The following is a 72,089-nucleotide window of genomic DNA, read 5'->3' as shown; positions in this document are numbered from 1 at the left end:
TCTTCTTTGTTGTGCATATGATTTTTATTTTTTGATCGACAAAAGTCCTCATCAATCATGCACATGTAAGCATTCATGTATCGCTCGCTTTATTGGACAACGATTCTTAATCACTTGTAGAAACTGTAGGAATGGCAAGTTACATGCGTGTCGACGAATTGAGTTTTGGAGAGTGTTGCTTTCCATATGCCCAGTATGATGAGGTGATGTGACATTGTTCGCAGAACTCAGTTTGATGGTTGTAGATAGGCGTGGTAAATGTGCAAGATTGCCAAATAGTATCATGAGCTTCTTGCTGAATGGATTGAGCAGCGAACCTTAGCAGATGCCCACTATCTTGTGTACTATTATATCAAACATTGTCCTTGTTAACATGGATATCTCATCGATGATGATTGTGCCAGCTTCTTTTATTGCAATGTAGCGTTCTTGCAACTATATTGGATATTGCTATGCACGTACTGGTATCTTGAATTGGTAATGGACTGTGGTGGATAGGTTGCATAGTCTAGTTGTAGCTGCTCCTACGCTTGCTGTCAACAATACGCTCTTATTCTTGGTAATGAGGTTGTAACTGTAGTAATGTATGAGGAATCTCTTCCCACTGCCTGGTGTGCTGCTAATGATGTGTAGGCTGTATGTCACATTGATAAGGTGGTTGTAGACAGCTTGTTATTCTATTGTTAAAGTATTGTCAGAAATTGTTTGAAACTCTTTCATGAGCTGTCACATCTTTATTTCTATTGATGCAACGCTACTTTCATAGTTAGAAGCTATTGGAGGTACTTTGAATGTCAATGGGTTGCCTTTGATGAAAGGAACATTTTGAATGATCATGTTCATCAGTTGATTGGTGGATTCGATTCGAGGAGGTGTGCCAGTTTCTTTGTGTTTAGTCCATGTGATAAACATTTCGAGGTCTTCCTCATTGGCTACGAGACCAAGTAGTTGGCACTCTCGATGTAGTATAATTGTGTCAAGTTCTCAACACTTATTAGTACACTCTTTGACCTAAAGCTTGTTCGCTACAGTAATGCAATAAAGTAGAACCTTCAATTTGGTGGCCTAAATGAAAATTGATGAATCGTACCAATCTAGTATGCTGCTCTACAATATTGCCATAAGCATCACGGAGAGTGGATTCAAGATCAGATGCAATTGTATTTTTGGTGATGTTATAGCTTTTGTGGTAGTGATCGAATATTACATGCTCTAAGCTCGATGGTCTTAAAGGTCTACAAGGCACATGATGATATTCCTTGTCCTTGTGAGCTTTTGCTATCATATTTGTGCAAGGAAGTTGTCAATGTACATGACAAACTTGCTTCATGTGACTATTGGGATCTGCATGCAATTTAACACCACTTCGGTGGTGACACTAGCTTGCACAATATTGTGGGGGAAATTACTTTTTGCTTGTTTGAGTCCAATTCTTGCACTCTTAGTCTCTTGGCATCTTATGTCTCAATGTTTAACTTTCCGATTGGCTCTACCTTCATTGAGTGCTTGAGCAGGTAGTAAGAGATGGAAGAGTTTATTACTCGTTGAATATTCATGTGTGCTCCCTAGAGAAGCAATATCAGCATTTCGATGCTCATCTTCAAGACGGTAGTAAATGTATTGTTGAGTTTCAGGGTTTATTGTTGGTTCTGGATCGTCAAGTGAGGCATATGAAAATATATACTTGCATTTACCATGGCCGTTACTTTTGCTTATATAGCAGGCACGATGGCACCTATGAATTTTCTTTGCCATTACAAGGGCCCTTAGTTTCCTTGTCGAATTGCACTGACCGTCGTTGGATGGAATGTACGCGCATATCTCGTTTGTCGTATTTGCAACGTCTGCCTTATGTAACCATGGGATCACATGTGCATATAAAGAGTCCCTATGTTCGATCTCATACCTAACGACATAGTGTTGGACACCTCCAATGCAAGTAGCTCTACCAAGAATGTACTAGTTGAAGAAAAGGTGAAACTTGTTGTGGAAGAGGATAGCATATTCAACAGGGTAGTCTTTCCATGAGAATTCAAGATTGAACTCCTCCGCAATGCATTCCAACTTGTTGATCTTAGCCCACCTTGTACTGGTGACCTTGTCAGCAGTAGTGAACATAAGAAAGAAACGAGGCATGCCTCATATGTCGACCATTATGATAAGGTCCTTCAAGTAAAACCGGTGCCAAGATGGGAATCTTGGTATTAAAGCGAGAATACTGTAGCAAAGAATGTGCATGACGATATTCTCGTTAGACCTATTCTTGTTTACGCACCTGTAGTTGTCGAAGTTTCTTTGTAGGCAAGTTGTGCTTGTGTTGTTTGCATTCAAGGCAACCTATTTTAGCAGGTATAGAATCAGGATGTAAAACTTGTGTAAGGTGTATATAGAGAACATGGTTGATACCCACATCTTGATATATTCACTAAGACAGATGTTGCAATCGTAGGCGCCATGGCTAAGTGAAAATAGGAATGGAAACACTGCATTTCCCAAGGTGATATCTAGGCAGGGTGAGCTTCTTGCATGCAAGCCCTCCGTCCTAAACGTTACTATTCTTTCTACAATTCGGTTATTACTATGTAATATGATGCATGCAAACTCGTGTTGATCGGCTCTTGGGAATGCCTGGCTTGGCTCGACTATATTATTGAGTAAACAATAAACTCTTTCATTGTCATATTCTGCTTGGAGCATTGGGTCGAATGGAGAGTTTTCACAATGGAGCTCTAGAATCCTTTCAATGAATTGCCTACTAAGGATGCAAAGCCATGTCCTTAGATGTGGATGTTCTACTATAGCCACGTATTCTGGATCCATGTCCGTAAATGTGGATGTTCTATTATAGCCATGTATTCTGGATCAGTGGATTATGCAGCATGTTGAAAGTGAATACATTTGCAATATCAGATATAGTCAAGTCAATTCTAGCATATGGTTGGAAAAGCGATGCATCATTCCAAGAGATTAGAGGGTTGTCAAGAATTGATCAATGGTCCAAGGTTCCATTCATAATCGTTGTCATTTTGGAGACTAAGATGGATGTATCAATGATCCTCAAGAGTTGAAGCTGTAACGGCTTTGCATTGAGAATTCATTTTATATAGTTTGGTAACAGTGAGACCATGTATTTGTTTCTGTCTTTGTTCAAAAGACATGGTTTGCATTTGGTTATCATCATGTTGACTCCATGTTGTTGGAATATAAGGATGAAAATAGTGCTTGACAAAGCCATTGTTACTCGTATTTCTTCTATAAATACATCGTTATTCTACGAGATGACAATGTAATATTGTACTATGACTATACCACAAGATGTACACATTGTTAGTGTTTCAATGATGCTTTCACATTCTATTGCCCAAGATGATTCAAATTTGTCTATGTTGTACCAAGTTGCAGCAAAGAGTTTTAATGATATTTTTCTACAAGCCATAGTTTTCCTTTTTCTAAAAGTCCTAAAGGATGCCCTGAGACTTTGTTTTTTCATAGCATCCATTGAGATTGATGAGAACAATATATTTTTATCATTCAACTATACTACACTTATTCATGAAAACAACATGCTATACTTCGTAGTTATATATTTAAAAAATTAAAAAGTTAATTTATCTCTTTTACGTGTGAGAATGATTATTTTTATTTTTTTCCACTTAATAGTAATTTAAATAAATAGATAAAATTAATAAATATTAATAATATCTTAATAAATAAATAAAATAAAAAATGCTATATAGCATATCCAAGAGCTAATAATATATCTTTATGTTTAAATAATTATGAAAAAAGATGCAATTCTCTCGTCCATTTGAAATATATTGTTTGTTCAAAAGAAATACGGTTTCATTTTTTTCAATACGTTTCAAAGATCGTTATGCTTTCCCTTTTTCCGTACGTTCAAAATATCATTTTCTTTTCCTTTCATTTCACTACTAATTAACTATTAACTACTAACTACTACAAATACTATTGATACTACATAAGTCCAACTAATTAACTAATAATACTACAACTACAACACTACTAATAAGTGTAACAAACATAATTCTAACTACTAATACAACTAATAAGTAAGTATGAACTACTATAAATACTACTAATACTACACAATTCTAACTAATTAACTAATAATACTACAACTACTAATACTACTACTAAGTCTAACTAATTAACTAATACTACTTAAACATAAATTAATAAATTGATAAATGTAATAAACATCAACGTTCACAACTCAAAAAACGACCGTATTCATTTGCAGTTGACAACTAAGTTGGTTGATAGCATGTTCATAGTTCATTGGAGCAATCGCCAAGTGCACACGTCGCAACACACACACACACTTCCTTGTCACACATTATGTCACACACGCCGCTTGTGCAAGCGTAACACGTCAAGCGTGGCTCCTTGGAGAGCAACAAGTCAAGCACCAAAGCAGTCGAAGGGTTGAGCTTTCAAAGAGAGCTTACACGTACGCACATTGCTTTTGTGTTGTGGCATTGTGTTTCACACAAAGCGAGAAGTGACAAAATGAACTTGCTTTTTTTATTTTATTTCATTCGATTTTAGTTTTTCTCAATTTTAAAGAACTTTGCAAAACTAGGCAAAAAAATCCAAGAAAAAGATAAAAGAAAAACAACATATAGCTAAATGTGTAAAAATACCTAAAATAAACAATAATGCCTAGCCAACTAATGCGGATGTCCAAACTCACTCATGAGCTAACTAGACTGCTAATAAGTATAACTTAAAACCTTTGCTTTCATTACTATATCTAACAAAAATACATTTGATAGCCTTGTCATCCAACTTCTTGCTTTGTTACATTGGTACTAAAGTATAAGCCAAGCAACCAAAAACACACAAGTGAGACACAAATGGCTTTTTTCCATGCCAAGCCTCATAAAGAGTGATAGACTACATATCATACGTCATGCCATCTCCATGTGGTCTATTTTTTCTATCAACTATACCATTCTGACATGGTGTATATGGCATTGTACATTGGTGTTTTATCCCACATTTCTTGAGCTAAAAATTCATTGCTCTTTGATTGGCTCTTTAAAATAGTCCCAAAACAATAAATTGTCAAAAGTTTCATTAAAGGGGAGTGATTCTAGAGAGTTTTTGCATAACAACCCTAATTTCAGATAATCCTTCCACATCTATAAATAGAGAAGCTACCCACCATTTAGTCATATCCTTGTATTGTAGGTTTCGGCCATCAGTCCTCTTCCACTAGTTGTCCAAGCTTCCATGATTGTTGCTACATGGTCTACAACTATTGTCTAGCCTCCCACAACTATTGGTAACCATCATTTATCATTTATATGAGATTATTTTTGTGTTTTCGGCACTTTTCTTCCTCAACCTGCTTTAACTAGTGGTTTTTGCACTCATGATCCGTCTAAAGTGGACAATACACATCGACACCTTCCTTAATCCCCTCGCACAAGAGCCACCAATTTGTTGGATGGCTTTTCTATTGAGCATCTTGTACATTCTTTCCTTCACTTAGAGCATTGATTCATTCACTTCAAAGTTCTCTTTCTTCTCTATTTGTATTTTTCTTTTTAATTTTGCATTTTGAGTTTTGAGCTTTGTATGTAGGGTTTGAGTTTTGCAATCATCACTATGAGTCTCTGTGTTTCAATTGTGGTGATACATTCTATGTTCCCTCGGTGCAAACCCTAGCATATCTTCACATGGTATCAGATCCGGTGCTCTTATAAAGTGTATCATGTGGATAATATGGATGCTTAGTTTTGTGTGAGGTAGACAAATAATACATACCTCATTCATAATGTCTCAGGTACCTTCTTGGGATCCCATGGTATCTTATCAAGATTTTGCATCACAGTGGAGGCCTTAAGGAGGAATCACCTAGCATATCTTCACATGGTATTAAATCTGGTGCTCTTATAAAGTGTATCATGCAAATATTGTGGAGGCTTAGCTTTATGTGAGGTATAGAAAACAATACGTACCTCATTCATAATGCCTTAGACACCTTCTTGGGATCCCATGATGTTAAGAATCAAGATTCTCCATCACCATCCTTTTCTTCTCCTGTACCAAATTTCAGTCTCTTAATATAGAGAAGTTTGAAAAGTACTTGTACGTCACATATAGTCCAGTTTGCACCCCTCCTGCTAGCTTCGCTACTCTATTTGGATGAGTTGATAAGGCTAGCCACCTCTTTGATCATGGAGGACATACAACATTTGAAACAATTTGCCATCTTGTTCATCTCAACCAAGCCTAGTATCAAGTTCATACAACCCCTTTGAGTCATATGAATCAAAGCCCTCTCCTATTTCTCTTCTTGGTGTGCACAATCCAAATGATTTTTTATATGTAAACTTCAATAGGGGAGACTCTTGAAGTAGACATCCTTCATTAGGTATATCTCCATCTTCTATTTCAATTGAACACGTAAACCACTCTTCTTAAATCCCTTCCACCCCACCCACTTCTTATCCACACCTCGATTTCCTCTCTTCTTCAGTCCAAAACCTCAAATTTCACTCCACTTCCACATCCAACACACTAGAAGTTAAATTCTTCATCTCCTCTCTTAGCACTTTCTCTTTCTATACACCATCTTCTACCTACCCTCACTTCACTACCCCTTTGCGCCCCAATACATCATTAGGTTAATGCCATGCCTTCCACATATCCATGAGTACTTTTTTTCACCTTGAGATGACAATGATGGATATCCCTCTCACTTGCCTCAAACACTTACCTCCTCATCTATCTGTCTCTCAAACGCAAGGATTCCAATCCTCTCCTTATGTTGCATCATCACACACTCCATGCCTACACAAGGATTTTCATCCTTTGCTCCACATGTCACTATCCCTCCTCCATGGGCTCCTCATGTGGTTACCATGCCCATGCCCAATCAGTCCATACCCATATTCAGATGTAATGTGCATACTTCTTGCATGCATGTTAGGTATCGGATTAATTTTGAAGTGCACTCCCCCATCCTACCCATGACCAAGAATGCCTTCACGGATAAGATTCGTTTTGATGGGTTGAATTTCACCACTTGGTCAAACTTCATGCAACAAGTGCTTGACTCTCATGGACTCCGGACCTTGTCGTTGATCTAGAGTCTATACCAAAACCTCGATTAACTCACCCTAAGCACATCCATCAATGGAGAGCCTGCAATGCCGCAACCAATGTTGAGTTAGTGCAGGAATTACTTCCTGAGTTGCATTCTTAGTTACAACATTTTTCCCTCACCTTTAAGCATTGGAGGTATCTCATAATCTTGATTTTGAGCTTCAAGAGTTTTCCATTGGGGAAGGGGATGATCTAAAAGTGAAGTTGGCCAAATATCGGCAATTACTCATCGTTGAGTTTGCCACTACTAGATCCCTGAAGTTAGACAATGATGAGGTTATATTCCTTTTAAATAAGCTACCTAAAAAATATTTCAATTTCAATATATACATAAATCCCATGCTTGTTGAGGAAAGTTTTACTTGGCATTTTCTATTGTGGTGCTTTTCTTACAAGTTGCACCTACAAAATGAGTGATTTGTGGCTTCATGAACCGAAAGTCTAAGATTAGTTGTATATAGATTATCCGGCACTTTGTCATTACGATTATGAATGTCTTCCACTCAACCCTCTCAACATAGTCGATTGCAAAATGGTTTTACTATTCTTTATTTTTTGGCCTTGAAGCCAAATAAAGTTGATAATTGCCCAAATTGTTGACCTTCTATGAGTTTGAGTGTCACTTCTTGTATTATGCAAGACTACTTAATCAAGTCCACAAGAAGTGCTCCACATACTCTCACTCAAAGAGGGGTTTGGTTGCCTCTTCTTCACAAGGGAAAACTAGTAGTGGCAAAAACTTACAAGATGTGAGGGCAAGGCAAAACAAGGGTGACATTCCTTCCTCTGATGAGATCAAAGAAACAAAATCCATTTGACAACTCCCTAAGAAAAATAGGTTTTGCACACATTGCCAGAGATTCGACCATGTGCATGAGGTGTCATACCAAGGCCTAGGGTCTTCCTCCTAAGAAACCCCAGCAAACCATTGCGACTCCCTCCACTCCTATTAGATAGTCCACTGGGATACGCCTCTCACTACTGCCCCAACAACGACTAGACATGTGGAATATAGACAACCTCAACAACCTATATCTTTCAGTACTCTTGAAGGATTAGCTGATTGGTCTGCTAGATCTCCACCCATGGCACTCTTTGCAAGGTACTCTTGAAGGATTAGCTTATTGGTTTGCTAGCTCCCCACCCATGGTAATCTTTGGATTCATTCCTAGATCATCTTACCTTCATCTAGGATCACTTTTCCACCTCATCAAGTGTTTCATTGGCAGTGACTTCCTAATGGACATATGTGATGGTGGCCCTATCTGTAGTTTTCCATTCTTCAGTCTTCCGTTACATTCACTCATACGTACACCCTCATTGCATTGTTTTTTTCTTTAGCTTTATTTTCTATTTTGTTTTGCTTTAGAGAATCTCACTAATGACACCTATTTTGCATATTCTAATCTCTTGCAGGGATTTGGATTCTGGTGTAGATGTAGCATGCACATTTACACCGGTCCTTCCTAAGCTAGGGACATGGGATGCACACCCTTCCTTTCATACTTGCATATTCCTAGGAGATTTTCTCTTCCACCAACGAGCAGGGTTTCCCTCCCGAGGCGATCATGCAACGTTTCTCTTTATGCTACTATGGGGTTGACATCCTCCTCTTCATCTTTATGGTTCTCAGCATCGTACAAAGATTGACATTAAGCTTCTTTTTCTTCTTCGACATCGACATCCAAGGTTGAGAGGGGGTTTCTACCCTTTCATGGTGTTCTATAGGTTTCAACACTTGTGTTTGACATTGGCCTTTCTCCTCACCCCTCCCCTCTTTTCACCCCCTTTTGTACATTCTCCTTTGCATTGTATGATTTCATCATCTTTATAAAGGGCACTTGGGCAAGTAAACAATTTTTCCACAAGGCACATTGTCCAAGTGGCACCTATTATATGTGCATTCTCATTATGTAGTATACTACTCTATGCATCTCATTGAGCACACTTGGGCAGCAGATCCTAAGTTGTCTCCATCGGTGGTTCTTCACCACCTTACTCCATCACCCTTTTCCTCATCATCGACACCCTTAAGTGGTTGGATTAGCTTGTTTGTTTTATAATGTGTTGGATCTAGCCATCCCTTTTCATTCTCCCTATGGGTTACAGTTACTTGAAAGGCCACAAACCATATTTATTCTCCCAAAAAGAAGAAAAAGAAGAAGTTCATTGTGATTCCATCTACCTTTGCACAACTTGGTAGGCCACTAGGCAATTGAATGTGCATCCTTTGCCCAACGCCTCATCCTCTCGAGGGTACCTACTTGGACTCCCTTGGTAAGGTAACCATTGCCTTTGTAGTCTTGGTAGGCCACTAGGCAACCAACATGTACAATTTGTTTGATACCCTGACTGTTTTGGGATGGAACACCTTGTGATGAAATGGGCTTGAGCTTTTCTGCTAGTACATTCTTGGTTCCAGTTTTAGGCCTAAGAGGGGGTGTTGAGCTAAAAAATTATTGCTCTCAGACTAGCTATTTAAAACAATCCCAAAATAGCAAATTACCAAAAGTTTCATTAAACAGGGGAGCGAATCTAGAGAGTTTCTGTGTCCCACAAGAAAAATCCTAATTTCAAAGAATCCTTACACATCTTTGCATGGTACTCTTGAAGGATTAGCTTATTGGTCTGCTAGGTCCCCACCCATGGTACTCTTTGCATTCATTCCTAGATCATCCTTACCTTCATCTAGGATCACTTTTCCACCTCATCAAGTGTTTCATTGGCAGTGACTTCCTAATGGACATGTGATGGTGGCCCTATCTGTAGTTTTTCATTCTTCAGTCTTCCGTTACATTCACTCATACATACACCCTCATTGCATTGTTTTTTTCTTTAGCTTTATTTTCTGTTTTGTTTTGCTTTAGAGCATCTCACTAATGACCTCTATTTTGCATATTCTAATCTCTCTTGCAGGATTTTGTATTCTGGTGTAGAGGTAACATGCACGTTTACACCGGTCCTTCCTAAGCTAGGGACATGGGATGCGCACCCTTCCTTTCATGCTTGCATATTCCTAGGAGATTTGCTCTTCCACCAGCATGCAGGGTTTCCCTCTCGAGGCGATCATGCAACATTTCTCTTTATGCTACTATGGGGGTGACATCCTCCTCTTCATCTTTATGGTTCTCAGCACCATACAAAGATTGACATCAAGCTCCTTTTTCTTCTTCGACATCGACATCCAAGGTTGAGAGGGGGTTCCTACCCTTTCATGGTCTTCTATAGGTTTCGACACTTGTGTTTGACATTGGCCTTTCTCCCCACCCCTCCCCCCTTTTCACCCCCTTTTGTACATTCTCCTTTGCATTGTATGATTTCATCATCTTTATAAAGGTAAATTGGGCAAGTTAACAATTTTTCCACAAGGCACATTGTCGAAGTGGCACCTACTACATGTGCATTCTCATTATGTAGTATACTTACTCTATGCATCTCATTGAGCACACCTGGGCGGCGGATCCTAAGTTGTCTCCACCGATGGTTCTTCACCACCTTCATCACCCTTTTCCTCATCATCGACACCCTCAAGTGGTTGGATTATCTTGTTTGTTTTGTAATGTGTTGGATCTAGCCATCCCTTTTCATTCTCCCTGTGGATTACAATTACTTGAAAGGCCACAAACCATATTTATTATCCCAAAAAGAAGAAAAAGAAAAAGTTTTTCATTGTGGTTCCATCTGCCTTTGCACAACTTGGTAGGCCACTGGGCAATTGAATGTGCATCCTTTGTCCAATGCCTCGTCTTCTCAAGGGTAGCTACGTGGACTCCCTTGGTGAGGTAGTTATTGCCTATGTAGTCTTGGTAGGCCACTAGGCAACTAACATGTACAATTTGTTTGATACCCTAACTGCTTTGGGATGGAACACCTTGGGACGAAATGGGCTTAAGCTTTTCTTCTAGTCCATTCCTGGTTCCAGTTTTAGGCCTAAGAGAAGGTGTTGAGCTAAAAAATCATTGCTCTCGGACTAGCTATTTAAAACAATCCCAAAACAGCAAATTACCAAAAGTTTCATTAAACAAGGGAGATACTCTGACAACCTCATTATTAGATTGATGAATGTCAAGCAGAAGGACAAGGAGAATAGCCGAGACTACGTCACCCATGTGCGGAGTCTCTTCAAGAAAATCCTAGCCGCAGAGAGACCTAGTGAACGAGCGGTCTCCACTCTGTTCATAAGTGGAATCGGAAGTAAAGAGCTTTATAAAGCCTTAGTGAGAAACTCAAATCTGTAAAGGGATGTGCTAGCTAGAGTCCTTGAAGAATCCATACAAGTGGATGATCTAATCAAAGAGAGGAGCTCAAGACTCACAACCCGAGACATCACAACCTTTGGAATCTCAAAAAGAGCTCCGACAGGTAGTGAAAAATCCAGCCAAAGCACCCAAGACAAGGGAAAGAATGTCAATTAGAGCCAGAAGTTGGCAAACATGAAGCTAAAGTTGGCTAAGCTACAAGAGATGATGAGAAGGCCCGCACGACCTCATGTGTAATGCATGCATTGTGGAGGAAACCACCTTCCAACCGAGTGCATGGATCCTAGATCTAGAACCTGTGCCAAGTGCTGTAGGTTTGGCCATGATGCAATGCATTGCCGATTACCAAGGCGGTTGCCATATCCACAACCATACAATTAGCCTTACTACCTAGGGAGTAGACAGCCACATTACGGAAGGGGAGCTCCACACACCATCGTGACCCATCCACTGACGAGCGATGCTCCAATACATTACGTAGAGGAGCCGAACAAGGATGAAGCATACCTAAACCCTTACGTCACATATGACAACGAGGATAATCCCATCTTGATGGATTTTAAACCACTGCCAATGATGGCATTGGGCAAGGGAAGAGATAGAGATCTAGGAGGACAGAACCAGAAACCCATCGCATACTAGGACTTGAGGACACCCAAGACACATCTCATCTAGATGTCCTGAAAGGGAGCAAGCTAATTGAGACGAGGCTGACTTGAGATGCCCTTAGTGTGTGGAATCACACACTTGTATGCCGAGTACCCTAGGTGGAAACCATCCACCCACTAGTTCAACTATCATGCCGTCTGTACCATTGGGATTGTTTGAAGTTGAAACACTTAACAATGAAGCACACCAATTCCACTAAATGTCATGACTTGAGCACAGGTAAAGCAAACCGGTATTTCATTACCAAGACCTAGCAACCTCAATGCAACTTCAATGGGAAAGAGAAGTCGTAGAAGAAGAAAAAAGCGAGATGAGACGAGGATTATGCTTAAGATAGATAGTGCCACCACATTACTAGAGGGGAAGCAAGTCATTGACACAAAAGCAAAGACATCTACTCCTAAGACATCAGAAAAGGAAAGTACCAAGATTGGGGAATATCCTGATCTAAGGCACCAATTAGAAGTGGTCGATAAGGTCAATGAGGAGTGGGTAAGAAAAGCCCAAGCCCACCTAAAAGATGTGGAATCCATCATGGAAGATGAGAACAGTGAGCTCTTTAGTGTGAGCACACCAACCTCGTCTACTCGGTTCAAATCAAAATATGCATTTGCACCCCACGTAACACCACATAGATAGAGCCTAGACGTCATAGGTGGGCAACAGACTACCCAAGATCATTGGCAAAAGAGTGTAGAGGCTAACAAAAAGCAGGTAGTTGGCAACTTGCTCACGACATTGATATCAGCCCATGTGACCCTACCTCTGGGAGAGCTGCTCAGGCAAAACCCGACGCTATGGCAAGAGTTGAAGCAGTGGGTAGAACGACATGACCAACTTGCTAAGCCACGATGTAGTAACACACATACCAAGCTTAACCTTGAACTCAGTGTCTAGAACTTTGCACATGAATGCTTTTTGGGAAGGCTCGGAGATGCACACAGTCTTGCCTGTCAATGCACCAGGAGATGCTACAAGAAAGGGAATTGTAGACATAGGAGCAAGAGTCAGTGTACTCAGTCAAGAAATCCTGTAAGCTTTGGGGTAACCCACCTATGGAGACCGTGAGGTTTAATGTCACGTTGGCTAACGGAATGAAAGTCGAACCGTTTGGAGTGCTAAAAGACTAGCCCTTGAGGATAGTGGGAGTCCAATTCTCAGTGAACTTCATAATCATGAAGGGAGTGGACTACGACGTCCTGCTAGGCCAACCTTAGATGTGAAATGCACGAGTGATAGAAGATTGAGGCAATGGTCTCATATTCTTAGGCAACAGATCGGAGGCTGTAAGAGTCAAGATGGACACTTGGAGGACACTCCAGTCGACCTAGATACCACCTCTATTATGTCGAGATGGACACTTAGAGGACCACTCCAGTTGACCTAGATGCCACCTCTCTTATGTTGAAAGGAGACTCATGAGTTAGCAAATGCTATGGGCCACTAACAAAGTATGTCCCTTGCCCTGAGGACGAGCGGGATTGGATGCATGTGCTAGCCACCATCGATCTATCATTCTCAGATGAAAAGGAGGATTATAAACAAGCTGTCAGGGCAGTCTCGATGAGTCCCAAAAATCACATCATCTCAACTGCCGCCAAAGAATAGGGTCCCACCATCAATACCACTCTACATGATGGCTAGGAAGTATAGTAATCAACCAATACGAGCGCACCTATCGCACGAGTCTCACATGCCTACCTACGCATATCAGTGATAACTACCCAGATAACACACATATTTAACACACTCATTAATGAGGGAGCTTACTGTAAGATCCTCACACACGATCATTGGACCCTCATTGGTCAACCCTAACTACAACCTACCAACACTAAACTCAACCCATTTGGAGGATAATCCTACTCACTACTAGGAAAGTGTAAAATAGTTGTCTCTATCGAGACTGAAAGCCTACCTATGATCTTCTATGTGATGCCTAACACCAAGGCTACTAATAAGGAATCGTTGTGCTAGGACGCGCATTCAAGAAACAAGCACACTACAATGTCGACTATGACTCACAGCGCATTCACCTTGCCATTGGCAATGTTCAGATAGTGACGGCTTTCAGCAAGGGCAGTGCAACTCCATCAAAGCCTGCAATGCCATTGTGGAGGAACCCAATGCAAGGTCTAAGGAGGGGGGTCGTAACTTGTCCCAACCATCCTGCCAAGACAAGTTGGTTGCAACCTAAAGGAGACACATCCAAGACCATTGAGCAGGAGCTCAAATGGGTGCCCAAACGACAATTGTAGCCGCCTAGAAGCCAACCCTCACGAACCCATGACCACAAAATATCATGTCCTAGGTCTAGGAGGCAAAGCTCGCACTACCGAAGTAGAAGAATAGTCAAGCCATGATGGATACTCAAAGACCTATTGCACGCTCAAGGCTACTACGAAGGCAACAACTGGATTTGGTTACCCAAGTCTAGGAACGGTACGCGTGCTCCTCAATCCAAGCCCTCCAGCCCATCTCCACAAAACAGTGAGCCAACTAGGGAGGATGAGAAAGCCATTGCCTCAAAAAGCACCAAATCCATAGAACCTCATAGAGTCTATCAACCAAAGCCGCAACCAACCAACCCTTAGGCCAACTCAACCCAACACTTCCAATGTCCCAACTGCTCCACAAGCCAAGAGCTGTACATCAACCGAGCTGCAATACCAATCTATCGCATAAGTAGCCGATAGACATCCCATTGAACCACCCATGAGGTAGGCATCAGTAGTTGAGCTATCTAGCTCAACCAAACCCCAACCTCCCATAAGCCTTAAACACTCCTATAATCGTAAATCTATCATTGCGTTGGCCATGGACCTAGCCGTGAATACGGGGGATGACTTAGTCATGTATGAGATACTTGGACGCCAAATTCACCATGCTAGCTAGGAACTATGACTGGCTATTGGACTTAGGCCTCCTCGATGAGACATTAGGAATGGAAGTGCGCTCCTTGCCATGCACTTGGGAGGACTATGAGTTCGTGTTCACCAAGATTCCCAAGGTAGCCAAGGAATTGATTGATAATGAGATCTCTCGAGAGCAAGCTTGCATACAACGGCTAATCACAACATATTATAGGAGCAAAGTCTCTGCAATAGGCCAAGAGCTAGAAGAGTTGACAAAGCTAGCCTACTCAGTCTCTTCCTTTCTACGGAAATGGTATGCTCTACGCCTCCAATGAGAACAAGAGGACTACCAAAATTATAACCAACGTCGAATAGAGATGTGCAATCAAAACCGCTGAGTACGACCCTACCTATGTGGCTCCTACCTCGTTCAGAGTCTTGGCCATCATGTGCAAATGACCTTTAGATGAATATGTCATGGCCTACCCCTATTTTGATCAAATTCTGATCGAGGAAGAATTGCATATTGCTAGCATGATGAACTTCGGTGACTTCCTCATTTATGTCTTGACCTACACTACACACATTAGGCATTAGACCTCATGACATGGACTATCATGCCCACTTGAAGTATAATCCAAACTTCTATGATTGGCTCATGATGAAGTAAACCAAATGCCCTTAACCCTAGTATAATCCAAACTTCTATGATTGGCTCATGATGAAGTAAACCAAATGCCCTCAACCCTTCATCCTCCAATCCTAGAAACGGGGGGAGGGGTGAGGAAACTTGTTCTTCAAGAAAATATTTTATGAAATTCTTGCTTGGAATGTGTGGATTGCTTGAAGTCTAAAAAGTTCACATTTCTTATTGAAACAATCGCACTATTCCATAATGTTCAATCTTAATTTTTTTTGCAAAAAGTACTCTGAAAGGAGCTAATTGTAAGTTGTTAGGCCATAACAAAAACTCGAGATGGTAGGCCAACGTCCCTTCTCTGAGCAAGAGAACAACAAGTACCGATTGGCCACTGAAACACAAGTCTACAACCAACTAAAGTACCGCATTGTCAACAATTTGAGAGAGTTGGTGAATAAGGAAGGCGGCACGATGAGACAAATAGTTAACCAGTGCAATCTCCACAAATACATGGAGAAGGTTGGCCAAAAAATCGACCACAGCAGATGCATAGAATTCCTAGGAACTTTCGATGAAAGAAGGAACATTAACACGGTGGCCATCAAGCACCCCACATTTCGCCTGCAGGTTAAAATGGACCACATCCTTTTCGCAAGCCACAGACATAATGCTCTCATGAACAAAATAGATGTACCATTGCTAGAGAGTCTTGCAACCAATGCCTTAGACGAGGAAAATTGAAACACCTACGTCCAGAAGACAATACAAGCATCGGCAAAGGTACTAACCACAGCACCAACGGTGGCAAAAAACGAGTCTCCGCCTACTATAGCGGAGTTCGAGAGGAAACAACTTGCCTCCAAAGCTTCAATTGTAGGCTTTGGAGAAGTGTTAACTGCCATCATTCGAGAAGCTCTAAGGGAGGCGGAAAGAGAAGTAGCATAGAAGAACCTGGAGCCATCAGCAATCCGAGAGAAGCATCGCTGTCCCATCCCATCAAGCCCAACCATCTCACTTTCAGCAGAATAGGGGAAGACGAAGTTCACAAGGAATAGTAGGACAACATGGAGAGAGTTACTAATAAAAATGAGAATTAACAACCATCTCAACAGCAAGAGTGAGAGGACAAACAGTGAGCAGTAAGGCTCAAAAATTGTCGAGGGGAGAGGAAAAGATCACTCTCAAAATCCCCATAAGAAGAACTCAATCCACCTTCAAAGGAAACAGAGAGCTACAAAGGGTGGAGGAATCGAAGAGACTAGAAGAAGAGCGCAAGAAAACGCCAAAAGAGGAGGAAGAACGACTATGGCAAAAGGGAGGAGGAGATTGCTGTAACAAAAATGGAATCAAAGATTTAGCCTACAAGCTGGCACATTCCAAGAGTGAACACCTCCTAGTGAAAAGTAAAGTCGCAGTTGTCAAGACAGGAAGGCTGGAGCAGCAACGCGCATCCTCCTTGAGCACATTGAATGTCACGCAGCCGAAAAGGAGAAGAGACATTGGAACAACTAAAAAGACAACTAGAGCTAACAAGGAGGGTGCTAAACCATGGACTCCATGCCATGACACCTAAGGCTAACACTGGCTTAGGAGTAGAGGAGCAACATGCTCCCCCAATCTCAACTAGCTGAACCTCACAAGAATTCTCCTTGCTAGGGCTTGGGAAGCCAAAACAACAAATGCAGCCACCTCAATAGGAGCCACTAGAGCTGGTCCAGGAAGAAGGGCGTGATTCTAAATCAGATCAACAAAAGAAAAAACGAGTGCAAGAACCAAGCCCCCTCCATGGCCACAAGTACAATCAAAAGAGCAAAGGGCTCCATGCCAACTCATGCATTCCTTGGCATATCTCTTAGGCCCCCTCGAAATGTAACTATTGTAGACCATCATGATGATTTCTAGCGTGTCCCCTCCCAATGCATCTCCAAAACAAAAAAAAAATAAAGAAAAAGAAAAGAGAAAACAAAGAAAAGACCCACACAAAGCAAAAGTAAAGGAACAATTAGCTTTTCCATGTATATCAAAGTGCCACAAACAATGCACCTAGGGGTCCTCAAGTTAGGCATGTCCAATGGCCATGGTCAATCAGCTTCATGCCTAACCCCTTAGCCCTTCATGTCCCCCCACTTCACACTTAGGGCACATCAAGAGGGCAGGACACACCTAGGGAGTATGATTAGACATGTCTCCCTAAGTCACACTCACAACATCTCCCTTGTACACAAACTAGGTCCTCAAGTGTGGGACAAAACCACAGGATTCCCTTGACTCACTAGTACGGACACCATGCAGCACTGCATAATGAGCTAGACACACCCCCAGATAGTGCACTTTATTTTTTTCAGGTATACTCAACAATGGTGATCAACCACCGACATTGAAGGCCCCCACTACCCAATCAAATCTATTCTCGGTCTCTGCAATCTATCATCCAATTTTGATACCTCTTCTCTTTGTCCAATCTCCATAAAGCCCCATCACTAACCCACATGGCAATCCTTCAACAACCCGAGCCCTCATCAACAAGTGTAGCAATTGCCATGGAACTGACACTCAGCTAGGAAGGGGGTAATGTTAACCCCCAATGCAAAGAAAGCAAAAAGAAAATTTAAAAGACACAGGGCAAAGTGAAAAAATGTGGCTTCAGTTGAAGAAATGGAAGAAAAAAAAAGCCAAAAGTGCAAGGACAACCTTAAAAGTTCAAGGCAAGCGTAAAAGAGAAAATGCGCATTTTAAATATAAAAGGGTAATATAAATCCTTGTAAGAGAGTACTAGACTCCCTTCTATGTAATTTATAAATGTAGACGAGTATAGGTGAAGACAATGCAAATAAGAAGGGAATGGAAAAAGATGACCTAGGCTAAGATGGCCGATCATGTAAAAAGGAATGGGTACCCAAAGGGAATTCGGATTAGGGTTTTGTATAAAATGCAAAAAGTGAATGAAGAAGCTCATTCTTGTGTGTGGCCAAAACTAGCTCTCCTCTTCTCTTCTTCTTATTCTTCTTCTTGCTTGCTTGAGCTTGTGCCTGAGAGAAGGAGTGTGAGGGAGTGAGGAAGTGAGTGTGTGAGGGTGAGGGACCATGGTGGAGAAGCTCTCCATCTTCTCCTCTCTTCTTCTTCTTCTCTTCTCTTCTCTTGTCTCACATGCAACAATGGAGCATAGAGCTCGAAGCTTGAGAATCGAGCAGCTTGCTTGAGCTTACACCTTGGATCATGGAGCTACCATAGTGCTTGAGGGAGGAGGACACTCGAAGTGAACAATTTGCTTTGTATCATTTCATCATCTTTGTAAAGGGCACTTAGGCAAGTGAACAATTCTCCCATGAAGGATATTGTTCAAGTGACACTTACTGTATCCACATGCTCATCATATAGCACACTACTCTATGCATCTCACTAAGCACACCTAGGCAGTAAGCTATCTCCACCGATGATTCTTCACTACCTTACTCCATTGCCCTTTTCCTCATCATCCACACCCTCAAGTGATTGGGTTAGCTTATTTATTCTATGATGTGTTGGATCGAACCATCCCTTTTCATTCTCCCTATGGGGTGTAATTACTTCAAAGGCCAAAAACCATATTCACTCTCCAAAAGAATTTTTTTTTTTTAAATACATTCTGGTTTCATCTACCTTTGCATAACTTGGTAGGCCACTAGGCAGCTGATGTGCACCCTTTGTCTAATGCCCTATCATATTTGGGATAACTACTTGGACTCTCTTAGTAAGATAATAATTACCTCTATAGTCTTGGTAGGCAATTGTTTAGATGATATAAGTACCCTTCATCCGATGCCCTGCTCTCTTTAGGGTGACTACTTGGACTTCCTTGGTAAGATCAGAATCGCCTTTGTAGTGGGGTCGTGGTAAGCCTCGAGACCTTGCCCAACAATTAGGTACTAGAGCCTATATCATTGATATCAAAGATTTGAAAGCTCATATATGAGTTTTATAGGATGGAATATCAAGAAGGTATGTTGTGAGTTAGCCTTCAGTGGAGTGAGCCTTACGACCTATGTGTTGGAAAATGACAACCAGCTACTATGGAAAAGAGAAAAGAGAGACAATGAGAGTGTGTTGAAGCAAAAGAGTAGAGTGTACTTGTTGAATTGAAAGAGTGAGAATGAAAGGTACAAGTTAGGTCTAAGATAGACCTAGCTCTAACTTAACTAGAGCTAACTGACTCTAACTCGAAGAGTGGTAACACAACTTATGACTTTCATTGTGTTCACACTAAGAATTGAATAAGAACTAAAGACAAACATTGGGCATTGCCCATAGAATTGGCAAATTCTAACACTCCCCTACAATGCCAATGTGGTAAAGTACAAGAATGATCAATCACCAAAAGATAGCAAGTTTAAGAACTTGCGAAGAGCCTCAAACTTCTCACAAGGTAGTGACTTGGTGAAAATGTCTACAACATTTTCTTATGTAGGAACATACATCAAGCTAATCTCTTATGCGTAGCATCTCTCTGATATAATGACAATGCACCTCAATATGTTTCGTGAAAGCATGAAACACAAGATTTCATGCCACTACAATAGCACTCTGACTGTCAAAAATAATGGATGTAGGATCCTTCAATGGTAAATATAGATTAGCCAACAATCTGCACAATCATACACATTCCACTGTTGCCGTGAAGGCTAGCCTATACTCAAACTTGCAAGGCGAGGTAGCCACCGTATGTTATTTCTTGCTTAGCTATAAAATACATGAACAGTTCAGAAAGAAACAATATCCACTAGTAGACTGTCTAGTGTCTACATCACCAACCCAATCTGAATCATCGTAAAACTATAATTGCAAGTCTTCCCCTGCGAAATAGTAATGCATGTGACTAGGTACATTGCAAGTATTTGAAGATCTGCATAACAACTTACTAATGTTTAGTCTATGGACTATGCATATACCTGCTCACATGGGATACCGCATATTGAATGTCAGGGTGTGCATTGCAAAGATAAATAAGACAGCTAACAGTCTGGCTGTAAATTGCAACATCAGACATCTCTTCACCATCATGCATAGACAGTTGGCTCCATAGAAGTGCACATAGATTTGCAATCCTGCACATTAAACCTATGTAGCAGCTTATCCACATACTATGACTGTGACATGATGATACCATGCTGATTTTGGGTGAACTAAATCTCCAAATAATAGTGTAGGTAGCCCATATCTGACATAGCAAATGCATGTTTTAATTCAGTCTTGAAATCTATAATTTTTGCTTTTGAAGGTCCAATGAGTAGCATGTCATCTACATAAAGAATGATAATCAGTAAGTCTCCTCCTTCATTCTTAATGTATAGAATGGGAGCAATTGGACTATTTTTAAACCCTTTGTTGGCTAAATATGCATCAATTTTAGGGTACCATGCACGAGGAGCTTGCTTGAGACCATAAAGAGCTTTGTTTAGCTTGCATATCATGTGCTCTTTTCCCTAAACCTTAGAGGTTGTGACACATAAACATCCTCATGCAAATCCCCATTTAAAAATGATATCTTAATGTCCAACTAATGTACCTTCCAACCATAATTTATAGCCATAGCAATTACACATCTCATCGTACTCATATGAGATATAGGAGCAAAAGCCTATTCATAATCTGTGCCCTTTTTCTATGCATAGTCGTTTGCTACTAATCATACTTTGTACTTGTCAATGGTATCATTAACCTTGCATTTAAGTTTAAAACCCTGTTTTGTGCCAATGGCCTTTTACCAAGTGGTAAATACACAAGATCCCATAACTCTATGGCAATAGAGTTTAACTCATCCTGTATGGCTTGCATCCAATATACATATTACGATGCTTCATCCAAGGAAGTAGGCTCATCATCATCCAACAATGAGCATGTATTTATCCAATATACATATTGTTGTGCTTCATCCAAGAAAGTAGGCTCATCATCATCCAATGGTGAGCTCATAAATACATAATCATCACAATCATCTACTTCCGTAAAATCAGCCAAATGGACTCCCCTACATCATGTGCTATATATCTAGCAGTCATTCTAGTGCATTGAGCTAAAGGAGCATCCATTTTACTATCCTATAGATTTTATAAGTCATCTCGTGACTATTTTTGCTACATTTACAACAACCCTTTCATGTTGTACTGCATCTTCCACTACATGTGGCAAACCATCGTCAATACCCTACTATTCATGCGTATATGGTGCAACAACAGCTTGTTGTATTATGTATGTTCGACCATTTACAGACATAAACTCCAAAGAAAGTGACAATAGATCCTCAAAGACATCACCAATGTCATGGATGACTGGCATTTGAAATTAATCATGTAAAAATGCAACATTTTTAACAAATATGACATCTCTCTGACAAAAACTTTCTTTGTTTCATGGGTCATACAAGCGATAGCCCTTGCTTTCTGAACTGTAGCCAGTAAATATACATTTTATAGTCTTTTCATCAAGCTTTCCACAAAGCTCTTTTGGAACATGTCCATAGAGTATGCAACCAAACATCTAAAAGTAGTCAATCTTCAGTTTCTTGCCATGCTAAGCTTCAAACAAGGCAACCGCTTTTAGTGCCTTAGTGGGTGCACGACTCAACACATGATTTACACATTCAAGATCTTCTAACCAAAATTTATGAGGCAATCCCTTGCTTTTTAGCATACGAGTCATCTCCAGCCATTCTAATAGTGACTTAATGTGTAATGCTATGATCAAGCAAATATGTCTCAAAAGCACGAGACATGTACTCATTTCCTCCCCCTCTCTATCCATACACAGCGTCTACACTTTCAAGCTAGTTTCAGCCTCAAGCTTTGCAACAAGATGTTTAAAATGCATAAACACATCAGATTTTGCTTTCAGTCCATACATCCATGTATACCGAGAGTAATCATCAATAAATGTAACAAGGTAAAAATAACCTCCAAGTGTGCATGTCCTCATGGGACAACAAACATCAAAGTGAATAAGCTGCAATTTCCAAACAGCACGCATTGCACCATCCTTTTTAAAGGCAAATCAGTGAATCTTGCCCAAAATGCATCCCTCACATACATGAGGAGATGGAGTCTCCACTAGAGACAATGCATCTATCATATGATATCTCTGAAGGGTCATCAAGCTCCCAAAACTCATATATCCATAGCAAGCATGCCATAGCTCCACATTCTGCATAGCGAGCAATAGAGTAGTGGCTGCCAGAGCATCATGAGACGGTGCATCATACGTATCCAACAAAGACAAACCCTTATATAGGGTCCCAGACAACCTGAGTACATAATCCATCTCCATATCTCTAACAATGCATTTATCATCCTCCTTAAAGATTACCTGAAAGCCATGCTTGTTAAAAGTAGAGATACACAACAAGTTCTTTGTAATGCCAAATACAAACAAGACATCTAGAAGTATGAAGTGAAAACCATGCAACAATAATAGTGATTGTTTCAATGCCACAAACATCATAAATGTTGTTATTTCCACATATAACACATTTTCCAACAGGGGATGAATGTAAAGAGGAAAACAAACACTTCCTAAAAGTGATATGCTTTGAAGCTCCACTGTCAAAATACCATGTTTGTTGTGTTTCAACAATATTAAATGTTGAATCGGCTCTATTGAAGAATCATAACTATAAAGTAAAAAATGTATAATCCTCCTCCATAAAGTTGACTGAAGTACCACCATCAATAGATTTGTTGGTTGACACCTCTTGGATAGTCAAACTAGAGTTCTTTTTCTTCTCTTTGGCTAATCTCTTACGGTATTCATTAATATAGTGACATGACTTCTTGTAATAATGGCATTTTCCCTTCTTTATAGACTTTTCTATATCTTGAATAGCATAGCCACATCTCCTAAACGCAATGCAACATTCTTCTGAGTCTGTTCCTCTTGCAATGAGAAGCCTTCTAACTCCACAAGTGTAAGGGGCTATTGCTCCCTCCCCCCCGATCTCCCTCAAAGATAACATCAAAGAGGTGTGAAAACCAAGATACGACTCTAGAAGAAAGTTCAATGTGATGTTTACCAATTCAGCATCTTGAATTATTTCATCCACATTGAGCAACTACTCACGCAAATCCTATATGTGAGTTAGATGATCTATCATGCTATCACCTTATCCATATTCACATTGGCCAACTTATTACTATAAAGATAAGATATTCTAGTCTTGTTACGTGCTACAAACATATGCTCAAGTACATCATATGCTGATTTTGAGGTCTTACAAGACTGGATGTGTAGAATGATCGATCTTTTCGCTGACAAGGCAATCAAAGAAAGTGCATGTGCATCTTTGGAGTTCCATCTCCTTTGATCCTCGATAAGAGGGGAAGGAGGGACATCAACACCAACAACCTGTCCTCTAGCATTACGTTGAGGTGTTTCAAGTGCAAGATCTCCTGGTCACTGCAAAACACCTCTAACATAGTCCCACAAGTCCTTCGCTACAAGAAGGTTGCGGATCATAAAACTCCACAACGGGTAGTTTGATCCATCAAGTTTATCCTTCTGAATGAGGATACCATTAGTCCCCTGATGTGCCCATCCCTGATCTAACACATTGGACATTGCCCGTAGAATTGGCAAATTCTAACACTATGCTACCCTAGCATACCTCTCTATTCTTCCATCACCCAGTCTCTTTGGGACACTGGAAACAGCTCCAAGAGGCCCCACTCGCTATGGGCCATTGAAAGCAGAGTCTGGGAGACACCCGCCACTAGAAGGAATTATGGAAGATGCCACTAGTAGGTTGGATAATGCATTGTATAAAAGCTAAGTGATTTTGTAGGATAGGGTCTCTGGCAGCAGTTTCTTCATACCTAACACCATCGCAGCCTGTTCTAACTTCTCATGTTATCGGATGCCTACCCTGACGGTACTACGCTTCTCTCTCTCATCCCTCCTAGACCACCTTGAGAGGAATAGATATTTAGCACCACCTATGCTATTCTTGTTCTCCTTTAATTTTGAGTAACATAATCAGTCACATCTTTATGCACAAAAAGCAAAGAAATAAACAAACAAACCAAAAAGTTAGAAGAGTCTTATCAACCCACTTTCATCTTATACCTAGCAGGACAGGGCACGAGGTGAGTTCATTTGATTCCCAATCGAATATAAATATGCTCTTACTAAGTCTAACATTTATGTCATTCCACCAGGATTGAATAGAATCAAATCCATCACCTCAACAATAGATTGCTTGACAATATCTCAGATTTCATCATCATATTACATGAATGATCAGCTACTTTACATCCATTAAAGTATAATCCACATATAGGGGTGTGTGTCTCCCCCCAGTTGTACTCTTTTTCAATTTTACAGACTCTGACCAGCCAATTGTCTGATGTGTGAAGCTGTAGTAGCTCCTGAATTTGGAAGGAAACTGTCATATTAATGGACTAAGCATGATTTAACAATTGGCCTCTTCTGAATTTTCAAGATCTCAAAAAATGTCAAAGGTTTTTTTTTTGCTGGGTCAGACCATCACAGGGATGGTTTAAAAATAAAAAGAAGTGATGGACTCCATATGTTACAAACATAGGCCTCCCTAGTATTGAGCTGCTTACCCTATTTCATCATTCCCTTCCACCGTCTGAAGCATAAGAGTAAGAGATGGCATATAGCCTTCCTCCTTCATGGAAAAGTTTAACCTCTTCAATTTAGCATCTACCTCTCCAAGTGTTAATGAATTCTGGTCTCCTACTATGAAATCATGCACTCTGTTTCCAACCTGAATAAGAGCCTTTCCTGGTTTCTTCCATGCAGAATGCCCTTTTCTCATTGCTTCTATTTCACATGCATCTTCCTGCAAGCCCAGATGAGAGTAAGCATGGGACATAAGCACGTATCCAGCAGCATTGCTGATATCCATCTCAATAAAGCGGTCAAAGCAGTCATGTCCTAGCCACACATTGCCATTGATTTTGCAGTGACTAAGCAAAGAGGTCAGGCCTACAATGTTTGCCACAAAAGGTGCACTGACAAGGAATTCGCCTGCCACCTCCAGACTACCAGCACGTCCAAGGAGGTCAGCCATACAATTGCAATGGTCAATTGTTGGTGTAATCCCATAATCTTTTTCCATGCATTTAAAAAGAGAATTGGCCTTATCCAGAAGGCCTGCATGGCTGCATGCAGACAAAAGAGACGTTAATGTAACCTCATCTGGCTTCAAACCAGCTCGACTCATCATTTCAAAGTACTCAAAGGCTAGATCAGAATTACTAAGCTGGGCACATCCTGCAATTATTGTATTCCACGTAACTATGTCCCGCTTTTGACATCTATCAAACACACTGCATGCAGATTCTAAGGTGCCACACTTGGCATACATGTCAATAAGACTATTTACAACATACAAATCACCACTAAAGTCACTCTCAATAATATGGCCATGGATTATCTTGCCTTCATCAAGAGCTGATATCTTGGCACATGCACCCAAGATGCTAACATATGTGATCTCATTTGGTTTTGCAGTTTCCTGCTGCATTTGATTGAAAAGTTGATAGCACTTTTGAATATCACTAAGAAAGGTAGATGCTGCAATCATTGCATTGTACGTAACCAAATCCCTTTTCGGTAAGGCCTCAAACACTGACCATGCATCTTCAAGATTTTGACATTTATTATACAAGTCAATGAGGGTATTCCCTATAGCAATATCAACTTCAAAACTGGATTCCAAAATCCCTGCATGAATAATGTTGCCTGTCTCTAAGTCTTCTATGTTAGAGCATGCTTTTAGAATGCTAAGAAATGTGGCTTCATCTGGTTGCACCCCTTCCTGAAGCATCTCTAGGAAAAGGTGAAAAGCCTTTTCACAGTGGTTATACTGTACAACACCTGAAATGATCACTCCCCATGTTACACTGTCATGCTTAGACAGTTTATCAAACAAATTGACTGCATCCATAAGGCTCTGACATTTCGCATACATATCAATAATGGTATTACCAACCAATGCATTCGTTTCAAGGCCACTTTCAATTATGTACGTGTGAACTACCTGCAACTTTGAACATTCTGTACATACCTTTAAAATACAAACAAAAGTCACCTGATTTGGCTCTATATGCTGTTGTATCATCTGCTGGAAAAGCTGCATAGCCTCTTCTCTTTGCTCATGCTGGGTACATCCTGTTAATAAAGTATTCCAGATTATCAAATTTTGATGCTTCGAGCACTCAAAGACTTTGTGTGCATCAGCTAGGCAGCCACATTTGGCATACATGTCAATGAGAGAACTGACAACCACTGGATCCAGCTCGAACCCAACTTCAATAGCATGGGAATGTATCAGCTTGCCCTGATCTAAGGCATCTATAATAGAGCATGCCTTTAATGTGCTGATTGACACCACTCTATCTGGCTCCAAACCTTCGCTCTGCATTTGGCTGAAAAGCTGAAGAGCATCCTGGCCATGACCATGATGAGTGAAGCCTTCTATCATTGCACCCCAGCTTACCACATCACGATTTTGCAAACACTTAAATACTCCTTCTGCATCCTCAAGGCTTCCACATTTTGCATAAGAGCCTATAAGAGCATTTCCAACTCTATTATTCTCCAAGCCAATATTTATTATGTGATCATGAATCAATTTCAATTGAGCTATGGTAGTTGTGCCGGAACATGCTTTTAGAGCGCACAGAAATATTACCCGATCTGGCTCCATGCCACACATTAGCATTTGTTTGTAAATCCCAAGAGCTTCCTCACTAAACCCTTGTTGGGCGTACCCTGCAACCAATACACTCCAAGTGACAATATCTGGCTTCTGTTGAAGTTTGTGAAAGATGTTTCTGGCATCCTTGAGGCTTCCACATTTTGAATAAAAATCAATAAGAGTACTGCCAATAGATCCATCCAACTCAAAGTCACTTTCAACAATGAAGTGGTGGATCATCTTGCCATGTACATGGGCACCAAAACTCAAGCATGCCTTAAAAACAGCTACCAACACATAAGCATCTGGTTTCACATTTGTGTTTTGCATCAAATAGAATAGCTTTAGAGCTTCTTTCTCTTGTCCAAGATTAACATTTGCACAAATAATGGCACTCCATGAAAATACATTTGGTTTAGAAATTGCATTAAAAGTGTGGTTTGCCTCGTGTAAGCATCCGCAGCGTGCAAACATGCGAATCAAATAACTACCTATAAAAGTAGTGGATTCTAATCCATAAAACAAGATAATGTGGTGCACCTTTTGCCCAGATGATAAGTCATGTTGGTTTTCACACTCTTGCAGTAGATAAGCTAATCTTCCATTAGAAATGTTCACTAGACTTGAACACAATTTTCTTGAGCTACTTAAATGCAAAAATTGTCTGTCTTTCATATAAGCTTGCTCATATAAGCTTGCTAATGATCACAAACTGCTGTTGTACTATAGACACCTGCATTGGCAATGGAGATTATGAACAAACCTTATCAGTAAAGCCAAAAAAATATCAATCTAGTACATGAACTTACCATTGAGTAACATATGTGAATTTCTCCAACCCTTAAACGTAAATAGTATTCTGAGATACTCTCTTGCAATTACAAAGTACTATGGTATGAACTATGTACTTTCCCTTACTGATAAAGATACACACAGATATAGTGATCTACTACAATCAAATCAAAGCAATAAGTGTAAATTTCCACAAGAGCTGCTAATAAAGATGCACATAAATATATTAAACTCCACAGATAAGAAGATTGGGGTGGTCATATGGCCCCTAACGCTATAATATTGGTATAGGGTAAGACTAGTGGGAAGGAATATCACAACACAATATAGGGGACCCAGCCCCTAGACTAGGGCCAATATAACTTGAGGGGGACCTGCTGAAGATCTTAGTAGGACCTCTCGCTAGCGCAATGTGATGAGAGGCCCCAAATGATCTCGAGGTGCCCTCCTCACATTGTGTCGGCCTGGGGATCCCCCTCGCCTTGGACTGGTCCAGGCCTTCCCTAGCCTTGTCTTGGCTCGGGGCTAGTACAATCCAAGGAGACACCCTTGAGATCACTCAAAGGATTCTTCCTAGTGTGGTCTAGTGTGGTGTGCATTCCAAACATTATGAGCTTCTAATGCACAGATGCTATAAATAGTTGTCATTCGGCAAGTGGAAGCAAAGGTCTCATCAAAATCAATGGCCTTCTATCAACCATAGCCCTTTGCCATAAGTCTAGCTTTGTAATGATCAACACTATCATCTAGTTTGTGCTTTAACTTGTAAACATACTTGGTGCTAATGGCCTTCTTGCCAAGGGGCAAATCACATAAGAACCAAGTACCACTTTTAACAATCACATCGTACTCGGATTGCATTACAGCCATCCAAATTTTTGAACTTTATGCCTCTTTAAAGACACTGGCTCATACTCATTACATGGACTAGAAACAGCCAATGCATAATAATCTTATGCGTAAGGGGTACTATGAGAGCCCGAACAAGTACGACTAGCCAACAATGCATCCAATCCATTTTTACACAATACTTACATTAACCACTTTGGCATAGTCCTAGATTGCTCAATTTCTACTCTCTCATCAAGAGCTGCATCATTCACATCTGCATTAGAAATAGGCTGATCTTTGTTATCATGAAAAACCTGCATAGGTTGAAAAATTGCTTCATTTGGTACTGCATGTGACTGCACTCCACTAAAAAGAGACACCAAAGTGTCATAGATATCCTATGATCGTACATATGTCTCTTTTGTATACGAAGTAAAGGATAAACAAATCTTCCACAAAGACAATATCACAATTAACCAAGATACGCTTACTTTGTGGATGGTATTATTAGAAGTGGGTGCAACTATGGAAGCATAGAAGACTACTGTAATAGACTACATAACACGAGAAAAGTGAAAACAAAAAAACACTGCGAAGGGAAAACTCACCGACTCCCTTTCTCTGATAGTACCTTGCACTTGAATCTGCAAGTGATAAATGAATAATGTGGAAGAGGGAGCTTAAATATATGGCAATAAAATATGTCATCAAAATGATCAAGTTGGCCAGCATCTGGGACCACAATAAATGCAGTCGACCAACATATAATGGCCCAAATCACCATAATAATGACAATAAAAGATGCCTAAACTAAATAGTAATGCCTTGCCAACTAGTGCACATGCCCAAACTCACTCATGTGAGCTGACTAGACTGCTAACACTCTCTCTCAAATCATGGGTAATTTGATACAATACAATGATATAATGATAATGACTCATCGTAGTCCATACAATAAAGACCACTAAAATAGAACCATGGATACCAAAGTAGTGGATGATCAAGCCACCACCAAGGTGCCTCAGAAAGAACCTGATGTTGATGTCAATCGTACCAGCAACTGAAAATAGAGAAGAAGCATAGTAGCTCTCTATGTTTGTCAACAATGTGTCACAATAGCATACATGAGCATCCTATCGAAAATGCCTCTAAGCATACATGAAGGTGGATTCTCCGCCTTTGGCCAAACCACCAAAGTATTCGCTCATGTGAGCTCACACTAAGAGCCAATCCCATTCTCTGTCAAGTCAAAGGCCCATCATGAACTTGATGTCAATCCTATTCTCCCAAGATTTCAAAATCTACCAAACCTCAATCAATACGGAAGGAGAGTTCCTCTCTAGATCCTTTACACCTATATTCTTGTATACACGAGGCTCACCTGCTCCACCTCACTACCCTCTCCCACTCCCTCTAGCACTGGAGAGTCATGAGGCATGATCATATCATCTACACTAGAAAGTAGTAGGAGGGGTCGCCAAGCCCTTCCCTTGATCTGAAGAAGATGACCTGCCAGGTACTCCCAAGTGTGTAAGAGAGGGGCGCCCTGTTTCCATTTTGCCCTTCTCCAATTGGCTTGGGCAAGTAGACTTGGGTGGCCGGATCCAAGTGTGTAACGGCCCTCAGTCTCTTGAGCTCCAAGAAACCAAACTAATTGAGAACTAGTGGTTGTAGTAGAACTTGCTATCCGTTGCAGCGTCCGAAAAAGCCACATGGTGGCAGGAACACCAGTTTCCACCACATCACACACTCCCAGGCATCTTCCACCTCTACTTCCAAACATCATACCCTTACTGAATCAAGGAAATGACGTCTTACACCTGCACACAGGACTCCCTGTCACATCTACCCCACTCCTTCCTATGCCCCCTGTGTTTGGACCAAGCTTCTTCTTCCCCATAGCTCACATACACAATGCCCCAACGCAAACTATATCTTTTTTGATGGATCATGTGCCACTCTCTCAAGGTCAAGTACCTAGTTTCAGATTCCCATTGGAAGCTCCCCCGTAAGGAGGATTGTCCATGTGCCCCCCCCCCAACTCTGGCCAATGATCCAATGTGCCAATCTTTCTCCTCTATACCACAAAACCCGTTTTTCCGACATAACGTATCCTCCCCTAGACTAGACAACAGCAATGAAATCCTTATCGGATCCCAACACATCAGATTCAACAATGGCGATCAAGCTCCACCCTCCTCCCTTCTCTAGTAGAGACCTGCAGGTTGCAACCCAACTCTCAATTTGTATGCTGCCCAACCTTGCCAAAGGAACAAGGGGAACAGCAAATAGAAGGCTCAACCTTGTGACTCTTGGCGTTCATCAAGAAGCCCAGGACCAGCAAGAGGGGCATTACACAGACTTTCCTCAATGGCCTTTGAACACATAGTCAGCCCAAGATCCTGAAGGTGAGTGCTCCATTTTCATCTCTGATGAGCACACTAACAAAGCATTTACTAATTACCAAGTGAGAGCTCTTATAGGATTGTGTCATGGAGCTAGGCCCCCAGCAAATATCCTTAGAACTTGGATTCAAGACCATTGGTACCTGTTAGGAATTAGGGTAGTTCACACAAGATATCTCCCCAATAATGATTTCATGTTCTCCTTTGAATCGCAGGAAATGGCTCTGAACACCCCACATGCAGGCAATGGATGCTTCGCAATTCACCTCTAACCTCATTTAAATGGAGGGAAGACCCTTTCCCCACATGGACCTAAACCCTCCGATACCTCAGTGTGGATAGAATTCCCTGATTTGTCTAATCCCTACTATGGCTTCCTAGGATTGACTGCATCACCACTGGGCAAAGTATTGGGCCAAACACCACAATCAGATATCAATCTAAGATGGTATTCCCAGATTTAGGTGGAAATAGATATAAGTAAGAAACTAAAGGAATAAGTGGTAATCATGAATTTTAAGGGAATAGCATTACACACACAGCCTGTAATATATAAGAACCTACCAAACACATGCTTCAAATGTCTTAAGCAGCAGTGTTTCAATTAGGATTGTCCTAAATGGGGAACTTCAAAAAAAAAAAAAAAGAATCCATGAACACAGAGGCAGCCGATACGGACGAACAAGGATTCCAAAAGGTCTAAAGAAGAAGAATTTGTTAACGGAACCCAATTCTGTCAGGATGCAAATATGCCTTAATGAATTTCAAAAAGAAGTCAATGATCATGACTTATACTGTCCACTGGAAGAGCCAGACAAGATGAGTGAAGCACTAGAAAAGACACAAGCTGAAAAAGAGTCTCTCCTAGGAGAGGCCATGGCAGGTATCACTCAAGATAGCACAAGTGCATCTCAACCAACCCCCCCCCCCCCCCACCCCGATTCGCTTAGATCACCTAGCGGCAATGTCAGGCCCCGGGGACAACTCAACAATATGTATTAATAAAAGAAGGTTGCCCAAAGTGGACTATGGCTCCAAAATCCCACTATCAGCTAGCAAGAGCTCAAGAGGTAAAAATTCCAACTCTAAACTCAATAAGAAGTAATGTTCAAATCCCCAAAAGTTATGTCGTATAATAGAACAGGGTTGACACATCCCTTAGGTCCTAAAGCAATCAGCAATTGGCTTCACCACGAAGCCTTGTGGCTAGATTTTTTATGCTTACAAGACATAAAGGCCCAAGGGGATCCTTTAAGTAGAAACCTACATGCTATCTCACATGACTAAATATGGCATGCCATGCAACATGAGACTAGGGAAGGAGTGGTAGCAATAGCTATCCACAAAAGGGTAGCCAGCCTGGTGCAGAAGATAATCACTAGTTCAGATAACCATTGGACTGCAGAAAAAATAAGGGCTGAAGAAGAATTTGCAGGGGTTTTGGTATATGCCACTGGGAGCACAACAGCTAGGGCTAAACTATGGCAATCATTTGAAATATCCAATGCCCAATCATTTTAACTAGAGATTTCAACATGATTGAAACCATCGAGGACTGATTCAAGAGGAGAGGCCTGATCCTAAAAGGAATCGAGGAGTGGGATAGTCTAAAAACCTTCTGTGGGCTTATAAACACCAATCCCTTTGGAAGTTTCACATAGGCAAATAACCAAACACGCCCCCTCCCCCTCCCCCCAAATCTTTGTGATCGTTGCTACATGTCCTCAAGGCTACTAGGGACCTTCATAGAGATAGTGTTGTCTAATCTTAAGCCTATACTTACCTCACTTTCCCAAAATTAGCAGGCAGTGCTGAAGGCTGGATGGTTTCACACTGATTCTAGCCTCTTTCGATTCCAATGCGTAAAGAAAGGAATTCAAGACATATTGTCTAGGCATTTCCCGACCTTGAGGAATCCCTCTAATGCATGGACCATGGCAAGTCATCACATCTCTTATCGTATCTCTAATTTTAAAAAACTTTACGCCATAAGGACATCTCATACTAGTGAGAGTAATAGAAACTCTAAGTGGAAGATAGACCAATTGCTGACCACACACAAAGCAACTATACTACAGCTTTCTAGCTGGTTTCTTGTGTACAAAACTAAAGGATTATCATAGGCATTCATGCTCATTTGCATCTGCGTCAACCACTGCGTTTCAAAGTTCAAACAATCAATGTGCCAGAGATCTTTTTGGCAGCCCACAAAGTGATTTGTGCAGCTGATTCGAAATAGCAATCTAAAGAGGTGAAAACACACTGAGTGGACTTCACTGTTTCCTTAGGGTAGAAGACCGGCGCGAAGCACGAATTAGGATACCTGATTATCAGCTGCAAGTTCCAATAGTATTACTGATGCAGAGCTTGGCACAAGTTGGCAAGACATTGTTAGAGATCACAGCCTGAACAGGGGCAGCAGGGCAGGTACAGCCAGTACAGTGGCAGGTGTGCAGTCGGACTGCACAGTCGGACTGCCACGTGGCAGTCCGACCAGTGCAGTCAGTCGGCTGCATTTAATGCAGCCAACACGACAGGCTATTTTCAGGCGCCCTGTTTTTTGGCAGATTCTGGCTATAAATAGCCGACATCCCCAGCAGTCTCCTACACTTCTCTGCTCGCAGATTACAGACCGGTGACACGCGCAGATTCCGTCTCTGTTCGCAGATTTCAGACAGGAGACAGTGCAGACTGCAACGGACTTCGAGGTGAACAGCAGGTTGCATCGTCGAGGTGGAGACACGCAGTCCAGCGCACTGCGCCCGTGTATATATCTGCATATCTTTGTATTCAGCACACTTTATACAGCAGATCTTCATCTTCCACTGTCTCTTTCTCTCTCTTCTCTCTCTGCGTTCTCTCTCTCTCAGTCCTACGCTTCTGCACCGCTGCACTCTGACATGGTATCAGAGCAGTGTTAGAGGGCTGACTGAGCGCAGAATTAACCTGAAGAGGAGTTTCCATCGCGACACAAATTTGCATTTTTTGCGTTTGAGGGCAGACAGGAGGGCTGCGCCTTGGAACAAGGCTGAAGCGAGTGTGGGCGCGCAGGAAAGGAGTCCAGGTGGTGGATTTGCTGCTGTTTACTGCTGTTTGACGCGGAGGAAGTTTGAGTTTTCAGCCTACAAGTGCAAGTTTTGCTTTTTCATCGCCTCCGGTGGGTGAACAAGTTTCAAGACGCGGAAGAGAGCAGGCTGAGTTTTCACAGTCAGAGGGGGCTGCTTTTGCGTTTGTGAAGGCATTACAGGTGAAGATGTCTACAGAGATTGACTTGGAGTTCCAGTCGATTATGGACCGGAAGGTGCCTGTCTTACCGGCTCTTCCTGCAGATCAGAAGCTCGACGGCGACAACTACCGCATTTGGCGCGTCATGATGTTGGCCATCCTTGAGTCCTATGATTTAGCGGAGCTGGTACAGGAGGAGATCGACCGGCCCTCGGTAAGAGATGAGTCCAAACTCTCTTCCGATGCTCGTGCAGAGTTGGCCAAGGCTCAGTCTCATTGGGACAAACTGAATGCCAGGATTCGTTTCTTTCTCTTTCTATCATGTACTACAGCCGTAATCGCTCACATCGAGCACTTGACGGTGGCTCGGGAGATATGGCTGGAGCTTGATTAGATGTACAATCGAATGACCCTTATGAAGCGGGTTTCTTTGGAGGTACAGATGCAGACCTTGTCCGTAAACAAGTCTTCTTCGCTGCGGGAGCACATTAACAAGCTAAGGCAACTTCAGATGCAGGTTCAGAATGCGGGGAAGCCGATTTCCTCCGAAGACATGGCGATCACACTTTTGTCCCAGTTGCCGCCACGATTCGGTACATTTTACTCTGCCCTTATTGCTTCGGGGCGAGAGTCTACTCTTCAGTGGAAAGAGTTGGTTCCTATGGTCTTGGACCAAGAGGAACAGTTAAAGGGACAGAATGCTTCCAAGTCGGAGACGCTGACAGGTCAAGCCTCTCAGAAGAAGGGCAAGGACCAAAAGAAGAACAAGGGGGATAACAAGTCCAAGAAGGACAAGGAGAAGGACAAGGACAAAGACTCCACATGCCATATTTGTGGAAAGACTGGCCATTGGAAGAAGGATTGCCCTGACAAAGACAAGAAGGACACAAAGAATTCTGGAGCGGTGGCTGCACCCTCATCAGCTGCATTTCTTCATCTAGCTGTCATTGAGGACGCTTCACCGAATGCTTCTGATGCTGCGATGACGGCTCCCCAGGCTCAAGAGTGGATCGTTGATAGTGGTGCCTCCCGGCACATGACTCCTTCATCAGATGATGTTGCCCAGTTGCGACCCTCGCGTGGGCAGATTCTCATTGGAGACAGCTCTTCAGTATCTATTGCAGGTCGGGGTAAGATGCAGCTTATTCCAGATGGACGAGGTGGTACCCATACCTCAGAGGTTTTGCATGTACCAGGCTTAGGGTACCATCTCCAATCAGTTCATAAGATTTGCTCCCTTGGCCTTTTGGTGGAGTTTGACAGTACTACGGTGCGAGTCCTTGATCGTGGATTGAGGAAGGTTCTATCATCCGGATATGAGGAGAACGGCATTTATAAATTAAAGTCTTCCACCGCCCTCTCTACTCTTCTTCTTACCTCTCAGTCATAGTCAGAGTTATGGCATGCTCGGTTTGGTCACCTGAACTATGATTATCTTCGGAGGGCGTCATGTGGACAGCTTGTTCGAGGGTTGCCGGATATAGTGGTGAGCCAGCAGCCATGTGTCTCCTCCATTCGGGGGAAGCAGCATAGGGATGCTATTCCCCACACAACTTCGCGGCGGTCTACTTCACCGATGGAGCTTATATCTACGGATCTATGTGGCCCTATGAGGAATGAGTCCTTGCATGGGAGCTCGTACTTCATGCTGATCGTGGATGACTACAGCAGGATGACATGGGCCTACTTTTTGGCATTAAAGTCAGAAGCTTTCTCACACTTCAAGGATTGGCTTCTCTTTGAGGAGAACCGATTGGGTCGGAGGTTGAAGACCTTGCGATCCGACAAGGGCGGTAAATTTGTTTCTAATGAGTTTGCTCGGTTTTGTGCAGATAAAGGAATTCACCAAGAGTTTGCCAATACCAACACTCCTCAAGAAAATGGCATTCTTGAACGGAAGAACCGCAATGTGATTGAGATGGCGCGCACCATGATGGAGCACCGACAGACCCCTCAAGTTCTATGGGCCGAGGCTGTGGCTACTGCAGTCCACATCCTTAATCGATCCCCTACTTCGGCCGTGGAAGGGATGACCCCGTTTGAGGCTTACTTTGGGACGAAGCCAGATGTTTCTTACTTCAGGGTCTTTGGGTGTGATGCCTATGTTCACATTCCCAAGGCTCACCGTGATAAATTTGAAGCAGCTTCTCGAAGACAGGTATTTGTTGGCTACAGCTCCCAGTCCCAAGGCTACCGACTGTATGATCCCGTCAAGCGGGATGTGTACACTAGCCGCGATGTGCGGTTTGTGGAGGTTCCGGCTATATCAACGAGTAAGGAGCATCCTGTTCTTGGAGATCCAAGGGAAAGTTGGGCTCCTGCTACAGTTCCACTGGAGCCCATGCCTTTTGATTATGATACTGTTTCTGACACAGAGTCTACTGTTCCACCTGTCACCCCTAAGGAGTTACCACCGGTGGATATTCCAGAGTCTTCTGCTGCAGGAGAGAGACGAGGGGAGGGGAGGTTCGGCCTCCTCCTCGATGGGCCCGTGACACACTCCGTGATTTAGGGATCAAGGGGGTTCCTGAGGAGTAGGGACCGCAGGATGGTCCGCGGCAGTCACGGCAGCACCAGGTTGCTCTAACTATTGTTTGATGACCCGTGTTATGCAGGATCGAGAGCCCACCTCCGTGAAGGAGGCTTTACAATCCGCACCATGGAAGAAAGCTATGGAAGCCGAGTTGGAGGCTATTGAGAGGAATGGCACTTGGTCACTCGTGCCGCGTCCCCCGAATAAGAAGGTGATTGGCGTCAAGTGGGTCTTCAAGACCAAATACCTTAGCGACGGTTCTTTGGATAAGCACAAGACTCGCCTTGTTGCTAAAGGTTTTGCCCAGCGCCCAGGGATTGATTGTCATGATACTTTTGCCCCCACAGCTCGTATGGTGACCATTAGGGCTGTTCTTGCCTTGGCTGGCCATAGGAGATGGCCTGTTTACCAGTTGGATGTGAAGTCGGCCTTCCTTAATGGTAATTTGAAGGAGGAGATCTATGTTGAGCAGCCTCCTGGCTTTGGATCTTCAGATGGGAAAGTCTACAGGTTGAAGAAGGCCTTGTATGGCCTCAAGCAGGCTCCGCGTGCATGGAACAAGAAGATTGATTCGTTCCTCCAGTCTCAGTTGGGATATCGGCGTTCCAAGGCCGATCCGCAGCTTTATGTTCACACTTCCGAGGATGGTTGTGTGCTTTTTGTATTATATGTTGATGATTTGATTGTCACAGGTGATGATGCACAGCAGGTCCAAGAGACGAAGTCAACTTTACATCGGACGTTCGAGATGACGGACTTGGGTCTACTCCAATTTTTTTTGGGCCATGAGATTTATCAGTCTCAGAGGGGGATCTTCATCTCTCAACAGAGATATGTACAGGAGCTCTTGGTGTCTTTTGAGATGGAGGATTGTCGGGCCCTTTCTACTCCTATGGATCCGAATTGGAAGGCCACTTCCCATTCAGCTTCTCCTTTGGCGGATGCTTCCCGCTATGTCAGTTGATTGGGTCCTTGATTTGGCTTCTCAACACTAGGGTTGATCTTTGTTTTGTTGTTGGGCTCTTGGCAGGGTTCATGAGTGAACCTAAGACGGTGCATTGGCAGGCTGCTCAGAGGATACTTCAATATCTGAGGGGGATGTCTCATTTAGGGATTCATTACGCCGCAGGGACAGATGGTTCAGATCTTGTACTTGCAGGTTGGAGCGACTCGGATTGGGCCGGTGATGTGGACCACAGGCGGTCTACTACAGGTTACTGTTTTACCTTGGGTGCAGGTGTTATCTCATGGAGTAGCAAGAAGCAGCCCACGGTAGCCCTTTCGTCTACTGAGGCGGAGTATCAAGCCGCGTCTTCCACCACATGTGAGGCTGTGTGGCTTCGGAGATTATTGAAGGAGCTTGGGTGCCCCCAGACTCGTCCTACTTTGCTGCAATGTGACAATGAGAGTTGCATTGCCTTGGCACGGAACCCTGTTTTTCATGCCCGGACGAAGCACATAGAGATCCAGTACCCCTTCATCAGAGAGAAGCTTCTGGATGCGACCATCACTGTGGAGTACTGCAAGACAGAGGACAATCTTGCGGATTTGTTTACGAAGGCACTTCCCCAGGCTCTACTTCAAAGACATTCCAGATCCCTCAGGCTTTTACCCTGCCCAGGCTCTGAGAGGGGGTGTTAGAGATCACAGCCTGAACAAGGGCAGCAGGGCAGGTACAGCCAGTACAGTGGCAGGTGTGCAGTCGGACTGCACAGTCGGACTGCCACGTGGCAGTCCGACCAGTGCAGTCAGTCGGCTGCATTTAATGCAGCCGACAGGCTATTTTCTGGCGCCCTGTTTTTTGGCAGATTCTGGCTATAAATAGCCGACATCCCCAGCAGTCTCCTACACTTCTCTGCTCGCAGATTACAAACCGGTGACGCGCAGATTCCGTCTCTGTTCGCAGATTTCAGACAGGAGACAGTGCAGACTGCAACGGACTTCGAGGTGAACAGCAGGTTGCATCGTCGAGGTGGAGACACGCAGTCCAGCGCACTACGCCCGTGTATATATCTGCATATCTTTGTATTCAGCACACTTTATACAGCAGATCTTCATCTTCCACTGTCTCTTTCTCTCTCTTCTCTCTCTGCGTTCTCTCTCTCTCAGTCCTACGCTTCCGCACCGCTGCACTCTGACAGACATACAGTGCCGTACGACATCCTCGACAGCATCTGCGAACAATTGGCGTGCCTCCTCCACGCCCTTTTCGAATGCTGCTAGCCTCCTATCACCATCTACGAATGTGGCAGCCCTATTCCTCCTCACTGTGTGCGCCTCACCGTGCTTCTAAAGCGACACTTCATGCGGTGCATGAGCTTATACTTAGCTCCAAGAAGTGAAAGAGGAGTAGAAACAGCTATGAATGCGAGCAATGTGGGAAAGATCGGCCACAAGCATGGAAAGTGATACGGCTCAATATAAGGGGGGGAGAAACTGGAGGCAGCACAGGCGAAGGAGAAGGAGAAGGGAAAGAAGGAGGAGAAGGAGAATGAGAAGCATGAAGCTCAGGCGAAGGAGCTGGACAAGGCATAGAGGCTGGTGGTGGCGTGGTATCAGTATCCCTTGGCCAAAAGATCTAAGTTAGAGTCCGAGAAGGATGACATGGCGGAGGAATCCATATCTTGCTTCTTCTTTCTTCCTTGAAGCCACTAACTCCTAATGATGCTTGTGCAAGTATCCCTACCACAATGATAGCACTAGACCTTTGAATTCTTCTTCCTATCACCCCTCTTGGAAGTTGCAAATGCCTCATTGGAGCCACCATAATGAGACAGAAGCCTCCCCTACAACTCCAAAGATGCCTCATGCTCAAGCAACATCGAGAACATATGGATAAAGCTAATTGGTATCGATGATATCTGGGCCTGCAAAGGATTGGCTACTCCATCAAACTCCGAATGAAGCTTGTACAACACAATCCCCACAAGATGAGCCTTTAGAAGGGCAGACTACATGTGATGAAGTTGATCTTGTACTTGTGTAACATGAAGCCAGAATGACACGATAGTATCCTTAGGCTCAAAAACTTCATCTATTGGACCTAGTCATAGAGGTAAACTGTACACATGATCGAGAAAGCCTCATACTGTGAGCAATCTAGATAGCTCATGTGTGAGTTTATGTCGGGCATAGCTAGGTATTTTAGGAATTTTTCTATGGTCATTATAAGGCTTACTTTAGCATTTTATGCTAGCCCACCTACTCCTATTTTGGCATTGTTTTCTCTTATTTATACCAGGCTGCCTCCCCATTCAATCACATCATCACCTACAGGTTCTGGGGAGAGAGGGAGCCGATGCTAGTGCCTATGAGCTAGTGACTCACTATTGTATGCATCATTCTCGTGTTTGGTATATGGATTCCACTTCCCGAGCATTCTTCTGAGTTCTCTTCTTTGTAGTGTTATTTTGTGTTTTTCTCTTCTGTCCTTGTGTTCAACAGTTTATTACATCATCTGTTTATGCTTCCATTGTTGTATCCACTTGTGACATGGTATCAGATTTCAGGATCTACACTCCTGCTGCTGTTTTCTATTGATTGGACATGTTCTTGACTGCTGTGACTGATTTCCAACCTAGGTGACTATCTTCTGCTCATTTCCGGCCTAGTTTCTGCTCTTTTTCTCAATGTTTTGCAGTCTACCATCTCTGTTTTGGGGATAGCAAGCTGAGGTGCGCTATTTTAATGCCAAGCAACTACGGCTATTGCAATTACTGACTGCATTTTGACTTCAGCCTTTGTGTTTTCACTACTTGTGCTTGTGCAGGGCTCAACGACTATGTCTCAAGCTGATTTTTGCTCTATTTGGTCCATAGTTTCCCTTTATCCACTTCGTGTAAACTTTGTTGTACAGGTTGTGCTCTTGGTTTGGTTGTACTCTCTCTCTCCTCCTCCTCTTTCCTTTCTTTTATATTCCTATCCTCTCCAAATGGCTCCCCCCTATTGTTCCACTACTAATAAATTACACCGCCCTGATTACCAAACCTAGAGTACTATTATGAAAGCTTGGCTTGGTGCAGAAGCGGTTATGGTACATTGTATTTGGAGCTTGTGAGCATCCTGAGCGTCCTAATCCTCTTCTAGTTGATTTTAATGAGGACAACTATGAAGAAGCTGTGCTCACATGGGATACTAATGATGCCCATGCATATTCCGCCCTTCTTCATTGCATCTCCAAAGTTCTTTCGGCAGTCAACCGCTTGTAGGACTTCTCCTGCAATTTGGGCAAAGCTTCAGATGTTGTACGAGGCTCCTTCACCTTGTATGCCGTTACCCTTTATGGACAACTCCACTAGGTGATGTTTGAGCCGTAGGATACGATTCGATCTTCCTTACCTCATGTCACACACCTATAGGACCAGCTTCGATACATGCAATCCACCCTTCCTAAGGCTCAACTTATGGGGGACTGTGCTCTACAAGCTCCCTCTAGCGTTTAATGGAGTGGCCAATGTTTTGCAGCCCAAACGTCATCGACACCAGTTAATTTTCTACAAATGTCCTCAAGTATTCTTGAGCATGAGATGCCTTTATAGTTACAGGGGAGGCTTCCATTGCAGTCTAGCCATTCAAGTGAGGCCTTTAAAGATTTAGAGATGGATGATAGAAACAAGTTGAAGGCTCAATGTTATCAATGTGATAAGAAGGAACATTTGTACAAGGATTGCAAAGAGTTAGCGGCGATTGCTTATGATGGCAGTTGTCTTATGACAATGGCTAAGTAGCATCATACAGTCAATACACTTCAATCTAATCCAACTTATTATGAGACCACTTCCTTGCACCCCATCATTCTCTCAGAATCTAATGTTGCCCTCAAAGTTAAAATATCACCCATTGATTGATAAGATTCTCACTACAAAGAAGTTACACATTGCTAGCCACTTTGCAAGACCATCCTTGCTTAGCGATCTGATTACTTACATTTGTGGACCAGCTATGAAACCAACTGACCTAGATGCTTTCGCTGAGTTGAAGTACAATCCAAATTTCTATGATTGTTAGATTCCAAAAACCACAAAATACTAACCCTGTATGTGACTGATTTTCCTTTCCTTGTATACATTTTTTTTTTTTGCATTGACAAGAGCTAAAGCTTCTTTGAATTTTGGAACAACGCTACATCATATGTGAGAGAAAGATCAAAGGCATGACATCACAACTTTTGCTCAAGGTACGATGTTGAAATGCTCACAAGTTGCTTGTAATTCTTTCTATCTTTTGACATTGAATATATTTCATGGTATTCTCAAAGCTTCACCAAGTGAATGCAAGAAAACAAGTGACACAACGAAGCAATGCACATTCAAGACTTGATGGCACTTCGAAGAGCTCTGCAAATTCAACTACAACACATGAAGACAACATCATCGACAATAAAAGCATCCTTTGAAGCGACATCCAATTTCTTCATCAATAGCATACCTTCACTACAACATCTAATGGTCATCTATTTCTTGAGGAGCAATAATAACTTGTTTTATCCATGAGCACACAAGTCTTCATCCACCCGGATAGGTTCTTCTTCAGTAATCGCTTCATCAACAACGAGGCAATGTGCTTCAAGGTTCAAGGCTCAATCTTCTATTTCTATGTGTACACTCCAATTAACAACTCCATTCTTTTCAACCAAGTATATTATATGCAATTTGCCTTAACATCTTTCCTACTTCCATTTATCTCTATAAGGCTACATGCCTAGTTATATGGAAATGTAATTGTTTACAACAAGGAAAAAAGCAACAAAAAGAAAAGACAAGAAAAAGGGGTCCAAAGGGGGGGGGGGGGGGGGGGGGGGGGGGGAGAGAGAGAGAGAGAGAGAGAGGAGAAAAAAAGAGAATTCAAAAAGACAGAGAAAACAAAGAAAATAAAATAAAAAGAAATATGCACACACACGCACTACACTGTATCTAAGGACCTCCAGTTTGATACGTCCATTGGCTCCGATATGGCTGGCTCCGTCTCTAACACTCTAGCCCTTTTCCTATTTTGTCCTACATTTACTTATGGCACATTAAGGTCAAGACATACCTAGGGAGTCTCGGCTTGCCTTGGTTAGCCATTTCTCCCTGAGTTAATTGCACATTTTTCCTTTCATAATCTTTGTACTATAACCTATTCACAGTTTTGGATCCTTAAGTGTGGAACAACAATTTAGGCTTGCTTGGAGTTCAACCCATCTCCCAAACCAATAATATTCTATGTCCTGTGCACAAATTGAAGACTAGCACTCTCTCATAGGAAGTGATTGCATGTGAGGTTTTATTTTGCAGGTACAGCTATTTGTGGAAACTCATGAGCCCTCACTTCTATATCCATATTGAATCTCCCATCTTCTGAGAAATATCATCATCATCATCATCTAGAGTTCTTCATCAACGGCATGTATTACTTCTCCATAAGAACCATTCCTTTTTCAAAGCTACTTAATTTATTGTTTTTAGCATTTTAAACCAACATTCCTTCTTGGAAAGGGCGGTAATTCCTTGATTAAGCATTTAATTATAGCAATCAATAAACGAATATAGCTTGAAATGCACAAATTACCTTAATAATCTCGGACATTGGACACCGTGTTGACCCCAAAATTGGGGCCCCTTTTGTTATTTCTTTAACTTGATTGGTAATGGAATGAGTACAAGCAGAGATTCACAATCTCCTTTGTTGTTCCAAAAAGCCTATTTGCTATAGCAACAATCAGCGATCCATTCAAGTAAATTGCCCCTTGATTTTTCCCCCATGACTTGCACAAATGGAACCACCAACTAGCCAACTGCTGCCCCAAATTACAATGAATGGGCTGGCATCCAAATTCCTTGACAATTACACAAATTTCAGGTGCTGAATTCAGTATTCGATGCCTTCACCAATTGGCACGGGTTTTAAGGTGGCTGTCAAACCCTAATTTTTGCAGAAATTTCAGGTTTACAACAGAGATCTCTCTACTATCCACCAAATTTGGCTAAGATCTGCTCAAAATGGCTGAGAAATATTGAGATCTCCTAAGAATGGATTGAAGAAGGTGAGAGAAAGCCAAGATGAGAGAGAAATCTGATTTTCTTCGCGAGAAAACCCTAATTTTTGCCTGCTGCCTGCTCCAGCCTGCATTTAATATAGTTACTGCGAAGCACCTCCAAAATGCTGTCATCTAATCAGCAATGTTGTTGCTAGCCCCTACAAGGTGACTCTCTACTGTCCCTTGCCTGTTGAGGCCCCTAGATGGCTGTCTTCTACAGCAAATTGCTATTCTTTGATCAAAAAATAGACCAACAACTCTCTCTCTCTCTCCCTCTCGCAAGCTGTAAACTAACTAAATGACTGAGATCCAACCCCCAAAAACGTTTTCTCAATTTGTATGGGAATTTTTGCCAAGTGACAGTCTTCTAAATCCATTTTTCAGCATTATCCAACCATTTAATTAATTTTCAGAATTAAATAACCTTGAAAATTGATTTCAGTCCTTTGACCTTGCCCAAAATTAAAGGTGCTCATCCATAATTAAATTAGCTATGACATTTGCAACCTAGAGTGATCCCCAACCTCAATTGACCCTTAGATCAGCATTAATTAATTAATTAATGCTAGTCCCTAGTGTCACTACCAATACTTAATTAATACTAGTCCCTAGTATCACCACCAATACTTACTTGGCCGAACCATTGCCCTAGGGTCCAATCTGGTACCAACTAACCAACAGAACCCATTCAGCATAAGTTATCACAACTTTTGCCTTTTAACACCCACTATATCCTCGGGGTCCTTGGCCTGTTACTATGGAATACCTGCCATGTGCATCATATGTGCTTAAGAAACCTTGCACATTTGATTAATAACTTAATCAAATGTTATCAGAAAGATTAAAGCATCTCAAATTTTCACATCCTCATGACAGCATTCCATGTCTACCTCTGACATGAGTGCCATGGAACTAGTACTCGTCTCTGAGAGAGAGAGAATGTTAATAGTATTTTGTGAAGGCTAAAGTCAAAGAAAATCAAAGTAAAAGTAAAGCTAAAGTACCGGATTTATTTTGACACCTCTATATATTATTATTGTACCTCATGGATACCACATTATTATAGTTGTATTGTTTTGTTAGAGCCAAGCTTACTCTTATGCATCATTATCCACAATCGCATTTCTTGCACCCAAAATTTTTGTACGGGTTGCACACATGTATTTGCCATTGTATTAGTCTAGGCATGGTCTAATAAGACTAAGACAAAAGTATGCTTTAAGGAAGGAATGGCCTACATTCCAAAAAGGAGGTAGAACACCCAAAAGAGGACGCAAACCCCAATTTACAATTCGGTCCCATTGCCCGAAGATAGAAAAGCCATTCCTAACAAATGGCTCTATAAAATCAAGTATGTAGATGGCAAACCCAAATACAAAGCCAAGCTTGTGGCTAAGGGTTATACACAAAAAGAGGGGATTGACTTTCAGGAAGTATTTTCACCTATTGTCAAGATGCCCACTCTCCGTATATTATTTGCCATTGTAGCATCTATGGAACTGGAGCTTAATCCGATGGATATTAGAACTGCATTCCTGTATGGTGATTTAGGAGAAGAGCTAGACATGAAGCTGTCAGAGTTGGACAGCTGGTCACTTCCTAGACAGGTAGGAGCAGCAGGTGCAACAAGGCAGATGACACGTGGCAGGTCGACCAGGAGCAGGTGACATGTGGCAGTATGTCGGACAGCACAATTGTCAATCGGCTACATTTACCTAGTTTTTTCTATGATTTCCTATTGGCCTATTTATTGGCCCTAATTTCAACAGTCTTCTACAGTTGTTCTCACAGATTTCAAACCGCAAACCATGGAGACTGCCCTCAGGGCTGATGGAGACTGAGATCTTGTGATATTCCGACTTTATTTTCAATCTTCCCGACTTCTCGCAATTACATTTAAAGAATTCTAGACCATTAAGTAGGGGAAATCTTGAACAAAAATAGTCCGAAGTTCGTAACCAGACACTTTCCCAAGTTGATAGGGATTGTAGCCATCCTTCACGAAAGTCACCACATGAACACATGTCATGAGCCATAAGTCATAATTAACCAAACCCATTTAAAACTTAGCAAAGCAAGGCAAGTTTAAAAGCTTAAAGCTTTATGAAGAGAATAAGAAGATTAAGAGAAAGATGATGACAAACAGGTCCCCCCCCCTTTTTTTAAATTTAAAAAATACGCATAAATTCTCCTAAATTTGGAGATCCTGATTGCACGAGAAAAAGCCTGAATTCTCCTCCTCAATCACAGCAAAACTCTCTAGCAATCTCCCCCTCTTCTTAGTTCAACAAGAGGCTTAGATTGAAGCAAGATCATCCGAGTGGCAGCCTCTCTGGACCTTAAAAGATCAAATTGCCAACATCAGACTACATCTTAAAAGCTTCCAAATTGCTAATTTGCCAAGATACTCTCCATAAAGAGCTCCTCTTCTTGGCCACAACCCTTCTTCAATTTAACTATAAATACAAGGCATGAAGAGCCGTTGGAGGGCAACCTGAGCAAGAAAGGAGAGGCTCTTCTTAAGAGTACATAGCAAGAGGGAGTGGGGTAAGAGAAGCACAAGGACCGGAATTCTCATCACGAAGACAATGAGAGCATACTCTGCAGGCTCTTGGAATTGAATCCCCTATCCCTTCTACCCCCACTTCCCAAAAATCCCCTTTACAACCTCACGATTAAAGACCAGGGCCCCAAAGAAGAAAATTATGATGGTTATGGAGGCAGGAGTTGCCAATAACGCTGCAGATACAATCTCTACAAACGGAATGACGAGTATTGGGATTGCAAATGAAGCTATGAATACCATCAACCAAGCACTCTTCATGGATCCCCAAATACTATATTTTGATAATAAAGGCAACTATTATGCCATCATCCCATGGATTGGTAATAAAAAGCTACATTTGTGAAATAGAATTTTATTTATTTCATGCATATAATCTTTTAAAAGAATTATTAATCGCAAGTTCCAAGGGATAATTTGGATTTGTACAAGATGTACCAAGGAGAGTACATGGAAGATACGGTGTCCCTAAAAGACTTAATATTTTTTATTTGTATTAGTCTAACGAATCCTTTGATGGATAAACACGGACACTAACTCTCGGTATATAAAAGACCTTGAGATGAAATTGTCAAAAGAATACTTTTTGTAATAAAACTAACTAAGATCTTTTTTTTAATAGCAGACAAGGACCCATAAAACTCCATTGAGAAAAGTCCACCAAGGGAGTTATTCTCATAAAAATAGAATTCTTATTTAGATTCAGTCCGAACTAGATCCTGAGGAAAGGGAAATCCGAGAAGACTATTGGAATATGTTGCCACTTATACTAAGTTTTACCTTGATATTATTGTTTTTGGAAAGAAAAGATTTGTCTTGGAAATAAATTTGTTAAAAGTTTATGCATAATGCATTCGAAATAAGATGTTCATGATTGTAAGTTAGGTACTAATCTTTCCTAAAATCATCAGGCTAAAAGATAGATGATCGGGTACAGATTGCCGACTAGGTGGTATTCCGATGAGCACAGAATGCCGACTGAGGCAGTGTTCTTAGTGGTGCTAGACCTCCCCAAGGCCAGTGTGAATAAAATGTTACTCCAAGGGGTTTTCTTTTTTTGTTTCACGTTAGTGAGTATAGACCAATCATGACGCGAAAGGTCTTGTCGTAGGAAACTCTAGTCGGTGGGAGGAGGTAAGGATACCAGGGGGCTGTGGTCATAAACTCCTTAGACTCTTACAAACTGCCAACTACCCTTTGAATTCCAAATAGTATCTTGGAAGTTCCAATACTAGTTTAGGAACTAAACTTAGAGAGAATAATACCTTCAAGTTGACATCATTCTAGTTAGAACAGAAAACATTGTAAAATGTTATTTTCCTTAAATGAACTATTGAGAAGAGATTGCTTTACTCTATTTTTGTGTCAGGCGTGTAATGAATTTGTATCAGGAGATAATTCAAAGAAGTTATTTTTATATATTGAACCTAAGATGGTAGGTAATTAGGTAATTAAAAATACTCTCTCGAGGGAAGCAGGAAGATGGATCCCCGACGGATCTAGACCTATGGTTGGGTGGTCTCGATAAGCCAAGAGCTTTCCTAAGAACGAATAAAAAATCACATTTTTTATGGATCATTAGAGATCAGAAAGCCTGACCTGTATTACTTTAGAACCATGGGCAGAAGGGATCAAAGTGCCACATCCCCCTTTGTCTCCCATTCTCTTTAAACCTAGCACAACGCAAGCCCGTTTCAATCATTAATTTTTATAAGGGATGAAAACTCGAACCACAAACACTAATCAATCGTTAGTAGTTGATTTGACCAAAAAGACTCAGGTCAATCCTCATAAGAACGGGAGGAACTTCCATTGCGGGGTAGACTCAAGCGAGCCTAGTTAGCAAACTCTGAGGGTTTTCATCAAAATCCCGAACGGCGTTTTTTAGAACATCGAGCGCACATTGATATAGGACATGATGCAAGTAAATAAAACTAGTTAAGTTACAGCATAAAATATCTTGCCCTTAAGGGGTGAAAATCTTCTCTTGTTAATATATGTTATCGCTTTCTGGCAGAAAGACAAACCTTGGAAACGATTCTTGATTTTCCAAGTTATGTTTATGTCAGCAATGCACTCCTTTATTAGAAGTGGTGTAGCAATGGAAGCATAAACAACATGCTGAAATAAATTGTTGAAACACAAGACAAGAAAAAATAAACACAAATACAGATGAGAACTCAGATGTATGCCTGAGAAACGGAATCCACATAAACATACAACAGTGAGTCACTGGCTGTGTGGGCACCCTAGCACCGTCTCCTCTCTCCTTAGAAGAATCCATAAATGATGGTTGAAGTATAGAAGAGGAAGAGGAGCCCTAGCAATATATAGGCATAAAATGGGGGGGAGCAATAAATGCAGTCGGCTAACATTAAATGCTTCCTAGCCCTAAAAAGGGCATCAAAAAATGCCAAATAAATACTACATAAAATGTTGTAGCCTCTACAGCACAGAATCACAACTGAGCTGACTGATCTGCTAACACCCTCTCTCAAATCAGGGGTAATCTGATACAATACAACAGTACAATGATGGGGTATCATAAACTATACAACATAGAACCACCAGAAGAACCATGGATATCCAAGCAGTGATTGGCCATCCCACCACCAAGATGCCTCGAAGAGTATCTGATAACAATGTCGATCATAACGGCACCACCTGAAAATAGAGAAGAATCATAGCAGCTCTCTGTGTTATGTCACCTATGTCACTCAGGACATACAAGATCAATCTGCCAAATATGTCTCTGAACATGTGACCATGGAATCCCCGCCTTCGGCCAGAACCGCCAAAGTGTCCCCTCATGTGAGCTCCAAACGAAAGCCTCCCGCTCTCTATCAAGTAACCAACCATCATGAACCTGAATGTCAATCCTAGCTCCAGGATTTGTACCTGCTAGACTTCACGCGATGCGTCAGGGATGTCCCTCTCTGGATCCTATGCATCTGTATAGACATATAGGTGAGGCACATCTGCCCCATCTCACCACCCTCTCACACTCCCTCTTTGGCACTAGAGAGTCGTGAGGGATGTAGCGCATCACCACTACTACAAAGCAGCTGAGGAAGGGACCACCAAGCTCTTCCCACGATCTGAAGAAGAGAATCCCTTCCATGCCTTGGACTGCACCTTGGCCAGAGGATCATAATCGGAATCTGAGACAAATGATGACTCGTCGAAGGAGTCCGCATCCTGCTTCGTCTTCTTAGTCTCTAACTCTTTGCAGTCCTTCCGTAAATGACCTTTCTTGCCACAGTGGTAACATTGGGCCTTCAACTTCTTCATCTTTGAACCCCTCTCTGAAGCTGCAAAAGCCTCACCTGAACCTCCATAATGTGACGACAGCCGCCCATGTAGGCGCAAAGTAGCCTCATGCTCAAGTAGCATAGAGGATATCTAAAGAAAACTTACAGGAGTCGTAGATGTCTGCGCTCGTAAAGCATTCGCCGCTCCATCAAATTCTTGAGGAAGCTTGTAGAGTACTGTACCAACAAGATGTGCCTCTGATAGGGCAGACTACATAGTACGAAGCTGGTCCTAGAGTTAGGTAACACGAAGTAGGAAGGATTGAATCGTATCTTTGGATTCAAACTTCAGTTGTTGGAGCTGGCCATAGAGAGTAACGGCCCGCACGGTGAAAGGAGCCTCGTACATCAACTGTAACTTCAACCATACATCTGAAGCTGTCGTACAGGAGGTGACCGCCGGTAGGACTTCTTTGGAAATACACAAAAGTAACGCCAAATAAGCACGAGCATCATCCAAATCCCATGTAAGCACAGCCTCCTCATGGTTGTCTTCATCAAAATCAAATGGAACTGGAAAAGGTTGTCGAGGACGTGCCACAGCTCTATTAACCACGTACCATAACCGATTCTGAATAAACCAAGCCTTCATCACTGCACTCCACGTGTAATAACCAAGTCCATGGAGCTTGTCATCAATGGATGTGTATGGAGGAGCCATCTGGAGAGGATTCAAAAAAAAAGTAGAGAAAAGAAGGGATTGGGAGAAGGAACACAGCCAAACCACGAGCACAGACTGCAAAAAACAAGAGTTCACATGTAGTATAACCCAAAAACTGATCAAATTAAGCCAAATCTGCTGCACAAAGTCAAAAAATCAGTTGAAATCTGCTAGAAACAGCAAAAACGGCCTGTTTTGCCAGTCGCCCAGCCCAAAATAGTGCTGTAAATAGCAAAACACAGGCTGTACACTGCCTAAACAGGTGTAGGGAACTATTGCCAGCAGCCTGATGAGGAAAACACAGGCAGCAGGAGGTGTAGGACAGGCATGCAATGCATACGTTGACCAAAACGCAGAGTATGAAAACCAAAATCTGGTTGCAATCAGGTTGACAGCAGTCCTCACCAGGGCAGCAAAGGGGTAAATCAGTCCTGAAATCAGCAATAAAACACAGCAGAAACACAGAACCTAAAAAACTAATACCATGTCAGAAGTGGTGCGGCAATGGAAGCATAAACAACATGCTGAAATAAACTGCCGAAACACAAGACAAGAAAAAATAAACACAAATACATATGAGAACTCAGATGTATGCCCGGGAAACGGAATCCATATTGAACACGAGACAACAGCATACAACAGTGAGTCACTGGCTGTGTGGGCACCCTGGCACCGACTCCTCTCTCCTCAGAAGAATCCACAAATGATGGCTGAAGTACAGAAGAGGAGGAGGAGCCCTAGAAATATATAGGCATAAAATGGAGGGAGCAATAAATGTAGTTGGCCAGCATTAAATGCTCCCTAGCCCTAAAAAGGGCACTACAAAATGCCAAATATATACTACATAAAATGTTGTAGCCTCTACATCACAGATTCATACCTGAGCTGACTAATCTGCTAACATAGTTTCAGCTGGAGAAACCAGATGATGCGAATATTAGATCAAATAGACAATCCTTCACCCTTGTATTACGAAAGACGATGGATGTTAAGCAGAGGGTATTGTTACATTGACACAAACCGTCTTGCTTACCTCCATAATAATTTAAAGAGGCTAAGGTGGATGGAAATCCTTAAGGTTGCCAAGATTTATCTCTTCTATGAGGCCAAAGTAAACTCAAACATGTTCACTAGAGGACGACAAGTCAAATTAAACCGGTACATCTATGAGGAGGTTACAAAGATTATACCGGCTGATTGAGTCATGGTTATAGAACGCTCCAATTGCTACAACTACAAGAAAGTTGGATTACCTGATCTTCCCCTAAAATATGGATTTCTCAATATCCATTCACAGAATTCTAATTACTATGCTATGGATGTATCATAATGCCATGCCTAGATTGTGGTAGAAAAACCTTTTCCAAGAATAATATGAGCTCCTGAACTACTCGAATAATGTATTCCCTTCCTAAAGAATTATTTTTGTCCACCTGTTTATCTCCTTGATAATCAGGAATAGTAGGAAGATATTATCTGTTTGATGAAAAAAAAATTATGATTAAAAATTAAAACTCTCTTTTGAAGTGTAAACGCTGATCATTATCAAAAGGCCAAGTAGTACATAATTTCATTCCTAAATTAATGAAGTAGATTAAGCAAGTAAGCATCTTTTTTTTCGAATATGGTTGGAGAGAAAATTGATCATAAAAATTGCATAATTTCCCAGAACGTCACTCCGAATCTCAATATTATAGAAGTTCAAGAGAAGAAATTTCTTCTCAAGCAATACAAGTCACCAAAGTTTGATGGTAAGGAGAGGGACATTCCGACTGAAGCAAAAACATGGATAGAATCTATGGAAGACTATTTCACTATTGCTGCAGGGACTGCACTGTCAAATCAAGCCATGATTGCCAAACTAAAACTCACAGGAGATGCATGTCTTTGGTGGAAACAGTGGTGCAAGGACCAAAGAACGTCCGAAAGCGCTATCACTTGGGACAAGATTAAGGACGCTGTGCGTAGGAGATATCTTCCACCCACACATCAAGCCCAGAAGATGAATGAGTTCTTCAACCTAAAGCAATTAAGCCTAAGCCTAGAAGCTTACTACTCCAAATTCATAACACTCCTAAAATATGCACCTATGATGAATGTTTCACAGCAAGTATCCAAATTTTGCAATGGTCTAAATCCGCCCCTGAATATACACCTTGAATCAATGAGACCATCGGATTTACAAGATGCATTGATCCGAGTAGCTCCAATAGTTCAGGAGATCGAACAAAGGCCAATAAATGCAAAAATTTGGAACAAAAACAATCAGAATAAGGGCAACTTCCAAGGTTATGCAAAAAGGACCCAAGGGCAGTACCAATTAAATAGGACGAAGAAAGCCAAATCAAATGCAGTGGAAAACTTTGTACCCACAGAAAAAAGTAATGAGATTTCAAGATGCTTCTATTGCAAGGAACCATGACATTTCAAAAGGCACTGCCTGAAGCTTGGCCCAAATATCCACCAAGGTCAATTTCGCAAGCAAAGCCAAGATATGAGAGGGAAGGTTGCTGGAATAAACCTAAAGGAGATCAGTAATGATAAAGATCCCACAATGGAATCCAATATGAAAAGAGCCAGAGTACATGCCCCCTCTCAATAAGAAGGGTCCAAATCGCCAATTCTCAATAATTCAAACACCAGCAAATTATCAAGGTAAACCCTTTCGAATTTTAATCGATTGTGGAAGTAACCACTCTTTCGTATCACCAAAATGTGTGAAAAGGCTAGGCATAAACACTACTCTTGCACCTAGTTTGCTTGTGGAGTTAGCAAACGACAAAGAAATTCTATCAACACAACAAACTAGCAAGGTAGAATTTAGCTTAGGTGGCAATTCTTCCAAAATGAGCTTCCGAATTATAAATCTCAAGGCTTATGAATGTCTACTAAGTATGGATTGGTTAATTTCAAATAATGTTCATATCCATTGTGGAAAGGGCCAAATCACATTTCAAAACTCAAAGGGAGAATAAGTAACCGCTCAAGGAGAAGCAAGGAACCCTAAGGTTCGGCTAGCTAAAGCTTCCCGAATAGTAAAAGGACTAAAAAAGGGATTACCCGTCTATCTAATTAAACTCAACAAGGCTACGCAGGATAGTGAAGCCAAGGATCAACCATCTCATGAAATTCAACTCATTCCAGACGCTACCCCTGTTGCCAAGCGGCCCTACCGAATGTCAATTCTTGAAGCCATTGAGTTTAAAAAACAACTCAAGCAGCTATTAGACTAGGGATACATCCGGCCAAGTAATTCAGCATGGGGAGCCCTGGTACTATTTCAGCAAAAGAAAGACGGGACACTCCGCCTTTGTATCGATTACCGTGAATTCAACTAGGTGACAGTGAAAAACAAATATCCAATCCCCAAGATAGACCAGTTGCTTGACCGACTCCAGGGAGCAAAGGTCTTTTCAAAGATCGTCTCAGATCATGCTATTATCAAATAAGAATTAGGAAGGAAGATATCCCAAAAACTACTTTTAACACAAGATACGGTTATTATGAGTTTATTGTGATGTCATTTGAATTAACAAATGCTCATGCCACCTTCAACAAATTGATGCAAGACATTTTCCGACCCTACCTTGACGACTTTGTTCTTGTCTTCTTTGATGATATCTTAACATATTCCAAGAATAAGGAAGACCATGGACCACAACTACGAGTAGTTCTTAAAACAATGAGAGCCCACAAACTGTATGCTAAAAAGAAGAAATGTGCCTTCTTCAAGAAGCAGATTGAATATTTAGGATTCATAGTATTGACAGATGGCATTTCAGTAGATCTTATCAAGGTCCAAGATGTACAAGATTAGCCACCCCCAACAATGGTCAAGGAAGTGCGAAGCTTTCTAGGGCTAACGGGTTGGTATAGAGTCTTCATTAAAGACTATGCCTCAATCGCCATGCCTCTCACCGACCTCAAAAAGCAAGACTCTATTATATGGACGTCTGCCAGACAATCTAGCTTTGAGAAGCTTAAGCAGAGTTTGGTAACTGCATCTATCTTAAAGCTACCTAACCTGAGCAAAGAATTCAAAGTCATAATTGACACAAGCTCTCTTGCTTTGGGTAGAACATCCAATAGCCTATGCTTCAAGAAAATTAAAGATCCACGAAAGAAACTATGCCACACATGATCTAGAATTACTTGTTGTAATTCATGCCTTTAAACTACGGAGACATTATCTGCTTGGTAATAGGTTTTCTCTAGTTACTGATCATAAAAGTCTAAAGTGGATTTTTACTCAACTAGATCTCAATACGAGACAAAACCGATGGATTGAGACCTTGCAGGAATTTTGAAATCAAATATAGACCAGGCAAGGAGAATGTGATTGCAGATGCCCTAAGCCGTAAATCATTTCTTAATGCCCTGATCCTAGAGGAACCCTCTAGGAATGGAACTCCTACTGCAATGATTTCAATGCCCAATAACCCTCTCAGAGAAATGGCTAAAGAAGAGGTAGTGAAGGATCCAAGCTATCAGAGATTGTTAAGAGAAATTTCCGTCAAGAATTCAAATCCAAAACTCAAGACTAAGTATCAAGATTTTTCCATAAACAAGGAGCTTGCCTATTTCAAGACAAGACTATGTATTCTTGCAAAGTCTGGAACTCGAAAAGAAAATACTTTGGAAAGCTCACAATTCTCCATTTTCGGGTCATCCTGGTTATGCTAAGACTCTTAATACAGTCAAAAGAAGCTTCTATTGGGAAAGACTCAAGGGTGATGTACTCAAGTATGTCACCGAATGCCTAAACTACCAACGAATTAAGGTTGAACGTGTCAAGTTGCCAGGAAAGCTCCAACCACTTGATATCCCTCAAATGAAATGGGAGTATATCAGCATGGACTTCATAGTTGGATTACCCCTGGTACAAGGAGGATATAACTCCATAATGATAGTCATTGATACAAAAGTAACATACCTTATTCCTGTAAAAACCAATTACAAGGCTTTCAATATTGAAAAGCTTTTCATTAAGGAAATTTTCAAGTTACATGGATTACCCCAGAGAATCATCAGCGACCGCGATTCTCTCTTCACATCAAACTTTTGAAAGAGTTTGTTCAAAGCTCTAGGAACCCAGCTCTGCTTCAGTATTGTTACCATCCCCAAACCGATGGTCAAATAGAGCAAATCAACCAAGTTATTGAAGACATCAGATTGCATCTCGAAAGCTTCCAGTTTGTTAATTTGCTAAGATACCCTCCATAAAAAGCTCCTCTTTTTTGCCACAACCCTTCTTCTTCAATTTAACTATAAATAAAAGGCAAGAGGAACCATTCGAGGGCAGCCTAAGCAAGAGAGAAGAGGCTCTTCTCAAGAGTATAGAGCAAGAGGGAGTGGGACAAGAGAAGCATAAGGACGGGAATTCTCGTCACGAAGACAAGGAGGATACTCCGCAGTTCTTGGAATTGAATCCCCTATTCCTTCTACCCCCACTTCTCTATGGGATCAAGACTCTACTCAAATTTTCTACATTCCTAGTAATCGCCATCCCCCATCAATCAAATTCCTATCAGTCCAATTGCGACAACCCCAAGCTCTCTTGCCAAAAATCCCCTTTACAATCTCGCAATTAAAGACCATGACTCCGAAGAAGAAAACTATGAACGTCACGGAGGCAGAAGCTGTCAATAATGCTGCGAACACAATCACTACAAACGGAATGACGAGTGCTAGGATTACAAACGAAGCTACAAATACCATCAACCAAGCACTCGTCATGGATCCCCAAGTACTATATATTGATAATAAAAGCAGCTAGCATGCCATCATCCTGGATTGGCAATAAAAAGTTGCATTCATAAAATAGAATTTTATTTATTTCATGCATATAATCTTTTGAAAGAATTCTTAACCGCAAATTCCAAGGGGTAATTTGGATTTGTACAAGATGTACCAAGGAGAGTACAAGGAAGGTATTGTGTCCCTAAAAGACTTAATATTTTTTATTTGTATTAATCTAACGAAACCTCTGATGGATAAACACGGATGCTAATTCTCGGTATATAAAAGACCTTGAGATGAAATTGTCAAAAGAATACTTTTCGTAATAAAACTAATTACGATCTTTTTTTTAATCACGGACAAGGACCCACGAAACTCCATTCAGAAAAGTCTACCAAGGGAGTTATTCTCTAAAAAATAGAATTCTTATTTAGATTCGGTTCGAACTAGATCTTGAGGAAAGGGAAATCCGAGAAGACTATTGGAAGATGTTGCCACTTACGCTAAGTTTTGCCTTGATATTATTATTTTTGGAAAGAAAAGATTTGTCTTGAAAATAAATTTGTTAAAAGTTTATGCATAATGCATTTGAAATAATATGTTTGTGATTGTAAGTTAGGTAGCAATATTTCCTATTATCATCAGGCTAAAATATGGATGATCGGATACAGATTATCGACTACGCAGTATTCCGATGAGCACAGAACGCCGACTGAGGCAATGTTCTTAATGGCGCTAGACCTCCCTAAGGCCAGCGTGAATAAAACGTACTCCAAGGGGTTTTCTTTTTTTGTTTCACGTTAGTGAGTCTAGACCAATCATGACGTGAAAAGTCTTGTCATAGGGAACTTTAGTCAGCAGGAGGAGGTGAGGATACCAAGGGGCTGTGGTCATAAACTCCTTAGGCTCTTATAAACTACCAACTACCCTTCGAATTCCAAATAGTATCCTAGAAGTTCCAATACTAGTGTAGGAACTAAACTTGGAGAGAATCGACATCATTCTAGTTAGAACAAAAAACATTGTAAAATGTTATTTTTCTTAAAGGAAATATTGAGAAAGGATTGCTTAACTCTGTTTTTGAGTCATGAATTAAAAACGTGTAATGAATTTGTATCAAGAGATAATTCGAAGAAGTTATTTTTATATGTTGAACCTAAGATGGTAGGTAATTAGGTAATTAAAAATACTCTCTCAAGCGAAGTGAGAGGATGGACCCCGATGGATCCAGACCTATCGTTGGGTGGTCTCGATAAGCTGAGAGCTTTCCTAAGAAGGAATAAAAAATCACATTTTTTATGAACCATTAGAGATTAGAAAGCCTGACTTGCATCATTGTAGAACCATGGGTAGAAGGGATCAAAGTGCCACACCCCTCTTTGTCTCCCATTCTCTTTGAACCTAGCACAACACAAGCCCGTTTCAATCAGCAATTTTTATAAGGAATGGAAACTCGAACCACTGACACTAATCAACCGTTAGTAGTTGATTTGACCAAAAAGACTCACGTCGATCCTCGTGAGAATGGGCAGAACTTCCACTGTAGGGTAGACTCAAGCGAGCCGCTAGTTAGTAAACTCCGAGGGTTTTCATCAAAATCCCAAATGGCATTTTCTAGGACATCTCTTGATGGGCTACTAAGGACCTACCGCCAAGGAAGCACCTTGGGCAGGCACGTTACAGATCCTCAAGGTGGAGACATACGTAGACATTCTCTCTACATCCGTGTATATTTCTGCATATAGCTTTACACTACAAATTTTCTGCATTTCACTGTCTCTTTTTCTCTCTCTCTATTCACTCTTTGTCTTAGTCATTCGCTTTTGCATTACTTCACTCTGACATGGTATCAAAGCATTGAAGGACTAATCTAGACCTACCTGAAGAGGAGATTTCAGCGCGATACAAGGCTGTGTTTTCAGTGTTCAAGGGCGAGCAGGAGGGCTGCGCATCAAGGCAAGGCTGAGACGAGAGTGGGCATGCAAGAAAGGAGAAGATTTGCTGAAGCTGCTACTAGTTTTTGCTATTAGAGAAGGAAGAAGGCTGTGTTTTGGGCATTCAAGTGCAAATTTTATCTTTTCATCGCCTCCAACGGGTGAAGAAGGAGCGGGACGAGCGGACAAGAGCCCTAGCAGGCTGTATTCTCACAGTCAGAGGGGGCTGCTTTTTGTGTTTTGTGCAAGCATTATAGGTGAATTTGTCTTTTGAGACCGAGACAAAGTTTCAGGCGATCATGGACCGGAACATGCCCGTCTTACCGACTCTTCCATCAAATCAAAAGCTCAATGGTGAGAATTACCGCATCTAGCAGGTTATGCTGCTTGCCATTCTAGAGTCCTATGATTTGGCGGAGCTTGTTACGGCCGCTATTCATCGTTCTTCTTCACGAGATGAGTCCCGACTTTCTTTCAGTTAATAAGGTGAAGTTGGCAAAGGCTCAAGCACATTGGGATTACCTCAATGCTCATATTCACTTGTTTTTATTTCTATCATGTACTATACCTATTATCTCTCATATTGAGTATTTGACGGTGGCCCAGGAGATATGGCTAGAGCTTGATCAGATGTACAATCAAATGATCATCATGAAGCAAGCTTCTTTAAAAGTGTAGATGCGGACTGTGAGTGTCAACAAGTCATCTTCTATGCGGGAGCATATCAACAAGCTAAGGTAGCTTCAGATGCAGGTTCAAAACGCAAGGAAGGTGATCACTTCTATAGACATGGCGATAACTCTTGTTTCACAGTTACTGCCCCGTTTCAGTGATTTTTATTCTGCCTTGATTGTTTCAAGGCGGTTTGAGACTCTTCAAGGGAAAGAGTTGGTTTCTATTGTCTTGGAGGAGAAATTGAAAGGGAGCAATGCTTCTAAATCTAAGGCCTTGGTTGGTCAGTCCTCTCAGAAGAAGGGAAAGGACCAAAAGAAGGAGAAAAAATCCAAAAGAAAAGGAATCTACTTGCCACATCTGTGGCAAAATAAGTCACTGGAAAAAGAATTACCCCAATAAGGAGAAGAAAGAAAAATCTTCAAAGGATTTCGGAGCGGTGGTTGCTCCCTCATCCAGCTACTTTCATCCACTTGGAGGTGGTTGAGGATTCGACCCTAACAACTTCTGACGTTGCGTTGACGGCCTGATATACTTGGGAGTGGATTGTTAATAGTGGTGCCTCATGACACATGACTCCTTTAGCAAGTGTTGCTCATTTGCGGCCTTCGCATGGCTAGATTCTCATCGATGATAATTCATCTATTCTTATACAAGGACGATGTGACATGCATTTTATTCCAAATGAACGAGGTGGTGCCCATACATCCGAGGTGCTTTATATGCCGACCCTAGGATACCATCTACTTTCGGTGCACAAGATTTGTGTCCTCGGCCTCTTGGTCGAATTTAATGTGGATTCTTTTCGGATTCTTGATCATGGATTGAGACAGGTTCTTTCTTCAAGTTATGAGGAGAATGGAATCTACAAGTTACGGTCTTCTTCTGCCTTGACTTCTTCTTAGAAGATTGTTCTAATAGATAGCACAACACAAGAGGAGAAAACAAAAGAAAACAAAAGAATATGAATGCAGTAATGGAAGCATACAAGATTGTTGTAATAAACTGCATAGCACAAGAGAGAAGAGAAAACAAAAGAACAATCCAAAGGGAGAACTCAGAGATATACTCTAGAAATGGAATCCATATACCAAACACGAGATAGTCGTGTACAACAATGAGTCACTGGCTGTGTGGACAATGGCACTAGCTCCCTCTCTCCAACATGACTTGCACTAAGAATCCACAAGTGAATGATAATCAAAATAAGGAGGAGGGAGCCGAATAAATAGGCATAAAATAATGCCAATAAAATAACAGATCGGCCAACATCAATATGCAATCGGCCAACAATAAATGGCCTAAATCATCAGAATGATGACACTAAAAGATATCTAAAATAGCCTGCAATGCCTAGCCCACGACTACATGACAGTATTAGACTGATGGCGACAACTCCAGATAATGATATCAGTAGACACAGGGTGCAAATCGCAGGCAACAACTCCAATGTACTAGGTTATGACTCACAAGTGGAGCCAAAGGCTGGAATCGGATGCCAAATTGTAGTAGAAAACAATGGGAAGCTCTAGCCGCGATGTCCTCCGTGAACAGGGTGTGGGCAGTAAAATACCGCTCTTGAAACCTGCAAAAACGAGATTAAGGATAAGTGGCAAGTTGCATGCTTGTTTAGAAAGTTTGGGGCACCCAAAGTAGAGTTTTGCATGTGGGATCCAATAACTCTCTAGGATCACATTTCTTTTTAAAACAACAAGGTTTCTTCATTAATGAAGCATGTTTTGGGGCTGTTTAAGTCAGGCCACTGAAATTTTAGCTCAACAGACACAAGGAGGCAGCGCTGGCTACAAGACAACAATATCTGCAATAACTAACGAGAATTGAGTGCAAGTAGACGGCTACCTAGAACCAATGGCACAACTAGCGAGTAGCTTGGTGGGACTGGCAACTTGTGTGGCAGCTATAGTGCTGTAGTGGCACACTAGCTGGCGATGTGAGGGGCTCTGCAAAAGTAGTGAACAAAGCTAGAGAAGGCAGCCCTATGAAGGCAATAGATAGCATTGGAGTAGCTCAGCGAGCAGCACGATAGTGAAGCAACTCGATGATTTTAGTGGCTGAGTCAGAAACAACAACTAGAAACCTAAGTGGAAGCCGAGTTGAGATCTCAATGGCAGCAATGGTAGCAATGGCAGCTCAAGAGCTAGATGGTGGCAATGGTGGCAATGGCAGCTCAAGAGCTACATGGTGACAATGGTGGTGGTGAGATATGGCTCTAATACTGTTGTTCAATCAATACACAGTTGCCTGCACACACACTCAATGAATAGTGAACAACAAGAAAGAGAGTGTGTGTTAGCATGTCACAATCACTAATGTGAGAATAATAGAATTGAAGTACAATCCTAAGAGATTATATAGTACCACACCCTAAAGAGTGTTCACATGAGAAAAAACCCTTCTCTAACAAGAAGGTAAAAAGTGAGTGTATTGATCCGAGAAAATCACAAAAAAATATTTGCCTAACACTTTTTTGATTTTTTGTACATTTGGAGGTTTGAAATAAAGAAGAGGGTAGGAAGAACCTCTTGGAAAATCCACGAAATCACTAGAGGGAAATATTTCATAGACCGGTTTACCAAGAGAGGGTGAAGAGTAAAGATCAATGGAGGAAAGTAAAGGGAAAATGTGTAATGTGAAAAAAAAATACATGAAATGAATTTGAAGCCATCCAAATGGCATGTGAGGCTCATAATGTCATGGCTTTGGAGCCTTATGATTATTCAAACAAATGGGACCCTTCTTAGAAGCATTAGTGGAAGAAAAATCAGGCACATGATTTTGTAAGATTTTTTAAAAATACTTCCACTCCGATCTAAAAAAACTTTTCAACATGAAAGTTGTAACGCGTGAGTTGAAGTTTCGGCTGGTATTTTTTTATAATTTTTTGGAGCTACGAGTCAGGAGATATGGCCAAAATGGTGGACGCCAACTTTTTCCAACTGCGATGGAGACCACCTCCTAATTTTATACACACCCACACTTTCTTCCCCACACTTAACACTTCCATAAAATATCATTCATTAGACTCCCAACCCTTTCCCCTCTCTTTCCTTTCTCTTAAGCTAATAAATCATTAGAATTCCCCTCCTAAATCACCCTCAAATCATCCTTAATTGTAGTAGTAATGTTAAATTATCACCACTCTCTCTCCATTATTACTAGATATGATCTTATTTTATGAAGATTCTCTATATTTTTTTATAGGAGAGCTCTTGGACTCAAGCTATAGGGGGGGAAATGGAAACAACTCACCTATGATGGAACTTGATTAAGTACAAAATTGGTCAACAAAACATCTAGATGGAGCTTCCACATTGGTGGAGCCGTCTTAATGCAGCTTTGGTGGTATTAATTCCTATTCTATCTTAACCTCCTCCCTAAACACCCTCAAGGCCTATATAAAGAGAGCTTCTCTTTTGTAATTTGCAAGAGAGAGCCAAGAGGCCTTCTTCAGCCCTATTGAGCCTTCCCTATTCTCTCTCATGAGCTTATGCAGTTCATTCCCTTACTATAGCTTATGCATGCTCTACAGTGTAATAAGCCCATGCTATTGGTGTCCATATTGTGTATATTGGTTATGTCTTGAGGGTTCTCCATCTCTTGTGCCCTCTTAAGTTTTATTGATTCATCTATTTTTTGTAGTTCTCTCTCTCTCTCTCTCTCTCTCTCTCTCTCTCTCTTAGTTTTCCTCTCTTCTCCCTCACAAGCTCCTCTCCCTCTTGCATAGCGTCCTAGTCCGCTCTTCCATTACTAAGTGGTGCCCTTACCTCATTCACTTTGTGGCAGAAGGGAGTTTGACATAAAATAGAGACTGCCATACCGAATTTCCTTCGTCATGTATATGGGAAGCATTCAAAAGCATTCAACTACATCAATGTGCTTCAAGTTCGTAAGCCAAAAGTCCAAAGGCTCACCATACTACTAGATGCACACATCTAACTATGGCACCACCTTGGTCAATTGATCCAAGTATGGAGGCCAAGCTCCAATCTTAGGTGGTGATAGACCCCACATACTTAAGAAAAAAAGAGTGTAGTTGTAGACACAACAAGTCAACAACCACATAGTGTGCCTATGGCAGAGCTTAGGTGGAGGATCCACTTTGTCATGGAGTTTGTCATTTATCAAGAGGCTTTTCTTTTGCATGATGGGTGGATTGATGATACTATAATCAAAGGCATTTGATTGCTTGAACTTCAAAATGTGATGATAAGTTCACCAATACCTTTTGGAAGGCTTATTTCATGATCTTCATTCTATGCTATCCTTTTCTACAGCATTCCATCCTTAGACCAAGGGTTAGATGAACAGCATAGGAAAAAAAAAAAAGGGATTCCACTAAATGCAGTGCTTTTGTCAGGATCAGCAGAGTACTGACATTTGTGGAGCATGACATTGCAGAATACCTAACCAGGCATACTCCCGTATGCAGTGAAAACTGTGACATGTTTCTGTGTGTATAATAATCTAGCTTTAGGTGTTTGGGATGAGCTCAAAATAGAGATTTTAGTTTTCTTTTAGAGAAAAGTGAAAATTCTATTAACACACATCAGAACAAAGTGTCCCAAGGCAAAACCAATTACAAAGCAGCCCTACAAGGGGGAAGTCTATTACAAAGCTTGAGAGACTGGGTACTTGAGTGAACACCCAGTCAGGAGGTCTATAATGCCAAACCATGTGGGTCTGTAAGAGGAAAAAGGTGCCAGAATCCCATGTCGTGAGAAAAGCATCTCTCCTCTTCATCATAGTCTCCAAGCTGCCCTGTATTCTCTCCCATCTCCCACAAAGAGTATGCATAGTCTCTGTCCAGATCCTGGTGACACCTAAAACATACAAAACTTCAAATGGGAATGCACAAAGGATCAAGTTGCATTTAGTGAATAGAAAACTAGTTACGACAAGTGTTATCCTGAAGTAACTACTCTCGTTTATAGAACGACGGCAATTGAAGAGCTCTGAGAACAAGATGATGTCCAGCATGTACCTGCTTTACCCTGCGGTTGAGAACTTTAACAACAGCTTTGCATTTGTTTGATAGACATGGTCGTCACCGCCGCCCCTCCACCAACCTTCGTGAGGTTGAATTTAGAAAATCTTGCGGATTTCATCCGCAGTGCAAAGCGCTGAAGGTGCAGTGGAGTGGAACGACGGCCAATCTTTCCCCAAAAGTACGTGTATATGTGTTCATGAAAGATGGGGAAATCGCACCTTCCCCTATAAGTAGCATTTTTGTATCACTCTTATATTTTTACCAAAACTAGAAACCCACCACGCCCCAGTCTTTGACCAAGCAACTTTCCCTATAATATATATATATATTGCAAGGTACTCTTCAACAATGATGCAAATGAGATGACAGGTACAAGGTGGTGCGAGATCAACACATTGGAATGCGATCTAACAAGATGGAGTCTAAGCTTTTTCTTCTTATTACTTTGGGGAATTCTTGTTTGTAATTGTCATGGCTACGTGATGCTTATCGGACAGGACAGTAGTAAGTGCATATTGTCATTAAGTCTATTGATGAGCCCTTCTTGATATATCCATGTATATGTCCTGTGATATCCTCCTGTTACCAGACCTGCCTGTTGACCTAAGGTATCCTCTTGGTTACAGGACCAACCTATCTAGTTCTCGATATCTATTCTAATACCAAATATTGGGGTGTTCGAAACCCATTTTGTGCTCTCAACTTCACTACCATCTAGAGTCACACCAAGTATCACTGCAACTTGAATCAATCCTCAAAGATTGGTTGGTTCAAGTCCTTCAACCACGATGCAAGCCATAGCATCAAGCCAACCAAGGGGTAGAAAGAGGAAGAGCACTGACATATGGTGACTACCACAAATTGTGTTACTCCTTAACTGTACAAAGATATGTGGATTTCTCTTAATAGGGAATCACAAGTGGGGAACGTATTTTTCTAACAAATAGTGTAAATCTAAATGGAAAAATATAAAGGAAACGTTTATGAAGGAGAAACAAAAGGAGTCTTCCTTGGGTAGTGAGCCATATGAATGGGAATACTTCTTTAAGATGTTAGACATGATTGGGGCCACACTAGAGATAAGTCATTTGAATTATAGTTTTACAAAAGAAGACTTTGTTGCTCCCAAGATAGTACCTCCTTGGTAGAGGATAAAGGCATAGTCATGGGGGATGTTGATGGGGTGGCTACTATGGAGTGTCGGGGGGATGTTGAGGGGGTGGTTGCTACAGAGTGTGGGGATGATGACATGGATACTCCAACCAAAACTACAAAGATTAACAAAAAGATGAAGGGATCCCTAGGCGTGGAATTGGATAGGCCATCCAAGGGCAAAAGACAAAGAACGGCAAGACAAAATTTGGCATTGGAAGGCCTTGGAGCATCATTCAATGCACGCAATATGGGAGTGTTTGCAAAGGCATTCAAGTATGGGGAGGTATAATGAATGGAGTTGGAAGTGAAGTGGAGGGAGATACAATTGCAAAGTGCATAGCTCCTTGCTCCTCGAAAGAACACATCAAAAGAAACTAATGGCAGTAGATGAACCCCACGTAATTCAAATAACCACACTTATGTATACTTTATATTTCTTAGTGGTTTGCTTTAGTGGAGTTTAGGGCACTTGCCATTCATGTTACCACCCTCATATGCTTTCTTGTTGTTACCATGCTTTGTTATCATGAATCTATCATAAAGTTATGGCACTTGAGCTCAATTCAAAATGATAATGAAGAATTGGATCAATGTATTTCAGATATAGTGGTTGAATACCTTAATTTGTGTTTCGATAAAACATAGAAGAACAATCAATATGAATAGCTCTTGAAGAATGAGCATCTCCTTGAACTGCCTATAAATGGACGAGGCCTTCCAATGTGCAACATCATTGATTCCACTTGGTGCTAGCCCAGAGACGAGGAAGGGCGTGGTAAACGACGACACACAAACGTCCCATATGCACTTGTGTGCATCACAAACCACTTGCAAAAGCACCAAGTGAAAGCGGTGCATGTATTAGAACTACACTTGAAAGTGTAAGGCTTTTGAGAGTGCTTTATGTGTGTGCCATCTGTAGCACCACACGTTTGGAAACTACTCATGACTTTTCACATCTGGTCAGTTATAAAGGTTTAAAATACCCTTACAAAACCAAATAAGGAACTCCTAAGTTATGCCTTAATCATGCCTTTAACACTAGTACACCCGGTGATTACTATTTTTCCAAAATAGTAGACCTGAATCCACAAAATCCCTTGATTTCATTTCAGTCTCATGAGAATTTTATTCCTGCATTCCTGACTGTCAATTCTGCTTTGCTAGAATATCAGTTAAATCTTATTGAATTGATTTCTCAATCTTTGCATCACTTTTGCTTTCTTTCTCTCCTCTTGGAACAACTTCATCAATTTGGGTTGCTGAAAATGAATTTGTGTCCACTTCCACCAAATTCAAATCAGCATCTTGGAACTTATTGAGCAAAAACAACTTTAGTCTAAAACCATTCACAAGTTTATCCAATAATTTACCCTCCAAATCAGCCAACTAAAATGTTCCTTGCCCTAAGTCCTTAAAAATTCTATATGTCCCACATACCTGAGTTATAATTTGCCAGGATGCTTGCCCAATTTAGAGCTATACATTAAGACCAAATTTCCTGTTTGAAATTTTTCTTCTTCAAGTATTGATTCAGCCATGCAGATCTTCTATTCTGAATTGTAGTAGCCACATAAGCACTGCGAAAATTGTCTTCATCCAAAGACATCAACCGCTCCAATCTCTGTTTAAGTGAATCCTCCTGTGTTAATCTATTTGAAACTGCCACCCTGTTAACGGTTAACATTACCCTCCTCCTAGACTAGTGCCAGTCCCATGGCACTCACCATCGTAGGTAGCAGGCTTTGACATGCACTGAAGACGTGGGTGGAAGGGACATCGGTGGTTGCCGTGGAGGAGTGTTGGTGGTGGTGTGGAGGAATGTCGTTGGGGGCACGTTGGTGGCCTAGGTGGCTGGTGGTAGGGTTGTTGGAGTTGGTGGTAGGGCTGTTCTTTGTTGGAGATTGCACTGATGGCCAGCACAAGTATTGGTTTGTTGGGGATTCTGCATAAGATGATTCTTGGCAGGCTTACAGGATGATAAAGGATAAGAATTCAAAGTTGGGTGTCGATGAAGAACGAACGACACTTTTGTTGGAGTCTTCAATACCTGCAATTGAAAACCTTCATAGGTGGTCTCTCCCTAGGGGTAGTGCTAGTCTTCTCTATCGTGCACAAGACATAGTTCAATTACTTTGGGATACGGGTCGAACTCTAAGCAAGCTAAGAGTATTGTCCTGCACTTGAGGACCCAAACTGTGTATATATTTCGGTGCAGAGATTATGCGAGTGCTCGTGCATACTTAGATATTATGTAGTTAGAAGACCGTGGGCTAGTTTCTCGTAACAATGTGTGGATGAAGCAAAGTTCTCCATGTTGAGAAGAAGCACACGTGGAGGTGTATGAGACATCCTTTGCGTTGTGACTGCACGACATAGCATAATTGAACACAGGGACACTGCACATTCGAAAGCTAGGAGCTATTGGACTTGCTTGATGAGGACAATGTACTTTTCATGGCCATTCGTGCGGTGCTTACCACAATTGATTGCAATGGTATTAAGGCAGAGTATAAGAGGGAATCGTGCGAATGGGTCAGAGTGATAGGTCTAACCATTGGCGAGACAAGCTCCCTAGGTATGTCCTGCCCTTGAGGTGCCCTGAACAATTGTGGGTGATGCTAAAGGGCTAGGGGACTAGGAACAGAGCCAGTTGACCAAGATCACTGGACGTACCTAATTTGAGGACCCCTAGGTGATGTGATGTGATCGTGGGTGCTTCGTATCTTTTAGTTAGTTTTTCTTTTCTTTTCTTTTTTTCTTTTCCGTTTTCTTTTTTGTTTCCTTTTCTTGTTCTTTTTTCTTTCTTTCTCTCTTTCTTTCTTTCTTTCTTTCTTTCTTTCTCTCTCTTTTTTTTTTTGAACTTTCCTGCGTACAACCATTGCAATATGTTGAGGCTATTAGCCTTTCAATGGGTTGGGAAATGTCAAGCTTCGAAGGCTCAGGAAATGGATATTACGTTGATGATTGTGCCCTATCCTCATTGTTAGAGAAGCAGTCATTGAAATGGGGAGATACACTTGAGATATTGCAACCCTCTTTGGAATGTGCGATGTTGGTACAATTGGGGTAACAGCTGCCGTGAGTGCTCGGCGCAGAGTGTCACCCAGAAAGAGGAAGTGGTTAAGATAATGCTTTGGGCCATGCGACGTGGGCACTCGTACGAGTGATTTTTGCTTTCGACAATGTGGCTTTGTCAGCGGCTCTTTGTGGGGTTCGATAGTCTTGTGGTGACTTGGGCATTGAACACTTTCGCACAAAGACCTACGTCATCCTACATCCACTTGTCACTTCATGAGAGTGCATGCACGGCATATGCCGCAACTATAATAAACCAGTGCATCGCAAGTAGACATCACTTATCTGAATTCCATGAGCTGGCTTAGATACTTATCACCTGCGCTTGATTAGCTTTTTCTTTTGCTAAAGACGTGAAATATATTAAACGCAAATATGAAAAGTTTGTACAATTGGGGAACATGTCAGCACTTAACCATTTAAAGATAAAAAGTCATGGCCAAGTAGCATTTGATAAGCCTTTTATACAATATGGGGCTACTCTATTTGTACGAGGCGAGGCGAGTCTGGGTGATCGGGTGACTGAGGCTGTGCTGGTGAGGGGCTCCTGTGAGGCTGGGCGGGGAAAATGTCGGTTGGGACCTGAATGGTGTAGTCCCTGGCCGCAACTATTTCCAGAATGCTTTTAAACAATGCGTCAAATTCCTGCTTGTCTCGAGACCCTCTCCTCTTTTGAGCACCTAGTGCCTGAGCATCTGGTGGGAGCCTGCACGACCGATGTTGCCATGCCCCATGTGCTCCCTTGAGTTTCTATTCCCTTGGCCTGGGGATTTTTTGGCCTATGTTCGGGGCTATGTTGCTTGGGGCCTCATTTCTTTGCATACCTTTTAAGGGTAGGTACGTAGCGTTCTGGCGGAGGAGCTTGTGCTACATGCTCCCTTCGACGGCGGATAACGTCCTTGCAAGCCAGCTGCATTGGGTGCTCCATATCAGCTATCCAACATATTTACAGTCTGTCACTTTTAACTACCGTAGGGGGACCTACAAAATGCAAACCAAGGATTAGACCTTGAGGTAGGATAAAACTATTCACATGGAAGGGTTTATACAGTGGGTTATCAAGTGCATATGATGAGGAGGGGAGAGGTGAGGCATGCAGTGTTTGTTGTAGAGGGATGGCCCCCATGATGATGTTCGTTTTGCCTCCAGCCATTAGCAGATCTTGGCTTATGCTAAGTTGTGTGGACTGGTTGTCATGGAGTGGAGTAGGGCTCATCCCTGGAAGGATAGACCAAAAAAGGGGAAAGGTGTATAGAAAGGGACGGTGCTCCATCTACACCATCAGAGATGTTGGTCAGAGCTTCGTATGGCGATAATAAGGGTTGCATGCCCTCCTCCTGTAGGCGGGAATGGTCACACGACTTCTCAATGTGTGGTGAGAGGAGGACCTGAGGAGCTCAGCCTATCAAACCCAACTCTTCTCCCTGCACTTGACTATCATTGCTTGTGTGTGTTGATCTTATCTATATAGGGTCACAAAAGTCATTGTTTATTTATATACATATTTACGAATCCATGTCACTTCACGAGGATAAAAACCAATTGTAGAACTCGGGATTGTACTAGAGTGTGGCACATGCATCTAGTACTCGTGGTAGCCTTCTTAATAACATCAGGTATTTTGCAACGTCAAGTATCATGGTACCTTGTCCGAGTCTACATGCAACATGTAGCTCCTCCTCAGTGAGAACCTTATCAGCCAGAGAGTTCTCTTGGCTAGTTCCAGCTATGTCCATACCTTGAATGGCAGTCAGCACTCGAAAGGAAGTTGGTGCCACATAGGTTGGGTCTCTTTGAGACCGCCATTTGGCCAATCGCTCCTCTGAGACTTTCATAATCTAGGCTCCTAGTTCGGCCATTGCAACGCAACTTTCAAACCAATGTTTTTCAAATTGACTTGACCCTTTGGTTGTCACTTTAGCTGCTCTATCTCTAAGAGATTTGGTTGGCAAAGCACATCATTGAATGTTACAGTTAAGCGTAGTTCATTGGCTTCCTCGTCAGAGGTGAGTCACATGCGTTCATGCAGGAGCCTGTCATAGTGCTCGTTAAGATGTTCTTGCTCTTCCCAGGATAGAGAAAATGACAAAAACAACAAAAACAACATTCTCTTTCTCTAGTGTATCCTCATGGGACATAGTTATGGCCTGCTGAATAGCCTCGCTAGATTGTGAGGGTACAACTGCCTCCCTTTTTGGAGAATCTAGATCTTCAGCCAATTCTCTTATGTTTAACTCCTCCAGCCTAGGCTTTAGGCACTTTAGAAGTGTTGGAGTTGTCAAGAAAGTTGGTTACGACACCTCCTCCACAAGTAAACTACTAAGGACACATTCTGCAAGGGTCGTTGTCACGGCCAAGGGTTGTGTCTGCTGTGATCCCTGATTGGAAGTGGTAGCGGCTAGTCCAGTGGGCTGGCTAATCTTGGTGGATTGTGATGTCAAGTCCCTAGGGCGATCGGAAGCGATTGTGTCTTTTGTTGCCCTTTAAGCATTCACCTGTGTAGATCGAGCATGAGTTGATCTAATCACATTAGGTTGCACAGGCATATCCTTGGGTTGAGATCTACGGATGGTGTCATGTCCCACCTCTTGGACATTTGGAAGCTTAGATGGAGATAGAGATTGGGATTGAGTAGCCGCCCTTGACGACTGCTATTGTGCTTCCTGTGTCCGTTTAGGGAAAGAGGGTGTAGAAGACTTGGGACTCTTAAGTGGCTCCGACACTGGCTGGAATATTTGCTCATGGCTGTTAGATGATTTTACCATTTGCTTTATTGAGCATTTAACCTTGCCATGAGCAATGTTGTGCCTATGATGCCTACTATCCTCTTGGGGAATCAAAGGCTCCTTGGGCACTAGTGGCTTTTGCATATTCTCAATGATTACATCTGATATCTTCTTGTCAAGCACGCTAGGCTGAGGATCTACCCTCCGATTGGTCCTGTTTGGTTTCTTGATTTCGACCGTGAGGGGCTCAGTCACTCCACTGTTGTTGACTCGAGACTTGGTTTTTTGTTTAGATCTCCTCCTATGCTTCTTTGCTCTTGATACGATTTGGTCGGCAAAGGAGGTTTAGCAGGGGGTTTTGGCACCCAAATCCATTGGTTACCTGCATAATATCCTTGAGCACGTAGCAACGCTTTGGATATCCATCACGGCGTTGTGCTGACCCTCTATCGATGCCTTCGTTTATTAGGCTTGGGCTTCTTTTGGGGTCTTCTACGATATTTGTAAGTCCAAAGCCTATCCTTGGCATTGTCCTGACCTTCTTGTTTCAGGCATAGCCTCACTCACTAGTTCTCGTTGTTCGACCTGTGCTTGTATCAATTCTTCTAACAAGTCCTTGCTCTTGTTAGTAGGCTTGACTGTTATGTCAGCACCTTCCTTGCCTTTCCCTCGAGGTTTGATGAGGTCACCCTTGCTAAAGGTTGTGACTATCCTCACTCCTAGTAGTGTCAGGTGTATCCTCTGTGCCACATAGTCGGCCTCACACGGTCGCCCTTTTGAAAGGTCTTCCTAGGAGGGTTTCCTTACCATAATTAGCACTATTTGGAGAAACATGAAATAGGATAGGCAAGCTTTCAGTTTCAATTGTCACAAGGATTTTGCACTTCCCTATGAGTGCTTGTGGGTGTCCCCCGTAAGGGCTAAGAGTTGCATTAGTCGGTGTGAGCTCTGGTCGCCCTAGTAGGGTCCATGCTTCATAGGTCAAGATATTAAAATATGCTCCTTTATCAATCAGAGCATTGATGGTATGCTCTCTTTTCACAGTGAACTTGATCCTAAGATAAGCAGGTGGTACCATGTCTTCGTCTTCTGGGTCTTGGCTTGTAAATTTAAGCCTTTTGACAAATGCCCTTGAGTCCCCAACTGCACGACTAGATGTGGATTCTCCACTTGTGTCTTGGATCAT

General features: G+C 41.8%; 1 protein-coding gene across 5 annotated transcripts; it reads right to left on the bottom strand.

Moving 5' to 3' along the window:
* Window positions 1-22,361: 22,361 nt before the first annotated feature.
* Window positions 22,362-64,217, bottom strand: LOC148032907 (pentatricopeptide repeat-containing protein At1g11290, chloroplastic-like). Of its 5 annotated transcripts, none has more exons than XR_015691675.1 (2): window positions 63,569-63,702; window positions 22,362-22,895 (listed from the first exon to the last, which is right to left on the bottom strand). XR_015691675.1 is itself a non-coding variant. In XM_087683598.1 (2 exons), the coding sequence occupies exon 2, from the start codon at window positions 27,925-27,927 to the stop codon at window positions 25,147-25,149; it is 2,781 nt and encodes a 926-aa protein (XP_087539724.1). In that variant the 5' UTR covers window positions 27,928-27,985; window positions 63,939-64,217; the 3' UTR covers window positions 24,709-25,146. The 5 variants fall into 5 exon arrangements, 4 of the variants coding, with proteins under 4 accessions (XP_087539724.1, XP_087539723.1, XP_087539725.1 ...); XM_087683598.1 differs by lacking the exons at window positions 22,362-22,895; window positions 63,569-63,702 and adding exons at window positions 24,709-27,985; window positions 63,939-64,217; XM_087683597.1 differs by lacking the exon at window positions 22,362-22,895 and adding an exon at window positions 24,709-27,985 and having other exon boundaries at window positions 63,569-63,701.
* Between the last annotated feature and the right edge of the window lie 7,872 nt (window positions 64,218-72,089).

The sequence above is a fragment of the Lygodium microphyllum genome, chromosome 8, assembly GCF_053477565.2.
Source record: "Lygodium microphyllum isolate KBCC chromosome 8, Lygodium_microphyllum_v1.1.10, whole genome shotgun sequence".
Taxonomy (NCBI): domain Eukaryota; kingdom Viridiplantae; phylum Streptophyta; class Polypodiopsida; order Schizaeales; family Lygodiaceae; genus Lygodium; species Lygodium microphyllum.
This window is presented reverse-complemented; position numbering and strand designations above follow the sequence as displayed.

Coding starts and splice junctions, on each gene's coding strand:
- LOC148032907 (XM_087683598.1), bottom strand. CDS start 27,927: ATGAAAGACAGACAATTTTTGCATTTAAGTAGCTCAAGAAAATTGTGT.